Genomic DNA, 60,500 nt, shown 5'->3' with positions numbered 1-60,500 from the left:
TTCTGTATAATTGGTAAATTTAAGATCTTGATAATTAAACAAAATTTGCCAAATAATATGAGAATTGTTTTATCAGTCATGAAAGAAATTGGTAATTAATAATAATAAAAAAAAGGAAGTTGGCTACTATTTCTTGGACCCACGAGGAGCTTTCCAAGAAGAACGCCCCAAAGGCAACCTCCCCTTCCGGGTACCGTGTGAAATGGAAAGCGCTTTTAACCCTTTTTTCCCAGCCATCAACAAAAGGGAAAAGTTAAAGATCAGTCATGGAAGGAACCGCAAACGAGCTCTACTTTTTCTCATCCAATGTCGTGCTTCTACGACCTTTCTTGGTAGTTTAGAATCAATTGCTATTGTCTTGCTTTAAGACAACCTCAATCTCTTCGTGATCTTGACTTTGAATAATTTGTCCCATCTTTACAATGATTTCAGTCTTTGACACATCATGATTTAGCAACGACATTAGATTGTATCAAAGTTCAATTCTTTCCATAAATCATTATGATATGATATCCATTGTACGACGGATAGATCGAATTTCTTCATCTTTCTTCCTTTCCAACAAATGTTCATGTTTGTGAGCTGCGGCATAATGTTTATTAATCTAAACATTTTGGTTAAAAAAAAAAAAATCAAATAACAAGGTTGCACGCTGGTGTACTTTTTTGTCTTCTACAAATTGTTTATTTCATAAGTCCTTGACAGAAGTGAGAACAATAAAATAAGGGAACACATCTAACCAGTAGCTTTGTAGACGATGCATCTTTGAAGGATGTTGTAGAGGATCATGAGAGACTTTAGAGGACAACTACTCTAGTTTTCCAAATCTATCATGAAAAAAATCTCGAATGATCTTGCTTTTTCCCCATCCATTACCATTTCTATGACTTTTCTTGGAAATCTAGAATCAATTGTTTCCTTTAAAAAATTTCGATCACCTACTCTCTTTTTTTAATAGAAGTTAGGAATCAATTCTTAGAACCCAAGAGGAAATTTCCAAGGAGGACGCTCAAAAGGTTATCTCCTTGGATGGCACACTGAACAAAATGGAAAAGACTAAAACTATTTTTCCCCGCCATCAACAAAAGGGAAAAGGTTAAGATTAGTCATGAAAGGAATCTCAAATGATCTTGCTTTTTCCCATCTACTATCACGTGTCGTTTGGTCATAATTCGAGTAAAGTAAATCCCTCATTTTTTGGGGTTTTGTTAATTTTGGATCTCAAGTATGCATTTAATAGGATGAAAAAGGGGAAAGAAGAAACATATGCACTTGATTGACATTAAGATTTCTGATTTAATAAGAAAAGAAGGAAAAGTTACACTTGACAAGATGACCACTCCAAAGAAAAAGGAAAGATAAATTCACCTCCATTGTGAGTTGCGTCAAAAGCAAACCTGCTCTCTCTACGATGCTTCGATTGGCCTGGTCTTTGTAGTCATTGTTGTGACTAACCCTTTCCGTCCAGAAGGGAAAAGAAATAGATTTAGAGATTTTGCCTAATTCAGATCAACGACTCTTAATTAAGTGCGGACTCTCTTAAGCCTATTGGAGTCAATTAGAAATCAATCGAGACACGGGAGTGTCGTCTTAATTCCTACACAATTACAGATTCTAAAGTCGAGGATTTGATTATGTTAATGTCTATGAGCGCCCTTCCGCTCTAGCTTGGAAGGTCATTACTTAAGTAGTCACATGGCCTTGACTGCCGATAATAGTCCTAAATGCATCAAAGTTGCTAAATGATCCTACAAATGTTTTTGTAGGGTTCATTTTCATCAAATTCTAAACTAATCCTAACCTATTCTAGGAAAGTGATAAACAGCTAATTTATTGAAAGACGAAGGAGTAAGTAAACGCCCAAATATTGAAATGACTTTTAAAGTATATGCGAAAAAGAAAACATGGTACAAATTGAGCAAAAAATATACATAGCCATGTTGTAATCCTTAAGACACTGTCCCCATGAGCCGATCCAAATCTAGTTTAATTACTTTCAAAAGGGTACTCTACTAGGACTAAGCTACATGTACACTAATTAAACTAAACTAAATAAATCTAATGCTACAACTTAAAAATTTCATGAAAACCTACTTCCAAGCATTTTATGAATTTTTATGAATTTTTTAATTTTTAATAATCCCGAAAATGGTGAATCGGACTGGGTCCTTGAGCCCAATCCAAATAAAGACAGAATTCTAGCCTCGCCGAGATGGGCTAAATAGCGCAATTGAGTCCATCCTCAAGCCCAATCCAATTCTAACCGTCCTAAGCCCGATTTCTGAAGACTCCTAATTAAGCCCATCTTTGTTTAACTTAAATTAAGCCCAAATTAAGAAGACTCATGACTAGCCTGCTCTTCCAACAAAAGCAACACCATGCCCATGTTAAAGCCTCCTTCAAATAAGGATGAATTAAACCCAGGTCCATGTTAAACCCATTTATCATTGTAGAGCCCATACCTTAATTTTCTATTCTTCACACTCACTCTTCACATTCAACTCGTCCATGGAAACACCTCTAAAACTTCCCCTCTTTTGGCTCCTCCTCTAGCTTCCCCATACTATTTACTAAGAGCATGTTTAGTAACTATCTTATTTTTCGATTTTTTTTTTTTTTTCGAACATAAAAGAAATATAAATTCTTTTGGTAACATTAATTAATCTTTCTATTCTAAGTCGTTAGGAAATAGATGTAGAACGAAACAAAAAGAAAAAAAAACTACTTCCTTGTTTTTTTTTTTTTAAAGTAAGTATATATTGACTTTAACCAAAACTATACAAAAGAGGGTTCCCAACATCAAAACTTACACTCATAAAGACAAACGAGTCAAAACGAGTGGAAGGATACCAAGAAAGAAAACAAAAGCTGCTAACACAGAAGCAACAAGACAGCCAAACCAGCGGCAAGAACCAACCAGAACAGTGGCAACAAAACAGCCAAAACAGTGGCAAGAACCAGCCAACCAGCGGCAACAACAATAAGGACAAGGGAGAAGGAAACCAGACATCAACCAAAATCCCCTCACACAAGCGACAGCAACTCCGAAGATTGATCTGGCCCCAGCTTTGCTCCACGCTCCCACCCGCAACAGCAGCAAACGACCGAAGAAAAGGCTTGAACAAACCCCATCCGGAAAAGCAGCAGCAGTATGAACAATCCGAGATTAAAGGGAGATATCGGACACCGTAGGAGAGAAAATGGACGGATCTATTCCCCAGCTGTGTTGAATCCTCCTATTCCTGGAAGTATTTGTGACATTACTGAAAGTCAAGGCTTTATCCTTAACTACTTTGACGAGGTGGTTCTTCATGGCTGGGATGGCCAAAGATTGTTCACGAAAACCTTGTTCTTGATAATAAAAATGAAAAAAACTATTTCTAAATAGAAATTATTTTTGGGTATAAAAATATTACCAAACACACTCTAAACTTTATGTGTCCATTGTTTTTAGTTAGTGGACTGAGAACTCATTAAATTTTACCCACTAACTCATGAAACTCAACCACTCATTGGGGTTCAAATTCGCGCGCTGGACGCCCCTTTCAACTCTTTCAACTTAGAAGGAGGAGGTTGACTCGATTTCATTTCAGAGTGGGTTTCGACTCCCACGCCCGCAAGGAGGCAAGGACAAAAGTCCGAGAGGAGTTACGTAAGACCGAAAAAAAAAAAAAAAAAAAAAAACTCATGAAACTCAAGACTCATATTTTACGAACACCGTAACAAAATCTCAAGCCACAAACAAATGGACTTCACTACTTACTACCAATCATTATGTCGATTCATCATATACATTCCAGCCGTACACTCCATCTAGCAAGCATCACACAAGTGACACCAAAAGATGTGCAAAACGAGGAGCCAAACGCAAGAGAAAAAAAGAAAAAAAAGGCAGGACATACGGCCATATACTCGAACCACAGAAAGATGAACTCGAAATAAATCAATTGAAGATGGATGTTGCGATTTAAAAAAGAAATGGTCATCAAAATGTTTTAAATCAGGAGACGTTCCCCAGGACAAAAACAGAGCTTCATTTAGACATTTATGCAAACACGCGGTGTGCAGTGCGTTGAGGAGAAGTTACTGACCGTTTCAAGACCCGAACTCGGATCTAGACCCGTGACGCCAAAGAAATCAACTCAGTTGGACATGGAACACTCAAGAACCGGAGAAACCAAGCCCAGGTCGTCCTTTAAACGGAACAAGGCGGAGCTGAAGGGGCTTGTGTGGGTGACCGTTTAACGAGGAAGTCCCTACCCGGCTCGGAGACGACGACTAGAGGGCGAGTTCGAGGTGAACCGCACTCTGGCCGGCTCCAAGCCAAGATTCCTGGGAAAGAGCGACTCAAACTAAAGAACCAAAGAGCACTCACGAGATGCGGGCAGCGACTTAACTGAGATACGACACCCAAAACGCCAAGAGCCCCTACCGATATGGTGACAGTGGAAATAGAAGACCAGGTTCATTCCATACACGAAAACGGGATGAACCGTGATCTCACATCTTTCGACCCCGTCAAGCCCCGAGATCATCGGTAGACGGCACTGACGACGACGGCAGCAAGAGGCCTACCTTGAGCAAGGACCGTCGGAAATGACCATCTTCACCCTCTCAGTCTCTCCCTTTAAAGAGCAACCAAACAGCGATTCTTCTCCTCGAGGTCGACGCCCCCGTCCTCTCTGTTGGTCGCTTCCCCGACCAAAATTCTCGCTCGACGATCGCCGCCGCCGTTGCAATGCTGTCTCTGCTGTACGAGCGTCCTTCCTCGCTCGTCTCCGCGAGCGTGAAGAAAAACTGGGGAAAGAAAGAAAAGGTGGGGTATCGGGCTGAAGAGGGAAAAGAACTGGGCCAAAAGAAAATAAAAGAAATGGGCCGGGGCAAAGAAATGAAGGGAGACGGCTAAGCCCGACCCAAACGAGCCGGGTCGAACTGGCTCAATTCCTTTGTGTTTTTTATTTTTTATTTTATACTATTCTATATTTTTGCATTTTCATGAAAAGTGACAACTTACTAGATCGGCAAAATCAGTTGTCGACAGTGATGATCAAACTGACGCTTTTGTGGAGTTACTTTGTTTCATACTATTATTAATCTATGGCAACGAGAAAAATAAATTAAAGAAAGCTTGCTTGGCTACCAATTTAGGTTGCTTTTTAATTTAAACTAGACATGCATTATAATAGAAGAGTGGGCAATATAGTTATTCGAAACTTTGTTAATTTATCTTCATTTAGGTTTGATCATTTGCTTATGTAATTAAAAATTACACATACGGAAAATAAAATAGGATCTTCTACATACTATTTGTTTATGATGGTTCCTTTGTCTTTCAAAAAAATACAGTGATATGTGGCCAGAAGGAAAATAATGAAGATAATACTGTAAAGGAATGAAAAGGAAAAGGAAAAGAAAAATGTATAAAGATCAAAGTGGGATATATGTCAATTTAAGAGGGGCCGTGTGTCAACCTTCACATAGGCCTCTTGCTTTGGCACCGAAAGACTATATAGTACTAGATCAAATTAAATAAGATTAGATTAAACTATTAAAAATAGAAAAGAAAAAAAAAGAAACAGCTCAAGCTTGAACCGAAAGAACTAATTTCAAATAATTGTCATTTATCTCAAAAGAAAAAGCACAATTATTTAATTATTATCTTTTTTAGAATTAGTAGTTGGATTAATCTCCCTTTCTAAGGTGGTCAAATGAAGGTAAATATTTGGACATACCTCGTTGGATAAGGATGTATTATGATCTATACTACAAATGAATATTTATGTCGATCCATATTAATTAAGTTGTCGATGTCAACAAGTATATGGAATAGATGCTCATATAAGTTATTCTAATATTCTTTTTTCAAAAATCATACACGTTTTCAAGAACAATGAAAATGAAAATTGGAAAGCGATTTCAAATTAAAAATATTTTGAAAAACGAAACGGTTAGTCCTCACGTAATCTCATGAAAAAAAAAAATCAAGAAGACATCATAGGCACACCAAAGTTAAAGAGGAGTAAATAAATAAGTTTGCGGATTTGCTGATCTTACAAGCTTGCTCAAGTGCTGTGGCGCGTGATCATCTCTTCAAGCTCTTTCTTAAAGTTGGAAAGCATCATCTCTTCCTTGGGATCGGTAAAACCATTATCTCGAAAACTGGACATCTTCAAGTTCTTCATGTTTGACACATCAGGTAAGCTTCCCCAGGAACCGCAGCCTTCAATCCAAAGAATTTTTGTAGATTTGAGTCTGTCAAGACCTTGAACGTCAACCCATTTCGGACCATACCATAACTCGCACTCCTTAAGATTTTTCAAGTTAGAGAAGTTGAGTAATGTCCGAAGGGAGCAATACCAACTAATATGCAAGTGTTGTAGATTTCTCTAAATTGAAAATGTCAAAAACTTCAAGAAGATTGCAATCGTGAACTTTAAGTTCCCTCAAGCTAGAGGGAAGCTGTCCAATCTGGCACAAGTTGTTGCAGTAACGAATCGTGAGTTTCCTAAAACTAGAGGGAAATTGTCCAATCTGTCGCAAGTTATCGCAGTTTTCGAGTTCAAATTCTTTTAGATAGCAAAGGCAACCCAAACATGAGCTTGAGCTGGTGATACTCGAAAGTGCCAACATACAACATGGGTTGGAGATGTCTAGAGGTTTGCAGGGAAAATAGATGGGGAATTTGGGGGGAAAACATATTTCCAAATTTCTTATTCTCACAAGGTTGGAGATCTCTGGAGCTTTTTTTGAAGTTCTTTAGGACAGATGTAGACATACCAAATTCTGGGGAAGTTTTGGTACATTATTCAAAAGAGTGTGTGTTATTATCAAAATCTTCAAGAGAGGTAGTCTCCTGACATCCTCAGGAATCATCTTTAGCTGCGGGTAAGTCTCTACATGAATCTCTTCAAGTTTCTCCAACATCCCAATTGCCTCAGGTAACTTTTGCATGTCACATGAGTTTATCCTCAAGATTTTCAAGCTCTTTAGATTGATAATGGTACTTGGAAATTCTACAATGCCCGTTCTTGAGACATCCAACTCAGCTAAAGATTCCAGAATTCCAATCGAGTTAGGAAGTGTTTTAGCTTTTTGGCTCCTAATATGGACAAGCACTCAAGATTCACTAGTGCTCTGATTGAGCTTGGGATTTTTCTAATGCTTCCATGATGGTTACCTATAAGTAGCTTGGTCAAAGCTTTTAAAGAACCTAATTCAACAGGCAGCATTTGGAGCCAACGATTTCAATGGGAAGACAAAAGTATCAAATTTGAGAACTGAATCTGGTCCTCAAGCAAGACACATGATAATAGTCATTAGGGGACTATTAAGCGTTCGCAATCCAAGTAAACCACGAGATGGAGAAATGGAAGAGGAGATGAAAACATTAAAATAAAAGGGCAAAGTGGGGCCATGTGCCGAATGAGTAGAGGGCGTAGCAAGTGATCTTAATCATCGAGAATGCACATTCTTGACTCTTTGTATGTATAAAACTTCGTAACTTTTTTGCCAAGAAAATGAGTTGTCGCCTTGTAATGCCAACATCAGCACAGTCTGCAGTTGACAAAGATAATTTAACTACAAAGAAATACGTATTTTTTAAAATTTGCGAATTAGTTTATTCCTATCATCTTTTGCCCATACTGGAGTCACGCCTATAATTGTACAGAAGGAACTGAATCAGATCCAGTAAACATGGACGTCATAAAGAACAAGACATAGCAAATATCACCTGGAAAGGAAAACAAAAAACAAAAAAAACAAAATCATGCAGCCATTTTAGAGTGCATTTGATAACATTTTTGTTCTAGATGACAATTTTTTTAGAAATAGTTTTTTTATTTTTATTTCTAGTCCTTGAAATAATTTTTGAGTAAAACAATATGTTTGCGAACTATACAAAATTTGTATTTCCAAAATAGAAAAAGAATGTGAATGCGTTTGGTATGAATTACAAATTTTTTGTGCCATACAATTTTTAGTACTTTTTTTTCTTTTCTTTTTTTCCTCTTTTCTTTCTCCTCCTCTAGCCGGCAATGGCGGCGGCAAGTCTCCATTGATTGACTAGAAGAGGAAGAAGAAGAAAAGAAAAAGAAAATGAAAATGACTTATTTCTAAAAATTATTATCGGGAATAATAAGTGTTACTTTTTTCTTCTTATTTCTATTCTAAATCTATTCCTTGGCCCCTTTTTCTATGACGAGAAATAAAAAAGTTAATTGATGTTACAAAATATTTTTTTTCTATTTTGAGGAAAAATTAAAAATAAAAATAAAAACAAAAAATTACCAACGCCCTTACATTGCCCAGAACCGTGAGAAACCATGGGAGACCGGAAACGGTGGGTTCGGAGGAAACAAGGGAAACAGCACAGTTGGAAAAAAATCAAAAAGGTTTGCCCTTTTTTTCCCTATGGTGGGCCCCTTGTAGGCCACACCCAGCTCCTAAGGAGCTTATTTGCACAAAACAGGGAAAGGGTTTCGAAGGAGTCGTATAGAGAGGCCTTCTTCCCCTGGTGGTGTTGATGAAAGTCGATTTTTGGAAATGATTTTTTTGGCAGAGTAGCGGCGCTGTGGATGTGGAGCATGATGTTTCTCCCTATGAGATTCAGGTTTTTGGTCAAAACTCATTTAGGGTGCTGCGTCAGGCAACACGTTTGCAAAGTTCTTTGAACCTCTCAAGATTATTGGGTAAATGTAAGTTGTGGTTGGCAAATGTTTTGAAGAGTTTTGGGAAGATGCAATTGCACCTATAAAGTTCTCCAAAGGGCTTTAGCTCGACACATGAGTTAAAAAAGTTTTGAAAAGGAACACTTTTTTGCATGCTCTCAGCCCAGGTTTAATGAAAATGTTAATTTCCCATCTTATCCAAAAGCCAAATCAAATCCACTCTGAGATTCTGGTTTGGTAATCCGCCACCAATTTTTGGAAGACTATTTTTCAACTCAATGAGGCTTGGATTTCTAGCAATAGGGTCTGCGATGAGAAAATGAATTGTCAAGAATCAAGTGGAATACACTGAACTCCCCCAAGATTTCTAAAAATGGCTTGGTACTTCATCTGTGGCAGCGCAAGATCAAGTGGAATGCAGATTTATAAGAACTGAAAGATGCTGAATATTCCAAAGTGTGAAAACCCACCATTTGAGAGTCTGCTAATGATGCATAACTACGATGATCACCGCACATAAGCCCCTCCCATAATGAAATGACGAAGATTCTGAGTTCAACCCGCAACCTTCGAGTTGGTGTATTGAGAATATATCCATATTCATGTTCAGATCGTAGGACGTAGTAAATACCTCATGGTATGATCAGATGATATTATTGGCGGCCTGAGTAACGGGGACATGCTTAGCAGTCGGTTTAAACACACACCAAGAGCACCTTCACTTCCTTGACAACACATGCAGCTAACGTATTCTCTCTCTGTTCATTCACTCTCTGCCCACAACCTCACCCTTGCACGTAATTTTTCACTTCCTCCATGTTTTGCTTTTGACTCTCGACTTTGTGCCTTAGGAGAATTTCAACTTCGTTGTCTTCAGGGGAATACCACGTGGCTTTTCTTTCCAATCTTCCAGTTCGAACCACATGGCAGATCTGATGTGATGCTCGATTTAGGTTCTTGGTAATGATTCTGGGGGTCAAATTTTGGAGCTGAGTAAAGTCGATCACATGACATTGCAGCTGAATTCTCGTCATGTTGTCTTTTGTCGGCTGAAGACCCCATATCTCTTCCTGCTGCAGGTCTCATTTGTTTTGTTGGCAGCATGCTCCGCTCTTTGTTTTACTCGGGCAGTTTCCCTGATTTTTCTCATACGCTCATGTCCCCTTTGCTTTACTTTTTTTTTTTTTTTGGGGGGAAAAATAGATTCCTAGGAAACTAATCCCGTTTTAGAAGATGTACAATATACCTGAGTAATCTAAACTGCAAGAACAAGCTCTAGTTTTTTGAAAATATGTAAAAACGACCTTTTGGCAACAATTTATATTTTCTCAATAGGGAAGAGGAGAGGAAAGTATCTCCCTGAGAAAAAAAAAATGTTAAAATGATTATTACAACTAATTCTTAAATTACATGAGTATCCTCCTTGTCATCAAAGATTTCATTAAGGTACTTGGGGAGAGAAATGAGCAAATATCCCGAAAAACGGGAACTTCTCTTCTCATCTTTTTACACAAGAATCTGTGCACGTTTAGATTGTCTGTATATCCCATAATGATATATCATATATGATTGAATTTGAGACTATTTAATCTTATATAAAACGTACCTTTTTTCTTCTAACTGTAGAAGAAGACACAATGAATATTTTCAATACGGGAAAGAGACCAATTAAAACTGATGGTTAAAGATGATCATCATTTCACTTGTAAGGTCATTGAGATTAGAGCCAACTAAACTTAGCCTAGTTGGTCAATATTTCATATTAAGGAGAGAAAAGGGTTTATTCCACCATCTCCTTAACGTCGTGTGTCGATACATACTTAGTCCAAACTTATCCAGTGTTACGGGTAGATGCCCTCCTGGCATTGTAGGAGGAGCTTATTTGGGATGGCGCAGGTAACATTAAACGAGATTTGAAAATGGCAGAGAAATTTGGAGCAAAACTCTAAGGAAATCTTTGATTTAGGAAGGCATCTTTTTATTGGCCAACTAAATGTTGGGCCAAACAACATCTGCAAATATGCCAATAGTACAACATAAACGAAGACTGGAATCACAACCTTGTAGCGTCTCGCTATGGAGACAAAGCACCGACTGACAATGCCACTAAAAATCGATGCATTTATTTTTATTTTTTTAGCAATTTGTACTTATTCTTCTCCTCCATTAGACGGAACATCTTCAAAGCTAAAACACGACAGACGGGAATTATTAAATGAGTGTGTTCAGCTTGCTAAAACTTCAACCCAGAGCCGTGCAACTTCTCTTCCATGACACCGTCTATTCTCTCCCCCATCTCCGCACTCATGTAATTCACCCAATCTCCGACCTCGCCTCTCCTGAAGAACGACTTGTTCTCTGCTCCAGTCCAAAGGCTCCCGCTCTTGTTCACCTCCAACGTGCTCAAATTGTCGAAGCTACACATCCTCAGTATTCCCTCCACAATCCCGCCTCTCAGCTCTTCTTCACTAAATGGACACCCCACGAAATCAGCCAATCTCCTCGCATGAACACATGGGTCTGTTGGAAAAATATGGCTTCGAATTGGGTAGAACAATTGAGAGTGCTAGTATGAACAAAATAAAGGAGTTAGGGAAGAGAATAAGAACAAAAGATTTATAGTGGTTCGGCTTAATCTAAGCCTACGTCCACTCTCCCACGATAACAGCCTTCTTGGCTGGATTCCACTATGCAATCAACAAGAGATTACAACTTCGAGTGCAAACACTTAGTAGATCACACTATCTCACTAAGTCACTCTCTTGGTATTTCTCTCACGATTACAAACGTTTAAGCTCTCAAGAGACAAGTATATGATCAAAAGTCGCTCAGACTTTGGAATTATAAATTCTACGCTCCGTCTCTTACTTGCTCATCGGTCCATGATCTCCTTAAATACTCCTCCACTTCCAAACTACCGTTGGACAGTATCTCGGAGAATCGTCTTCCAATATACCCATTGGACAGCTCTGTATCTAGAAGATTTGGTAGCCGTTGAGTGACAAAGGTAAAATCCCAAATTGATTCCGATCGCCCATACAAACGAAATCTTGGTTTCCATAAGTAAAGCTTTTCGTATAGAAAGATCTTGTCTTCAACATCCAATTGTCAATCAAATAGATTGAGTCAATCAAATCAATCTTGATGTGGAATCCAAACCAGATCACTAGCCGTTGTACGATTGGGCTTGAGTTACGATTCATCGAATCTGGATGTAAAGTTTGAGTCTGTAGACTTTACAAAATGAGTTTGTAGACTTTACAATCTGGGTCTGAACATATCTGCTTCTGAACAGATTTAGCTTTAAGGTCTGTACCCAGTTCAGCTTCAGCATAGAGTCTGTCTTCTGGTTCAGCTTCAGCATAGAGTTTGTCTTCTGGTTCATCATTCACGTTCAGTCTGGAATTAGTCAGAGTTGACAGACTTCTGATGTAGAACAGACTTTGACACTAAAGTCTGGTCTTCGAGACTTTGAGTCTTGAGTCCGCGCCTTCGACTTTGACACAGAAGTCTGGAAATCTTCAGAATATACTTTGGACATGTTACGTTCAGTCTTCTGGCCGTCTTCTGACTTTGATAATATCCTCTACATGTTCTAACATCTGCATGGTCTATTACTTAACCATTAAACATGTTAGTAGCCTTTGATTTATTTTGTCATCTTCAAAACATCATAAGGGATTTCCCTAACAACAATGAAGTTGGATCTTTAGAGTACTCAAGTCGGACTTTGAGGCGTGATATCACTTTCTTTAAGGATTTATTTGCCCCACTACGTTGCTAATGGTCACCGGCAAATTTCCTCCAGGATACAACAAAGTTTCAAGTGAGAATACTATATAGCAATTTTAGTATTTCTCCAGGGTCTCTCATGGGAAACAATTAGAAACAATGGATGTTGTTTTTCTCTCGAAAGAAAACGAAAAAATGGAAGAAGATATATCTTTGATCTCAAAACAAATGTACTTATATATGTCTTTCGAATAAATGCAACTCTTCAAAAGATTGCAAAAGAACAAAGACAACCTTTCGGGAAAGGTTGTAAAATGAACAAGTATGTCTCAAAGGTTACGTTGAAAAAGACATAAGAAATTCGGAATTAAATAAATAAAAAATAATTATAACTTTTTGTGAACAGTCGCATTGTTTCAATAAGACTTTATAATTAATTTTTATAGAAATAAATCCGAATTTTCAATAAATAAAAATAATGATCGTTGGTTAGTGCCAAATCTCGTCCACGTGCGCACTCACATCTTTTCGATGTGGGACAAGGCACCTCTTCATTTGTTTTATAAACAAATTACCAACAATCCCCCACTTTTGTTTATAAAACAAAAACAAAAATAAAACATTAAAAATATACAGCCAAAATTTCCGTGAGATTAATATACATACATAAAGGTCTCTTTCGAGTTAAACCTTTACTTAGTGCAAGTATCTCAAAGCTCCATCAAAGTGACAAGTAGCTCGGCTTTAAACTTATACTTTTATATAATAGAACCGGACATACCGCACATATACTAACCTCTTGTTTCAGCGAGAAGTTCTATATTACTCCGCACTATTATGGCCTTGTGCTTAATCCTGTTTCATGAGCTCTCTAGAAAGCAACCCTAACTTTCGTAAGAAGCGGCACCACTCCTAAGCTCATATAGGTGAAGTATCTACCATGTGTTTCTGTTACTATCAACACATTACATATTTGTATTATACTTCATTAAGAATTCAATTCAACCTACAAAACGTAACAGACGATATTGACTCCTCATATCAGGGCTACGTCAGTATCAAACAATCACATTCAATAACTTGTTCTTACCCATTAAACCTTGTAACTAGTGATGTTCTAGAAAAATGTCGGGTTACCATTATTGGTGATTTCAATTAAAGGGTTTCAGCCCCATTTCTTGTGAGGTCATTATTACCATGTCTCTCGGTAAAGACTTCGTCAAAGCATCGGCAAGATTATTACTTAACCTCACATAGACAATTATTATGGTACCATTTTTAATCAATTGTCTCACATATTCATGTCTTAGTCTTACCATTATAGGTGCTATTATAGGCTCTTGCCAAAGTAGCCTAACTATCACAGTGGATAGAAACAGGACGCATAGGATGAGGCCATAATTTGATGTCCAACAACAAATTCCTAATCCATTCGGCCTCTTTCCTAGTTGCCGCTAAAGCAATAAATTCAAATTTTATAGTTGAGTGAATTATGCACATTTGTTCCTTGCTCGCCCAAGAAACAACACATTCATGTAATATGAAAATTCATCCAGAAGTTCCATCTCCCATACTTGTAATCCAACTAGTATCGGTGTATCTTTATAATACAACCGAATAATTATTATAGAACAATCACAAATTTTAGGTTCTTTTAAAATAACCGAAAATTCTAATAATAGCCTTTCAATGTTCTATAATTGGATTACTAGTATATCTACTCAACTTGCATATATAAAAAGTAATATCAGGTCTAGTATAATGTATCACATACATTAAAGACCAATATCACTCACATTAAAAACTCTCCACTAGGAATCAAATGGAGTACTCATATATTTGAAAACAAGATGTTTAAATCTATGCAACATCTTCTCTGTATAATCACTTTAGCTCAAAGAATAACCCCCACTATTTTTTAACCTTAAAGCCTACGATAATATCTACTTTACTCAAATATCTCATTTTAATAATGAAAGTTAGATACTTCTTAATCTCAATGATTACATTTATATTAGTTCCAAAATAAGGATATCGTCAACCATGGCTCCAAAGAATTACTTCTTTTTGTCTCAGCTGCCTCCTCCTTTTCCTTTTGCAACTTTGAAGCCTCGGAAGAACATCTTCCATAGAGACAAGAAACAAGGGGACCGGCAAATTAAGAAGCGAGCACAACCAAGCATTGTCATGAAGCCACTGGAAGCTGTAAGGACGCATTAATGACAGCATTCTAACACAGTCTGCCCATGGGAAGTGGACCTTTTACACTTCTCAAATCCCAATTTATGCTACACTCAAAAATTGGGACTTTGTCAATCATTAACCAAAATCCTTTGTCCACTTTGCATGCCAAGTTTTGCATATAATCCCCTTATCTTACGTCCTTTAAGGCTCTTGCACATAAGATGTTATAACGATAACAATGTAATAAATAAACAAAATCTTCCGAAGCTATATCAAGGAACCTCCTCTCCACATGAATTTCCCACATAACAGATTTACCATATCCAATGGTCAATTAAGGACCAGCCACTCATAAACTACACAAATGACACGATACCTACGGCTTCCTTGCCTCTTCTGCATGTCTTACGTGGCATTTGGAAAGAACCACAACTTACGCAGACTGAAATTAATATCAAGTCAACCCATTTAATATTCTAATTCTAAGCTCCTACAGCAACCCAAGCAATTGTAGGATTCCTATTACACATGCACATAAAAAAGCAATGCAACCACAGGGGAATGACCACCGTTCTTATAGATATGACAACCTAATGTAAAAGTAAGAGCAGAATGATAAAAATCAGCATATAGTTTGTATTCGCCAATCGGGGAATAAAACCATACATTGATGAACCCAGATTAGAGACCAAATTTATGAAATATCTGTCAAAGATGTGTGCAATCACTGACACAAACTTGAATAGAGCCGATTCAAATCCAATCTAAAACATGCCATGTCATTTCCTTTTCTCATTAAAATAGACTGTGACAAAGCAGTAGATATTACCTTCTTAATAGATTGGTAAGAGGGTTGATGGCAAAAGCTTCGGTTATCATTGACGATTGGAATCACAGCCAAAAATCTCGACCGAGATCCAGTCGCTTCAGTTTCTCGGTCGTGAAGCAGAGCAAAATAGAGCACGCTTTATGTTTTCTCGGAACAATAGCTACACTTCCTAGTCAGTGATACTCGGCCAGTATCACGAAAGTAATTGATTCTTTCCCCGCCCCGCACTGGGTGACCTTGCATCACGCACTCGGTCATTGCTGGAGGGAAGAAGGCCCCACGGTCTGACTTCCTTCCCAAACACAAACTGACATTCAGAGATTAATGGGGAAGAGACCCGTGTGTATCCTTCAATTTTAGCAAGAGTTTGCTATCCTCCAAATTCCTCAATTTACATGATCCAACTATGGGGGTTCCATATGAAACGTCAATCCCTGGGTCTTGAATTTCTGGCCACGAAGGATGATTCGGGAACTGCACTTCGCTCTTGCGCTACGCGATGTTGGTAGCGTAGCCATGGTTGCAGTTGTTGATCTAACGAGCAAAAATTTGAGTCTCCAAGACCAAGGACAAGACCAAACAGGGCATCCTTTGTGACGGTCGAGTGAACAGAAATGATACGCACTCCTATGAAGGCAACGATTGGCAATTAAGAGGTAGGAGGGAGTTTGGAGGAAATCACCGAGAAAGCCACTCCAAAGTTCCATTAGTCTAAGCCACCGATGCCCTCTACCCTGATCTCTTAGTATCTCTATAGTTCGACAAATGCCGCCAATTCTCAAATTTGGCAGTGTAAGGCCACCGTTGGAAGTTATGTGCCAATCCGGGCACTGACGTCACCGGTGGAAGATCGAACTTGAAGTTTACTCTGGGCCATCTCGCACGCCTAAGTTTGCTGAGTTCGAGACCATTCGGGGTTTTCAGCGCTATGAGCGGAAACCTCTCGTACCCCTCACAACTGCACCAGCCTAAACAGCCCTCAACAACCACGGTGACAAGAAAGTCGCGTGCTCGATCTTTGCTGCCGTGGCTATAACCACCCTCTCTCTCCATGAAATGCTCAAGCCTTTCTACATGGCTAGGCATTAGCAGCCCACCGAGCAAAGATCTGATAGTTATGAGTATATAACCTTTTTCTGGGAAAGAGAAATCTCGAGAACTTGCACTCGATCTCATGGATCAGAGTCTCGGCATTCTCGACGTTTGTTTTACGAGATGAGATGCCGGTCTCGCATGATACGGGAAATTAGCATCGTAATTCAAGACGACACCATCCTGGTCTTTTTCATCACGATGGATGTCATCAAGATTTGTTAGTGTTGAGTCCCAATCTGAACATCAAATACATAGACAAGACATGGCATAGCATTGGGAGCATAAAAGACATAAAACACATCCTTACGATGGTAAATGGACAAATAAAGAGAGAGAATTCAAGAGAGAAAAAGAGAGCCTTCATTGCCACGGTGAGTGAGGATGAATGCCATTACGACCAGAGAGAGATTTGTCCGTGGAACGAAGAAGAGGATGCCATTTGCATTTTGCACATCCCTTGCTTAACCCACCATTAACCGCATCCTTAACTCCATTGTTGCACAAATAAATCCTTAAAATTGTTGGAAAAATATGGCTTCGAATTGGGTAGAACAATGAAGTTGGATTTTTAGAGTACTCAAGTCGGACTTTGAGGCGTGATATCACTTTCTTTAAGGATTTATTTGCCCCACTACGTTGCTAATGGTTACCGACAAATTTCCTCCAGGATACAACAAAGTCTCAAGTGAGAATACTAGATAGCAATTCTAGTATTTCTCCAGGGTCTCTCATGGGAAACAATTAGAAATAATGGCTGTAGTTTCTTTTTGAAAGAAGACGAAAAATGGAAGAAGATATATTTCTTTGATCTCAAAACAAATGTACTTATATATGTCTTTCGAATAAATGCAACTCTTCAAAAGATTGCAAAAGAACAAAGACAACCTTTTCGGGAAAGGTTGTAAAATGAACAAGTATGTCTCAAAGGTTATGTTGAAAAGACATAAGAAATTTGGAATTAAATAAATAAAAAATAATTGTAACTTTTCGTGAACAAATGACTGCTTCAATAAGACTTTATAATTAATTTTTTATAGAAATAAATCCGAATTTTCAATAAATAAAAATAATGATCGTTGGTTAGTGCCAAATCTCGTCCACGTGCGCACTCACATCTTTTCGATGTGGGACAAGGCACCTCTTCATTTGTTTTTGATGGATTTATGAGATGGGCTTAAGGCCCATCCGCTCAAGTTGGGCCCAAAAAGGCCCGGCCCACGGGAATAAGGCCCGTTGATGGGGGAAGGTATAAAAGGGAGGAGAGAGAGAGAGAGAAGACAACTGTTGGAAAAACAAACGTACGCTTCCTCTCTCCCGTGCATTCTCTCTCAAAAACAAAAAGAAGAAAAACGCTTAAGGCGTCCCGTCTTCCCTTCAAGGCGAATTGACATCATCAAATCAGAATTTATTCCTCGGTCTTCAGCATTGGTGTTTAATCTGTGGCTAACAAGGTACGCTCGAATCCGTGGTGTGCTTTACGATCGGTGATACGTGTTTTCCCGGGCTTCGTCTTCCGCATTGATTTAGGGGTTCGATTTAGTGTCGAATCCGGTTTTCGGGGATCAGTCATTCCCAAGATTGGTATCGAGCCCTAATTCACGTTTTTCCCGATCAATTTGATGTTTTTTGATTGATTTTTTGCGAAAGAACTTCGGCCGTACGGATCGGGGAGAAAAATCCCGACACCCGAGCGCTGTTCGGCCATTTTTCTGAGTTTTCGTAAGTCGAAATCTAATTCTGAAGGCACTGGGAGAAAGGCGACGTTGAGACGAGTCCGGCGACATGTTGTGCGTCGCCGGAAGACGCTGCACGCGCCCACACGCGCCGCCACAAGCCGCTGCGCATGGGAGCCACGCGCCGGTGACGAACCGGCACGCGCGCGCGGCGACCGGCGAACGGCACGCGCCGGTCCGCGGACCGACGCGTGCCGACGCCACGTGATGACGCCACCGTGACGCCATCCAACGGTCGGTAACCGCTCGGATGACGCCACCGATGACGTCATTGCCGACGACGTTTCGCCGGGCGGTCACCGCCGGCGACCCGCCCCGACGACGACCCGACCCGAACCGCGACGCCCGGACGCGCGCGCACGTGCCGGGTGACGCCCGCGTGACGCCATCCCGCGCACGCGCGCGCACGTGCGGACGGTTCACCCGAACCGGTCCGACCGGCCCGACCGGTCCGTCCGGCGACCGGCGACCGTTGACCCGTTGACCGACCGTTGACCGACCGTTGACCGTGACCGATGACGGTTGACTTTGACCGTTGACCGTTGACCTGAAAAAAGAAAAAAAAAAAGAGTTTGTTTCTTTTTCAATTATGTCTGTGTGGGTTGTAGGTAATCCATTTTTCATTCTGCATTTGTTGCATGAATCATGGAAAATTATGTATTTTCCATTTGTTTATTATGGATTATAAGTGATCCATTTTAGTTCGCATTTGTTGCGGAACTATGATGCGTTATGCACGGATACCGCAATCCCGAGAACGGACGAAGGAAGAGCTAGACTGAAAACACCGATGAAAGAGTTAGCTGATTATCGGGCTTGATGGTGATTTAGTATCACATATGGTCAAGGTCAATCAGATGATACAGGAAATCATCTGGAATGGTTATCTTATGCCGGATTTTGAGAAGGTGCCGGCTTTGATGAACACTCTTCCACCTGAATGGCAAGTAGTGTTAGATCGGCTATGGGAGGTCAACGTGGTCCCGGGTTATAGGGGGCTAGTGGAAGCTTTTGTAAGAGAATACTATAGGATTAAGTTGGCCAAAACTTCAACCCTTAGATTGAGCGTCACATGGTGCAGAGCGAATGCGCCTTAGTGGCGACATAAGAGCTCTTGAAAAGTTTTTCCATGGTTGGCAAATGTGCCTTCGGTTTTCTCATATGTTTTGACTGATAGATTAGAAGGGACTTTCCCTAATTATTTCTTTGATTAATTATGTAATGTTTATTACCTGATTGTTGTTGATGTAGCAACCGATATGTTAGTTGTATCATGTGAAAGCGTTGTTCAACCAACGTCTTCTCTCTCTCTCTCCCTTTTATACCCCTTCTTTCCACGGGCCCTATTCCCGTGGGCCGGGCTTTCTGGGCCCAACTTTGGCGGATGGGCCTTAAGCCCAAATCAAATAAAGCCTTCAGTTTCCTTTTTAGGTATTTATATTTCAATTTATACAGAGTTCTGGCTTCTGGATGTTCCTTTCATCATTTCTTAGTCGTTAATGATGTTGCACGTTTGATACATGTCCAACTGTATTTTCTTTCTCAGAATTGTGGGGCGAGAGAATGCGGTAAGCTTCAGTTATCCGGTACTTAGCCAGCATATATAGTGATGGAAAGAACTGAAGTTAATCTCCTTCACTTATTGCCATGCTGTACGGGTTGCTGCTATTCAATCTTGCTGAAAAACAGCCATTGCATGGAAGGAGCGACGCGTCGTGACTCTCCTTTTTGCTTTGAGGTAAATCTCTGAGATTGAGCGGTTATTATGCGTGCTGTGCAGAGTGTATAAATTGAAGGCTGCGGAAATGGCGATATGCAGTTTCTATTTGATTCGAGAAATGACGTGACGCCTTGCCAACAAAAATTCGTGAGAGAACATTCGCCGGTGAGAGTTGTTTGCTGAAAGATGTTTGCTGTTCTACAGGTTTGGATCCACTGCGGAAAACATCACCAGTTTTCCATGCGGCTAGGACTAAATTGTGATTTTCATGAATGTCCTTACTCAAGGTTGTGAAGTCGGTGTCCATCAATTTTTGTCGGCCACAAATTGTAATGGGCTCACACTAATAATGGACCTTACATTATGTGGTTCCTTGGTGACTTCGATGGAAAAGTTGAGATGTTTAGTTAGAATACAAGTTTGACTTCTCATTTATTTCTGCACTCAATATTCCATGTCATCCGCGTGGTTCATTATAATAGCATGTTTGATCTTTGATTGAGGTGGTGAATTGCTTATTGATTTGGTGATCTACTTAGTTTAGTAATGAAGCTGACTCACTTAGAGCACTTTGATATTAATCAAATCCAGTAGTGTAAGGTGGTTGTCCGAAATCCTACCATAAGAGTGTGAAGCATAAACTGAAAATTGAGGCACGATCCCAATAGGTATGGACGCGTCGAAGCATTGATATCGTAAATTTGATGAATAACTCCACTAGAATATGAGTTCATACGTTTAATTAATGGATCGGATGCTTTTGGTTGCTCTTTGATGCGTATAACAATTGAATAAGAAATATAAGGCAAAGGACTGTCTAAGAAGGAAAGATATAATACAAGCCCAAACTCAAAAAAGCAAGCATATGGGACCAGCAAAATAGCACAAGTTACTGTTTAAGATAATTTGGTGATGGTAGCTTTCTCAAAGAAAGATATGCCTCATTACACAATATGGCGGGGACCTAAAAACTAGCGTATGAGCCAAAACTGAAGCGAGTTTCATGTGCCATTGCATCTGAGGAGGTTCCAATTTGAAAACTTATCTAAAAACCAAAATGATGTAGAAAATTTCAAATAATTATCGATGCAAAGGGCGTTTTTATTCAATATGCTAGAAGCTCTTCTTGGAGGATTGCCTCTTAAAGGGATATATTTTGCAAGGGATTGATCGCTCTCCTTGTAAATATTTTCGTTAATCAATCATTATTATGGTAATTTGCCCTTAAACATACATAGTGATTAAGGAATTTTTGTTATTTGATCTTTAGTTATTGATGCCTTTTACCCTTTCTAATAAATTTGTATTTATTTTTAAAATATCTTATTTAGTTATATGAAGGTGGCTATATTTATTTAATTTTGAAAATTTCTCATCATTCAATATGATTATCGATATTTATTATTTTGATTATTGGTATTTCAGTCTTTTACATTAATTAAAGGTAAAAAAGAGGCTTTAAAAAAGAATGAGATAAAATTATACTTTTGCCCCTTAAAATTCACAAGCATTGTGCATGCTAATAAGAATATAATGAAGAGTTAATTGCTTGAACAAAATAAAAGTTCAGAGGTTATTGTATAACAATTGAAAAATTGGAGGCAAACTTGTGTTACCTAAAATTCAGAGAAGTTGTGCATAATATACCCTTGTATAGTGGAAGGGGTCGAACCATCTTTAGAACGGGGGAAAAGGGAAAGAAAGGCTAGTCCTATATCACGGCATATCGCCTGAGGTGTTCTTGGAATAATGGTACAAAATCGCCGCTTGTGTTGTTACCGAAAGACAGTGTATTACTAACTTGCCATAGTAATTGCTGTGGCTATCTGGTCATACATCTTTCTTGTTGCATATGGAGCATCCACGTAGAATTTTCTGACTTGTCATGGAATAAAAGAAATTGTACTCGCCAAGAAATCAATGAAACATATTAATTTCTTGGGTCTTTCGAAAAGGATGAACAAGGTTGGCTTTCTAAGTTATTTCCAAAAACATCCGGGGTGAGTTCTGGCATGGTTAATTTAAGGTTAAGTTCTAAAAGTTGTGTTTTGCACTTCTGGATTTTCAAATCGTTCTAACAACCTGTCCATCCAACGTATTCGTCCTCTAAAAGAAACTTGTGGCTACTAGGTAGGTTCTCTCCTTTGATCGTTTCTGTCTTTTTTCTTCTTCATGGGACCACGGCAGCTTCCTGTGAAATACAGAAGTGTTCATCTTCATGCCGGCCAAGTAATCAGCAAGAATTTTTCGTTTCCGTAAACAGCTCCAAGCTTGGACCAAGAAAAGTAGTAGGCTAGACTTGAATAGATGTTCCTGATGCACTGAAAAGTCCTTGATGACCTTGACTTAAACATCTGTGCGTTTTTCTTTTCATTGAACTCAAAAAGAAGGCACGACGTCCATATCCTTTGTAAGGATAAGGATTGAGGGAGTGGACGCTGTGCTGAGTTAAATTGGTCTCACATGTGGACTCTAGTGGAATCCACCAGAACTGAGGACTGAGTTGCGTTGATTCATATTAATTCAGTGCATCCAAGTATGGCTTTAGTAAGTCGGCATCATGCTCTTGCACTTTGCAGACTTGCAGGGAAGAAAGGATAGCCCGTAAGAATGTCTTATTATCAATAATGCCCAATGGTGAAATCTTCTTTCACTAGAACATAAAATGCATAATTGTTCTTGGTACTACTCTCAATGCTTTGGGATGAACTGTTATAGGATGGCAATTAGGTTCAATTCATTCTTTTTCCGAGCTGCAGCTCCAAATGTCAGGGACATGTCGAACTGTTCTGACTTCCGATCAAAGTGGTAAAGCAATTGAGCAAGTGGAAGTTCAATATCGGCAAGACCAAATAATATGCTGGGATACATCCTTTGACCTGCTCCATATGGAATGTATAGTTAGTCCCCTTATAGATAACTGAAGAGTTTTCAAATCTCTCTGATATAAAGCATTCGGCATCATTCCTTGATCAAAGTCTCTTTCGAGTACCCCCACCTTGATGATGACTATAGTTTATGGCCGTATCTAATATACGGAGACTGCTCATATGTCCCTTAACTCTCTCGTGATGAGGGGAATAGGAGGATGCAATCGTGGAGTTTCTTTAATGACTAGTCTCAAATTAGTGTAATTGCTGGATGTCTTGCTCGTCGATCCTCTCTTTTCCTCAAAGAACTTGCCGATTTTCAGATTCAATTCTCTCCATTACTCTCGGGTTCTTCACTATTTTGGCCATCGCCTATTCAAGGGTCATGGCTGATGTAATATGAGGACTTTGACTCGATCTAAAAGTGGGAAAAGAAGAAGAAGAAGAAGAAGACGTCGATAGATAAAAGAAAGAAAGAGGAAAGTACAGCTTTGTCCAGTGAACGGAGAAAAGAAAGGGTTTTTTGGCGTACACGCCACGGAAATCTGTCAAGTCAAATTAACTTTATTTTGTACACCCGTAATATTCAAGTCCTGTGTTCATCTAATTAGAGTAATTACAGGAGTTAGGTCATGAATTCGAAATCATGTGATCTTTCAACCATGGGATCCAATATACGTGTTGAAAAAGCAATGGGATTACATGGAAATGATAGATTAGAACGTTGTGAAACATGGCATTTGACTGAAGTCTTTTTTCAGTCTTGGGACGTAATGAATATTCTTATCATTTAAAGTAACGGTTTAGTTAGAGCGAAATTATCAATTAGGTCTTTTGAAAAGGAGGAATAAGGTTGGTTTTCTAAGTTATTTCAAAAACATATGGGGTGAGTTTTGGCATGGTCTATTTAAGGTTGAGTTCAAAATGTCATGTTTGGCACTTCTTGATTTTCAATTTGTTCCAACAATTTGTCCATCCAACGTATTCGTCCTCTAAGAGACTTGTGGCTATTGGGTTGGTTCTCTCATTTTGATTTTTTCTGTCTTTTTTTCTTCTTCATGGTCCGACAGCAGATTCCTGGAAATGCGTAAGTCTTCATCTTCATGCCAGCCAAATAAATCACCACGATTTTTCGCATCCGTAAACAGCTCTTAGCGGGACCGAAAAAAGTGGGAGGCCAGACTTGGAATTTATGTTCTTGACAAGCTGAAAAGTCTTCGATGACCTTGACTTATATGACCAGAAAATTCACTTTAAAGTCCTAAATTTATTGCATTTTTATTAATTCAATCCTAAATCTTTTTAATTATATCAATGAAATCATAAACTTTTTTTTTTTATGTTTTGCCAATTGAATCCATTAAATAGTACAGTCAATGCTAACGTAGACAATTTTTAATAATATTTTAATTTTTTTTTAATTTAAATTTTTTTCTTTTAATTTTAATTTTTCTTTTCTTTTCTTAGCACATTCCCTATTCTTCAGCCAATCCATTTTGTAACTGCTTCTATCATGGCTTTATCCGCTGATAATAACTCCCTTAGCTCCCTTAGCTAGGCCTTTGGTCTCCAACCGCCTTCCTTTCGTGCATCATTTTGGTTCCTTTCTTAATGTTTTCGAAAGCTTTACTTCCGAAGTTTACCGCCAAAATTATTCCAAAACTCACATCATTATGGTTGGACACGTGGCTCCTTCATCGTCGACCATCTAACTTCCTTCAGTACACCCATCGGCAGCCAATAATACCAATATTCATAGGGCATATATGTAATTCCATTTAGCCCTCAAGTGACCTTTTTACTTATGTGACCAGCACGTGACAGCATGGTTAATTTTAAGTGTTAATGGTGGTCTTTCTCGGTCGACACGTTTCTCATCTGATCTATGTTCTTACTTCCTACTATTACGATGGTCAGCCTAAACGGTGCCAACTATAGAACATGCCATTTGCTTTATTGCAAAGAAATAGATGGTCAATAGAGAGTAATGAGGCTAAGATAACTACACGATGAAAAATGGAAGTTAGCTTAATAGGCAACGTGTAGTTTTATTAGGTAATGGTTGGATGGCAATGCCGATCACCATGTGGTGTATGAAACTTCGGCAAAAGCACTATTGAAGAAACTTGAAGTGTTGTAGGAGAGGATATCGGCAAATGACAAGGTTTATTTAATCAAGAAGGCTATTGCTTTGAAATATCAAGAGGGAACTCCAATGGCGGATCAATTGAAAGAGTTGCAAAGCTCGATAAATGATGAGCTACAAGCATCGTTCTTCCTTAATTTGCTTCCATATGGGATATCGGTGACACCTCTCATCCCATAAGCATCTAGTGGAAAAGTGAAGTTGGATGCAGCGAAATCTAGGTTTCTTGAGTATGAGACTCGGAAGAAAAGCGTGGACTCCTCTCAACCACAACTTGTTGTCTCAGAGCATAGAGGAAGGAGTAAATCTCGAGATTCCAGACAACCGTGATAGGTTCAAGGGAAGATCCAAGACACTAAAATGCATAAATTGTTAAATATTGTTTCATCCAACGCAGCCATTAAAAATTGTACGTGGCGGTTTATATGAACAATGGGAGGCAAAGAGAACTAACGTTGATGCATCATGGCTTTAGCGAAGCCAAAACGGTGTCGTTTCAGTTGGCCATGTTTAATCAGCAAAACGATGTAGCTCCCCAATACAGCTCTCCTTCGGAAAATGCAACCCTAGACCTTTGGGGTTGCACATATCTTATCAAAGTCAAAAGGGAAGAAGAAAATATTAAAAACTAATCTGAAAAGCAGCAGATTTGCTTTTATGGTCCACTTAGTGACAAGAAAGATTCTAAAGAAGACAACGGGCACTGATGGCGGTCCAAGACTACAATTAAGTAATAACAATAATCATTCCTTGACAGGTTTTTCCTATTTCCACTGAACTCACGTATAATAATAGCTGTGTGGAAATGACTCAAACTAGCCGATGTGTAGGTTTTGTGGGATCATGGTATAGCGAAGCTGAAGTCAATCTGTTGACAGTTCAATTAAAATAGTTGGTTAACTTTTCAATGAAAATAGAAAGATTTCTTTTTGTGATCGTATCATATGAAACTTGAGTAAAGTAGGAAGTGAATCCGAATCTTATGGAATCATTTAGGAGCAAAATGATTTCCAAACATCTATTTCATGTATCGTTTTATATATTGTCCCATTTACAAGAGCGCAATGTGCTGTTTGTGTAAGAAGCTTTGTTGGTTCGTGATCAAATTATGCAAAACATGTTCATGACCATCTCTTTTTCTCAATGAATGATTATGGTGGTAAAAAGGCAAGCATTGCTTTTTCCCAAAGTATGTGCCTTTTAAAAAATGGCTTCTCAAAGACACAGAAAAGCTTCTTCAAATAGAAGCATTACATATTTCCATGTTTTCTGATACAGCGGTCACATGGTGCTACATCAATGTTACATGGCTGCAAAAAAAAAAAATTAGGAAACATTAGTTAAATTAAGGGAGGAAATCACAATCAACATTACATGAAAAAACGAGAGTAATGCCACAGCGGTTCCATATGCACAAAAATCGAAACCTTAAGCCTCATCTTCTCAAAGACACAGAAAAGCTTCTTCGAAAGAGTGAGCACCTAACATAGCATAAGTAATTGATTTTCTTTTCTCCATATGAAGGGGTTTATGTTATCCTTTTTGGAATACAAGGATCGAAATGACAAGTAGCCTATGGCCAAATCTACAGTACTTTGACTCAGTTTACTTTTGGAATATTTTTGTATCAATTGCACACCTTGAGTGGTTAACCTAATCTTGTGCATGGTTTTGTAGTTTGAAATTTATAGTTAGCAAGACAGTAACGATAAGAGTCTGTGTGCCATTTATGTATTTGAGTTCTCAAACTGTTATTTCGTTCATTTAAGAACTAAAACTTGCATTAAAAAGCATACGAGGGATTCGGTTTGCTCCATCAATTTCTAATGGATAGAAACCATATCTAGCTTATTTAATTCCTATAGACATAATAACAAATTACGTGAAAATATGTCTATATCACGAATTCCTATTGACACCTAAATTTTGATTAAAATAGAATTAGTTCGCATAAAAAATTAGGGATCAGCTTGACCCCAATAAAAATATTTTTATCCATTAATATTTATTTTCTTTTTTTCTTTCACATTTTTTTACTTAATAATAATAATAATAATAATAACAACAACAATAAATAAAAACAAAAAAAAAAAAGAGAAAATGCAACAACCGGCGGGGCTAGGCCTTTGCGCCCAGCCCCCTTTCCTTCCTCATCTCCCTCCCCCGCCCAGGGGCCTCGGCTTTTCTTCTTGTCTCCTTCCTCCTTCTTGTCTTCTTCCTCATCCTCTGCAACCAACACAGGACCAATGTTGGCCGAAGGAGACGTTTCTCGGGCGCCATTGATGCTCGCCTTCAATGCTGAGTGTGCTCCGGTGGAGAAGCGGGATGGGACACCGGTTCGGTCAGAGAGTCCCATCGCGAGCCAAGGGTCAATGGCTGAGACTCTCCGTCGACCGAACCCCCTTGCCTATAAATAGGCCGGTGCGACCTCCGTCGACGGCAAAGCAAGCGAACTCGAGAGAACTTCCCTAGAGAGACTTCGGGGGAGGAGCGAAGAGTAAGTGTTGGAAGATATGCGAAGATCTTCGGAGATTCGATACTAATTGATCCGATTTTGATTTTATAGAATCAATCTAAAAATTAGATTGATTTAGATTGATCTCGTATGATATTACTATGAGTATGCACCTTGTAGTATAATTATTAAAGTGATGTACATTGACAATAGACTAAATATACACAAAAAAGAAATTCTCCCCAAATCTATTCTTTGGTCTTTTCTCTTCCTCATCCGTACCTTGCTTCGTCCCTTGCTTCGACTTCGACACGGTATTAGAGCTATGGCTCTAAGCTCCAACTTCCGCACCAGATTGCTTTCATTTGAACCTACAAGACAGATCTACGTCTTGTTACGAGAGAATCGATTATTGTGAGAAGGGAGAAGAAGCGGAGAGGATTTACTTACCATGAACCCGGAAAACCTACCTCCTATCAAAGACCTTGGAATTCATTCCACAGGCGATGTCACACCGACGGTGGAGACACAAGACCACAACATCGAGATGATACTGCGAGATACCACGACACAGCAACAAACGCAGATTCAATGGCGGATGTTCTTGGCTCGGCGAATGTGGGGCAGCCCATTCCGGCCAACCTTACCAATGGGTACCCTATCCATGGTACGTCAAGCAAGGCCCGAATCCATCATTGCCGGGTAATGAGTTACCGAGCAAGATGTTCAGATCGATGGGAGTCTACCAACCGCAAGCGGGCAAACTCGGCCACCGAAACAGAACCAAGCCCGGAGTGCGAAGAAGCGGGATCGGGAACAAACCTTCACCCGGTCTCTTCAATGCGGGGCATGGATCCAGATTCGATGGGTTGGGTACGAGGACGAATCCCTACCGAACCCAAATTTTCCACCCGGTTCTTTCCGTATCGATTGCGGCTATCATCGGCCAACCAGAACCAGGGGACCCCTTGCATGTGTCTACCGCCGATGGTCTAGAAGTGCGACTTATCAGTCTGCAACTAACCGGGCTGGAAAACTACAGCAAGTGGTCACAAGACTTCCGAAGGGCTCTCGCAACAAAAGGATATGGACGGTTTCCTTGACGGAACCGTACCTATCATGTCGGATGAAAGGCTGGCAAGGCACTAGAGAAAGTGCAACCGCCTGATCTGCACCTGGATAGGCAACTATGTCTCCCCAAACGTTGCGGCAGGCCTCCCACCGACGGAAGATTCAAAAACCATGTGGGACAACATCAAAGAGATGTATGGAAAGTTAGATTGAGCAACAAAAAAAAAAATTGTCTCACGCGAACTCACGGATCTCAAACAAGGAAACATGTTAATCACGGTGTACAACAAACTCTCATCGCTCTGGAACAAGCTCGAGGCCGCGAGTAAAAGCTTGAGGGACCCCGAAACACTCGGGTAGTACGGATCGATGAAGGAGAGGGAGAAATCCACTCGATTTCTCTTGATTTTGAATGAAACTTACCTAACGTTTAGATCGTAGATTCGCGATGGATCCCGTGCCGCCCCCGGCCGGATCTTCCCGGTTGGCCGTCCAAGAGGAGAGCTAGCGACTCACGACTCCGGAGCAAACACGAGGAGGCAACGCCGTAGCCCTCACCCTCCACGGAGAACGCCGCGGGATAGAATTGGGGGCAAAAACCCTAGCTCGGGAGAATCGCGAGGGGCTAGGGTTCAAAATGGCTTAAAGGACCCTTAAAAGGGATGGAAGCTACGGCGGGATCGATTAGGCGATCCAATGGCTCAAATCTCTCGAGGAGATCGACAACTCGATTTTCCCCGAAGATCTAACAGTCCACAAAGAGCTTATCTATCCATTGGATCGGACGGTGGAGATAATTCGGCAAACAAGGCATCCGACAGCCAGATTTTTCCATAAGAAATTTCAGCCAAAATTCAAAGGGAAAGGTAAATTGTACTGTGAACACCGCAAACGTTCGCATCATACCATAGATAATTGCTGGAAATTACATGGAAAACCAGGAGAAAAAGAAAAAAAGAAAGAATACTCTACGCAGCTTACGGGTGACCGAACCTCTTTTGGGACAAGTAGTGACCGACCTATTACTTATGGGCAATATCAACAATTGATGCAGGCATTGCAGAAAGTAGACATTGGAAATAAAGGGGGAAGCTTCTCAGGTATATCCCACTACCTGATAAACTCAATTTCAAAAATGGCATGGATAATTGACTCAGGAGCAAGTGATCATATCATTTGTGATATGAGTTTTTTTTCAAAAATGAATAGGAAATTGGAGACACCTATTTCTGTGGAACTTCCAAATGGAAATATTACTCATGTCACATTGACAGGGACTGTTCAATTAAGCCCCAAATTGTCCTGCAAAATGTCCTTTATGTCCCACAATTCCAGTTCAACCTCATTTCCGTGTCCAAAGTCTACAAAGAAAACTCTTGTCAAATACTCTTTGATGCTGACACGTTTTTCAGGCCCTTTCGACTAGGAAACCTGATGGGCTTGGGTAATATTTCTAAAGGTTTATATTTCTGGACTAGCACTTCAAGTCATCATGATTCAATTCCTTTCAATAAAATGTCATGTGTAACGCCATTGCCAATGATAAAGATTTTCTTTTGCATTCACGAATGGGACATGGTGCCTTCTTCCCATACCCTAACTGTCATGTTTGCCCTCTAGCAAAACAGTCTCGTGCAGCTTTCCCTTCCAATGCAAAACGTTCCAATGATGTCCTTTCCTTAATTCACGTGGATGTTTGGGGGCCATATCACACAGCACATCGTGACGGTTCACGATATTTTCTCACAATCGTTGATGATCACTCTTGAGCTACATGGGTATTCTTGATGCAATCAAAGGCACAAGTTCCATCTCATTTGAAGACATTCATTATCTTGACTAAAAATCAGTTTGGGAAATCAATCCAGCGAACGGACTGACAATGGGAAGGAGTTTTTTAGTCATGAATGCAAATCAATCTTCTTGGTTCATGGCATTCTACATGAAAGCTCCTGCGTTTATACTCCACAACAGAATGGAGTAGTGGAACGTAAGCATCGTCACTTGCTAAAAGTCGCACGCGCCTTAAAGTTTCAGGGATCCATACCAGCAACATATTGGGAGATTGTGTCCTTACTACAGCCTACCTCATCAATCGTATGCCTACTCGGATATTAGCTGGTAAGTCACCTTTTGAGTTACTTTATGGAAAAAAAAAAAAAACCAGCAGTAGATCATCTACGAGTTTTCGATTGTTTATGTTATGCTACAACTATGGGACCTCGAGATAAAATGGGTCCATGTGCAAGGAGGGGTATCTTTATGGGTTACCCTAACCTACATAAGGGGTATTACATTTTGGATCCATCGACGGGGGAATTTTTCGTGAGCAGGGATGTCATATTTCACGAAACTATTTTTCCATTCCAGGAGACCACATGGGATTTGAATATCTCAAACAGCTCACATCAATCCCCAATTGAGGACAATCTATCTCCTAAATATTTTCTCGCTGCATCACCGGGGCAAGTCATCCCACCATCATTTGATCGAGTCACCACAGACAGAGACATTGGAAAGCATACCCACCGCTCCATCCAATATTGAGAATGATTCTGATAATCATGCAGAAAATAATGCTGCAGAAATATCTCCTCCACCACCAGTGGACCATCCACGACGTTCGAAGAGAGCCACGAGACCACCAACGTGGACTAAAGATTATGTATGTGCCTCGCTTAATGGACCAGGTATTAACTATTCGACATCTTCTTATGTTTCCTTTGAAAGACTTTCGTCGGAACATAAATGTTGCATTAGTCGTATATCTGATGAAAAAGAACCGTCTAGTTATGATGAGGCATCCAAAGACCCACGGTGGCAAAAGGTGATGGCAGCAAAATTACAGGCTTTGGCCGATAATCAAACATGGGAGATAATTAATCTTCCTAGGGATAGGAAATCCATAGGATGCAAGTGGGTCTACAAAATAAAATATATAGCTGATGGATCCATTGAACGATACAAAGCTCGATTGGTGGAGAAAGGGTATACACAACGAGAAGGTGTCGACTATAACGAAACTTTTTCTCCAGTTGCCAAAGATGTCACTGTTCGATCATTCTTATCCGTTGCAACAATCCATGATTGGTCGTTACACTAAATGGACGTTCGTAATGCCTCTTTTCATGGTGATCTAGATGAAGAAATTTACATGGACATTCCTCAAGGCTTACGGAGACAGGGGGAGGATAAAGTATGTCGTCTCCGTAAATCCCTTTATGGGCTAAAACAGGCTTCCAGATAATGGTATGCTAAATTTGTCAATGCTCTCACCAGTGCAAACTTCAAACAATCAAAGTATGATTATGCTTTGTTTACATGGACCAAAGGTACGTCATCTATCTACCTGATGATTTATGTAGATGACATTCTTATCATGGGAAACGATGAAGCTGCAGTAGAGAGCCTTAAAAAATATTTGCATACCACTTTTCATATAAAGGATCTGGGTGCACCAAAATATTTTCTTGGGATTGAGATCGCACGATCTCACAAAGGAATTTCTCTCAGTCAAAGGAAGTTTGTATTGGAGATTATATCGAGGCCGGTTTATCGGGGTGCGGGCCAGCTATCATTCCAATCGAATAGAACGCCGGGCTAACTACAAGAAATCGTGCTAGGGAACATCTTGGGATGATCCTATACTACGGGATCCGATGAGTTACCAAAAGCTCATTGGAAAGCTTATATACCTAACTATAACCAGGCCTGATATATCATATGCGGTGCAGAATCTGAGTCAATTCATGCACAAACCAAAAGAATCTCACATGAATGCCGCTTTGAAGGTCGTCAAGTATTTGAAGGGATGTCCAGGACTCGAAATACTTTTATCTAGAAAATCCAATGTGGAAATGACAGCATATTACGATGCGGACTATGCGATGTGTCCTATGAGTCGAAGATCCATAATTGGCTTATGTATTAAGCTTGGAGATTCTCTTATCTCATGGAAAACCAAGAAGCAAGCAACAGTTTCTCTATCGTCAGTTGAGGCAGAGTATTGGGCCATGGCAAAAACCACGTGTGAAGTTGTGTGGATACGAGGTTTGCTCAGTGACCTTGGAGTACGATTGAAAGGTCCAACAAGGTTATACTGCGACAACAAATCGGCCCTGAAGCTTGCAATGAATCCTGTAATGCATGAGAGAACCAAGCACATAGAAGTGGATTGTCATTTCACTCGGGAGAAGATTCAAGAAGGAACAATTGAGACAAGAAGGATTGGAACTGCTGAACAGCCTGCAGATGTGTTTACCAAAGCCTTGTGTCAAAGACATCATGCATATCTATTAAGCAAGCTAGGTGTCTTGGACATTTACAAGCCACCAGCTTGAGGGGGAGTGTTGGAAGATATGCAGAAGATCTTCGGATATTCGGATACTAATTGATCCGATTTTGATTTTATAGAATCAATCTAAAAAGTAGATTGATTTAGATTGATATGTATGATATTACATTGCCTTATGAGTATGCACCTTGTAGTATAATTATTCAAGTGATGTACATTGACAATAGACTAAATATACATAAAAAGAGAAATTCTCCCCAAATCTGTTCTTTGGTCTTTTTCTCTTCCTCGTCCGTACCTTGCTTCGTCCCTTGCTTCGAATTCGATAGTAAGCGAGAAAGAGAGCGGTCGCGAGCTCAAACGAGCTCGAATGACTCGACCTTACCCCTCTCAAGCAGCGTCCTCCGGGCGTTCGATAGAAATCCCAAGTGAGCACAAGAACCGCGATTGGATCTCTAGTGACCGGTGTCGACGAGTGACGTGATCGGCAACGATGGCCGGCCGCGCGAGGCCGAGGCGATGTCGGTCGAGGCTGAGCTCGAGACCAAGACAAGCTCGGCTGCCTCGCCGCCACGATCGTCGGAAACAAAAGCATGAGAAAGCTGGGTTTGCAAAGGGACGCCTTGGTCGGGTGGGTCGGGCATGGGTCGTCGTTCGGGTAGGGTTTTGTCGGAATCGGGTTGCGGCTGCAAAATTGAGTTGGATGTGGGTCGTCGTTCGGGTAGGGTTCCATCCGAGCCGGGTCTGCACGCGTGGGCTGGTTTATCCTTGGGCCAAACCCTTCTCTAATGGAAAATGAGCTAATTTGATTTGGGCCGGGTTTGTTTTTCAAAAAAGAAAGGAAGAAGGATACCGAGCCAAGCCCGTACTTGCATGCCCGTCTCGGGCCACGGGTGGATGAACTGGCCGATCTCAACCGAGGGATCCGACCGGGTTGCTTTATTATAATATTGTAATTAAAAATAATGTTTTAATTAAAAATAAAAATACTTTATTTTTCTAAAAATAGAAAAAAAAAACCAAAAATATTCTATGTTTTCCCAAAAATCCGAAAAAGCCAAAAAATAATTTATATTTTCAAAAAGGATAAAAAAATCAAAAATATTTTTATGTTAAAAAAATTTAATATTCCCCACGAATGCATGAAAAATCCCTCAAAAATCCAAAAAAATTAGGGTGTAAACAAGATTAGGTACAAAAGGGCATTAATGATTAACTAGTGTAATCAAGTCCCCGATCCTAATTTTTCTAGTTGCGCAGGGCCAATATTTCTCTCAATATTTTTGGGTTTCCAATTGACCCACCTCAAATTGATTAGTAGCGACTCCCTTTAAAATTAACTTATAGGTCAAAAATAAAACCATTAAGTCGTGAATTAGTGGGCTTGGGAGAGTTTAGGTTAAGCTTAATAAACCTAATCAAACTATTAGCCTTCACCGGCACCTGCACATATTGAGCGCCAAAGAAAAGGAGGTTGCAACAATTCCCCATGCGTAAAAGAGAAACTTAATTTGTTAGTTATCTATATTTACTTTACTAATCAGGTCATCGAAACATTTAGAGTTCACATCTGATATCATTCACTAAATCATGTCTTTGGTTTTATTGTCACAAAACATGGATGACCCCAGAATTAATCATTTCGATAAGTCTCGCAACTCTAAATTTTACAAGTATTCTTCCGTATAAAGGCAATTATGGAGTTAAAGATCCTCAAATATCTTGATATAAGTATATAAAACAATTTAAAATTTACTTCGAAAAGGTATTTGCATGAATTGATATCTATAGAAGTGCTATACAAAAATTTTAAAAAATAAATAAATAAGAAAGACTAAGCGATGTGCAATATCAAATTTTTAGAGAAATAATAATAAAAAATGAGAACATTTTTTAATGTTAAATATCAGTATTCTCTTATTTCTTTCATTTTTGGATAAAAAATTTCATTTCTACACAAGAAGGCTATTACAAGTTTTCATTATTTCAGTGCAATTGGGTTTTCGTTTGGAAACAGCCCTCAACACGTGACCAAAGGCTTTTTCAATACTATTTTCATGTTCAAATGAAAATAAAACAAAAACAGGAAATTTTCTCTAAACGAGGGCAACCTTTTTTCTTTTTTTTTTACCCTTTAGGCTTTTGGTTTTTCCTCTTTCTTTCTGTAGTCCCTTTTTTCGTGGACCCCACACGTCTTTCACACCCCACCCAACACTGGCACGCACTTGTATTCTTATCGGTCAATTCCACTCCCACTTCCTTACAACGAGATAATGTTAATTCCAAGCCGTGACATTGAGCACACATACAAGAAGAAGAAGAAAGAAAGACCATATCCAAAATGGCAGAAGCAGTGCTTTTCAACCTCGCCACCGAGATACTGAAACTCGCTGGTTCCAATACCTTTCAGAGATCCAACTTGTACGAGGCGCAAGGGATGAGCTCGACAGTCTTAAGGACACTGTCAAGACCATCCGAGCTGTACTTTTGGATGCTGAGAAGCAGCAATGGCACAACCACCAGGTCAAGCTCTGGCTCGAGAGACTCAGGGACGTGCTGTACGACGTATATGAATTGCTCGACGATGTCGCAACCGAAGATCTGAGGCAGAAGGTCATGCCCGGCAACAAGATGTCGAAAGTGGTACGCGTTTTCTTCTCTAAATCGAATCAGCTTGTACACCGCCTCAAAGTGGCTAATGAGATTCAGAAACTTAGGAAGAGACTGAATCGGATTGCAAATGATAAGAAGTTCCATTTAGAGCAGCATCTGAGTGAGGAAACAATGGCCATTGTGAGAGGAAAGAAACTTGAAATTTCCACACCTGACGAACAAATAATTGGTAGGAAAAGGACAAAGAAAAGATCAAACAACTTTTGTTTAATTCCTTCTGTAGCGATACGGTGTCATTTGTTTCCATCGTTGGTAAAGGAGGTCTTGGAAAACCGCACTTGCACGACTAGTGTACAACGACGGGGAGGTGGAAAAACATTTCGATCTTAAGATGTGGGTGTGTGTATCTGATGTCTTTGATGTGAATTTGATTATCAAAGAAATTCTTAAATCAGCGAATTGTCAAGATCACGAGAATAAGCCCTTAGACCAATTGCAGAGACTTCTTCGTGAGACTCTAGGCAAGGAGAAATATTTGCTTGTTTTGGATGACATGTGGAATGAAGATCGGCTCAAATGGTTGGCGCTTGGAGATTGGCTAAAGGGTGGAAAATGGGGAAGCAAGATACTTGTAACCACTCGCAGTCACACGGTTGCAAAGGTCACAAATGAAAACTCAGCTATCTATGATCTAGAAGGCCTAACTACAGACAAGTCTTGGGATCTATTTAGGGAAGTGGCGTTTGGAGAAAGGCAAGCATCGGTAGACCAGAGATTGGAGGAGATGGGAAGAGATATAGTTAGAAAATGCGCCGGGGTTCCCCTTGCCATTAGAACTATAGGAAGCCTTCTGTACGGCAGAAAGGAAGATCAGTGGAACCGTTATAGAGTGAAGGAGCTTCCAGAAATACCAGAAATTGATGCGGTTGATAATGGAATTATGCAAGTCCTCAAGTTTAGTTACGATCATCTCCCATCATGCTTGAAACATTGTTTTGCATATTGCTCATTGTTTCCAAAAGATCATATCTACAAGAAGGAGACGATGATGCCTCTTTGGGTGGCACAAGGCTTTATCGAGTCATGCAATGGGAGGACAACCTTGAAGAGGTCGCCGACAATTACTTGTCAGAACTAATATGTAGGTCATTCCTTGATGCTGTAAGAAAAGACGACAATGGCGAGGTCTTGTTGTTCAAGATGCATGATCTCATGCACGATCTTGCCCAAAAAGTTGCTGGAGTTGAATGCAAGATTGTTAATTTTAAAGGAGATAATGATGGAAGAATTCGACATGTATCGCTTATTTCAAAGATTTTCTCTGAAGAGAAATTGTTGTCCTTGCTCAAAACATCCAAATTGCGAACGTTTCTCTATTTGAAAGGTGAATCCTCTATACTCAACTCTCCCAAATTTTTCTCCAAGTGTAGACACTGTCGAGCGTTGGGCTTGTGTAAAATGGATATTCCTCTCCCTCCTTCCTCCTTTGGAAAGTTGAAGCAATTAAGGCTTCTTTATATTTTCACAAACCAATCTGTTGAGATTTTGCCGGATTCAATCACGGATTTAGTGAACTTGCAATTCCTTAAACTCTTTAGATGTGAGAACCTTAAAATATTTCCGAGAGATTTGAGGAAATTGGTCAATCTTAGGCACCTCTCCATTCAAATGTGTTTCTCACTAAGCCACCTACCACCCCTAAGTGAACTCCCTTCCCTAAGGACATTGAGTCTCACAGGCTTGCATGCCCTGAAGTTTATTCAACAGACAAGTGACCTCGAGCAATCTAATAATAGACGCCCCTTCTTCCCATCTCTTGAGAGTTTAGTCCTCTTCAACTGCAAGGGCCTGATAGGATGGTGGGAAAAAAGGCAAGTAATGGAAGCATATCAAAAGGATCAGTCAGACAATCCACAGTCATCCTTCCCAAAACTTCGATTCGTGGAAATAAAGCGGTGTCCTGACTTGAATTTCGAGCCACCGTTCACCCAGGTGGAATGCTTGAAGATAGATAGCACGAAAATGTTGGAAAAACAATTGTTGACTAATTCAAAATGCCTATCAGAACCAGCAATGGGATCCACATTCATCCGTTTCTCTAAACTAAAGCATCTAGATCTTTCTGATAGGGATCTGGTGTCATCGATACTTGAGACTCTACTTCTATTGGCCAGTAATCTTGAGTCCATGAGACTTCATGGTTGGAACCAATGGGGTCTCTCCGGTGCCATGGAGGACCTTTCCTTGCTCCCCATTCGGAGATGTGAAGGACTCGCTTTATTGTGCCAAGAAGACAACCAAGGCATCGAATGGCAATTCCTTACGAAACTTCGTGTTCTTAAAATCTCATGCATTGATTGGGTGGCATTGCCCGAGTGGATTCGACATGTCACGACTCTACAATCTCTTGAGATTTCAGAATGTAAGAAACTGAGGAGTTTGCCGGAATGGATTGGAAATTTCTCTTTGCTCAAAAAGCTTGTATTATTTAATTGTCCAAGATTAGAGCGTTTACCATCTGAGGTACGCAACCTCACATGCTTGAAGGAACTGAGAATCATTAATTGTCCCAATCTAGAAGAGAGTTGCCTAACAGATGTGCACGTTCCGGTCTTTATTCCGGAGGGGATATGAATCGGAACGATCAGCATAGTAGAGGTACGAGAAAAGACTTAATATCACCTATTAATAGTGTTCCTTTTTCAACCATATTACCTTCTTTATTGTTTAACTAATTTATCTTCTCTTCAGTGTATATTGGCAGTGCAAATATTTATCAAAAAAGAAAGCGTCCCTCCCTCTCCAGTCATCACCACCTTCCTCGTTATGTCGCACGTCTAGAACAAAGACCACATTTGCCTCCTCGTCTTGCTGGTACAACCTCCTCACTCAACTTTTCACTATGAATGTATATTTTTGTTGGAGATGAGTTTGGATTATGGATCGATGTTATGGAGACATTTGGATTATGATTTGAGTGTTATGGAGACATTACAATGTCAATGCATGATATGTGCATCTTCTTTATAGCTGATTGATTGAGAGAAGAGAAGTGAAGAGAACAATGACATCCATTGCGAGGTTCTGTTTGACTTTAGAACTATGAGGTTCATAAAAAATGGAAGAAGAAAGTCATACCTTATGAGCTAGCCCTGCTGAGAAAATTACAATGCTGTCTAATAATGGATGATTCTTTAGGGGATCAGGCAGCTAGTACAAAAGTTTTGCAATTTATTAAAACAAAACTGTTAGGACAGAGTTGAACAATGATAGATGACAGGAGGATTCAATGTTGTCTTAGCCCTTGACTTCTCCGCAATTACAGAAATCTAAATGTAGAGGAATCTTTGGTTTGTAAACCTCTCTTTGTCATCACTTTTAAGTGAGTTTCTGGACTTCTCAGGTAAACATAACTATTTTTTAACGAGCTAGGTCCATATGATCTAGTAAGCATATAGAAATCTCAATGTTCATATGAGTGAAACAGACAACTTGGTGAATCTTGGACAACCTTGATTGATGCCAAGGCTTGCAATAGTTTTATAAATCATTTAAAATTGGACCCTTTGAAACTAAGGTACTGAGCTTTGTGAGCAGCTAATTTAACAATCATGTGCCTTTGGACATGAGAAGCTGAATTGCGAAAAGATGTGGTTCTGATGTTACTGATTAGAGGAAAAACCCTTCTTGCTTTCTTTCTGGAGTCCATGCGTTGAAAAGTCGTGTTAGGATGGGGACTTGCCTTTGCATTGTTTCATAGGGCGGGGCCATCCTCTTGAGCATTACTCGAGATGTTGCGATGCATTAGAAAACTGAACTAGAGCTGCTGTAAAAGTGTGGTGGAGGCCTAGGCTTCTGGTAAGTGCTCAAACAGACGAGAGCCCAGTCTCATCACATGCTTTGAGTACTCGAGCATTTCTCTGCCAGAGATATTGCGATGCATTAGAAAACTGAACTGGAGCTGGATTCCTAGAGAATACAACAAAGGGTGTTGATATTTTGTATCAACTTAGGTGCAAAAGTTTGCTACTGCTACCACTAGAACGCAAATAAAGTCAACCATCGAGGAACAACCTTTTTTTTCCACCCAAAAAGAACAAAACGACCACCTCCGATGTTCCTATCGGTGAAAATGATCGGTCATTGAGGATCATCTTACTGATTCGTATCATTGATTGAGACTAGATGCAAGATTATATGCTATGACTGGTAGTGAAATTCGGGTGAGAAACTTTGTACAGATTCAGCGGTAGCAATTGCCTTCGCTGGCTGAACGAAGTAACCGGGCACTTTCATTTCATGAGTGTTCAACATCTAGTGAATAACTCAAGTTTCGTACGCTTGCTAGTTTGGCCCTTGATTTGTTCAAGAAGATAGAAAAGGCCATCAAGTATCATACACTGAAAACCATTTACTCTGCAATTGTATGAATTACTGTAATTTTTTTGCAAACTCTCTTTTATCAATTCACTTTGTGAACTTTCTCTTGAGTTTTCCCTTTTCGAAAGGTGAAAAACACGCAACGGAAAGTGATGAAGCAAAATATGCTGTTCCTCTAGTCAGCAGCGACTGAATTATGAAGTCCCTTTGGCAAAAAAAAAAAAAAAAAAAAAAAAAAGGAAATTATGAAGTCCCGTGTTGCTGTTTTTTATGACCCTCTTTGTAAATTTTTTTTTTTTTGGCATCCGTCTCCTACTCGAAGGACTTGCGTGATCCGTTGATCGCCTCCTCCAAGAGGCTCTCAGGGACCCCATGGTTGTGCAATATTTTGCAACTATGTCGTCATGGCTGGGGCTCACAAATGTTTGGTTAACCATCACATCACGTGTCAGACAATTGGATAAAATAGATTTCAGCGATCACGTGACATGTCTGAATCATGTGCATTGTCGTTTTATATGAACAAACATGATTAATTAAACTATAGGATATGTAAAGAGCTCATAAATATTTGCTTATTTATCAAAACATTATATTTAATATAAAAGCATGATGAAATATGAAAAATAGATCAATTAGTTATTTAAATATATCTATTGAAAATCGTAGGTAATAAACTAATTTCTTAACAAGAGAAAATCCAAATTTATTTCATTTTTTTCTCACTCGAGATTTGGTTTTTTCACTTACATGCAAAAATGTGATTGATGCATTGGAAGAGCTTGCGAATCAATAATTAATAATATGGCGACTATTTGAAATTAGAAACAATGCAAAAACTGGAAATCCAAAATTAAGAAAGTTTATGCAACATGCATTCCTATTCTTCCGCACACAGAGGTTCCTCTCGAGAAAAATACTAAAAACAAAATAACTCAACTAGCATTTCAATTAGCGTACTCTCATGAACAGCCTTATATTGGATATTATGACATCAAAACAACCGCAAAAATTAAACTGAAATACAAACTTCCATTTTATTTTCGTCTGTGTTGATGTCTTAAATAAATAGTTTTGTTAAACTTGTATACTTTTTTTTTTCAAAATTCCAACTAAATTATAGAGCAAAACTATATATAAATCCAGGCAAAAGCACAAGAGTTCAACTACGTTTAGTGTTTAAGCCTCGTTCGTTCGCGATTCAAGAAGAGCCGTCGCACTCGCAGGGGCATCATCGGCTTCCATCTCAATTAGCCAGTCAGTTCTCTTTCGCTCTGAGAGAACGCGAGAGACGCTGGGACGAGAAGCTTCTCGAGTCGTCGACCTTCGTCACTGAATCTCTCGCAATTCCCTATGTTTCTTACCGCAAGGATTATTTGAAGACGGCAATTCCTTCGCAGCTCATCTCGGAGAGAGGCTCCAATCTCGTCGTCATCAACCTGGTACTCTTCCCACCTGTCGCTATTTTGTTTTGAATACTTCCATCCTCTTAACAAAACCCCTGCTCGACCTTTTATAGATTCTGCGAGTGCGAACATTGGAGTGGGTCTCGCTCAGCAGGACGCGCCTTTCGTCGTCCCTCATTGCATCGCCCGCTACACCAGCCAGCTCCCCAAGCGAAACGTGCAAGATCAGGGCCCACGATGTTGATGACTTCCTCTCTTTGTTTGGTTTTTCGGTGTGTTTGGGTTTTGGCATTGCGGGGGTTGATGGTTTGGATTGAGCTGAGCGTTCTCTGAATTCGTTGGGTTTCCTTCTGACTTCGTTGTTGTTGTTGTTGTTGTTTTGGGGTTTTCAGATGCTCAATTCTCAAGTTACGACGGCGCAACACATGGCGCGAAAGAAGGCTTATGATATCGTGAGTTGACTTCTGCTGTTTGTCCTTAGTTTTGACAGGCTAAATTGCCTTTGAAATTTTTAAATTTTCTCAGTATTAACATGTGGGTTAGTGTATCTCAGATAGCATCGTTGTTGAAGATTCTGTTCTTGGATGAGGAGGTCACGAACAGCAGCTCTTTCCAGCGCAAGTTCTACAAGCTTTTTCGAAAAAATTGTTGGACCTTGTTCTTCATCGCCCGAGTTAAAGCTGCTTTCTCGCTTCCACCTAATTTTTAAAATGATATGGCAGATTTAGAGGATAAAGGCAAGGGGCTTTGCTCAATGCTTGAGGCTACACTTGGGCTTGTGAGGTGGTGGTGAAATGTGGGCGACATGGTGCGGCGGTTAGTCGGCGCATGGCAGGTTAGCAATGTCGATCGTGGCAACCATGCTGTGCCGTCGGAAAAATCAAATATTGTGGACAAAAACTACAGTTGTGCCCTTTTTTGTGGCTTTTCTAGTTTTTTTTTTTTTTTTATAACTTTATCATATTGTGTCTATGGACTCAAACACCTTGCTCCGGCTCCCAGAAAAATCAAGTATTCGCCAACCGGTGAGTTAGGTTCTTATTTGATGCTGAATTGACCACTTTAAACTCTTAGTTAAAACAATATTCACATTGGATCTTCTTTTAAGGGAATGACCTTACTTCGAATCCTTATATGAAATTTTTCTACAATAATAATCCACATTGACGTCCATAGTTAGTATTCGATGGCTAAAATCATCCTAGTTGGTATTAGCTCTCTACTCTTATTGCCCAACACCTAAATAGAGACAAGACGAGTTTAACCAAGGAGAGGAGCCACATCATCGATTGTGCTCAACTTTGTTGAGTATGCGAGTGTTTGAGCTTAATCACATGACATGACAACTTATTTGATGAATACCTCACATTAAGCCAGATTGAGAAAGTTAAGATACTTGATTAAACAAATAGAAGTTTGGATACTCAAGTAAAATGGCGAAAGTTAATATACTTATGGTTTCATTGCTTCTAAAATTAACCATTCACCCATAATCACATGACATGACAACTTATTTGATGAATACCTCACATTAAGCCAGATTGAGAAAGTTGAGATACTTGATTAAACAAATATAAGTTTGGATACTCAAGTAAAACGGCAAAAGTTAATATACTTATGGTTTCATTGCTCCTAAAATTAACCATTCACCATTAAATTTTAAACAAAGTAAAATGGCGAAAATTCATATACCCGTGGTGTCATTGCTCCTAAAATTAACCATTCATTGTTAAATTTCGAACAAAATATTTAAAAAAAAGGGATAAATACATTGGAAGTCCTCAAACTTATCACAAAAATGCAATTGAGTTATAATCTTTTTCAAAAATGCAATCAAGTCCTAAAACTTGTTAGGAAAGTGCAATCGAGTCCTTAAACTTTCAAAAAGTGCAACTAAGTCCTAAAACTTGTCATGAAAATGTAATCGAATCTTAAAATTTTCAAAAATTGCAATCATTGCAAGGACTTGATTGGATTAATTTGATAACTTTTAAGACTTGATTGCACTTTTGTAACAAATTTCAAGACTAATCGCACTTTTTGAAGGTTTTAGGACTTAATTGAACCATCTTGACAAATTTTTGGACTAAATTGTATTTTTAAAAGTTTTAGGACTTAATTATATTTTCGTGACAAGTTTTAGGACTTTCAATGCTCATATCCCTTAAAAAAGGAAAACATTGCTTGGCAACTAGTTGTCCTAGTCAGACATTGATAAGGTACTAACGATATAATAATATCACCATCATTAACTGCTTTCATATTTTACTAATAGGTCTAGTTAATTGGCGGTAAGTTACCAATCAAACGGTCAACTACTACTACCTAGCTTTGCTTTGTTGCAACCCTTTTGACACAGGCATCAGGTAAATGACGAGTTTAGAGGTAATGTCAAAGGCGGACCAACGATTCTCAATTGGCACGAGTTCTTCTGGATTCTTACCCCGCATGACATAGGGATTTTTTTTTATTTAATTTGATTAACCATACGAGAATTTTACATTAGGAGTATACCTCATAGATTTAGGATGAGGACTTGTTTACATTACTTATTCTAGTTTGTGTGCTTTTGGTACCTAAGCTTGATTTTTGTTCCTATGAGATGTCCACAGAGTCTTCTTACCAAATTATAAATCGCAAGGTTCTTCTAATCCATCCATGCAATGTTTCTTTCTTGAATTTATTATGGTGCTAAAATGTAACATAACCATTCAACTAAAATAAGATAATAAAAACTTAGAAAAGCAATGTAAAATAGTCACGGTTAATTCAATCAAAGATAGTAATGAAAGGGAAAGTAAAAAATGGAGTGCGTAAAGTAACCCAATATTGAGTTGGGTAAAAAATATAACATGGTCTTGTTATTAAACTTCAGGACAGTAACAGCCGTCAGGAACTTGACGGACGTGGCCATGATGCGGATGCAGGCGGACGGGCGGCTCCTACTGGAGCAGCGTCGGAACTACCAGAGCATGGTGGACGCCATCTGGTGGATAGCGCGGCAGGAGGGGGTGGCGAGCCTGTGGCGGGGGTCGTCATTGACGGTGAACTGGGCGATGCTGGTGACGGCATCGTAGCTGGCGTCCTACGACTAGATCAAGGAGACCATCCTGGCTAAGGAGCTGATGAAGGACGGGCTGGGGATGCATGTCACGGCGAGCTTTGTGGCAGGGTTCGTGGCGGCGGTGGCGTCGAAGCCGGTGGATGTGATCAAGACGAGGGTGATGAACATGAAGGAGGAGGAGGGGCGGGAGCTGCCGTACCAGGGGGTCGTCGACTGCGCACTGAAGATGGTGAGGGCGGAAGGGCCGATGGCGCTCTACAAGGGGTTCGTCTCCACGATATCGCGGCAGGGGACATTCACGGTGGTGCTCTTCGTCACGCTCGAGCAGGTCTGGAAGCTGCTCAAGGATTTCTAGCGGCATCATCGATGGCGATGGCAACAATGACGACAAGATGATGACGATGATGATGGTGATAATTCTAGGATTTCTCCGGGAAATAAAATAAAAATAGAAATAGAAATATTATACAATAAGGTATATTTTGTATAATAAATAAATAAAAAATTATATTTTAGACTACGTGCCTTGCATCTAGGGTTTCCTGTGTGCTGTCATGTATGATGAATCCGTGTGGCTCCCGGAATACGGGAAGGAAGATGCCGCAATCAAAGCGCCACCTTGTACCGGGTTTTGTCTCCTATTCCTCCACTGTATTATTAAGAAAAAAAAAATTTCACTTTCCCTTCAACGGAGCCTAATAAAATAGAAATAAAACAGAAAAATTAAAAATAGGATTCGTTTACGGTCATAAATATAATTATCCTATTTTCCCAGATTAGATGAATTTTTGAAAATAAATATTTCGAATCCGTGCCAAAGTCAAAATGTGTGGCCGGAGATCGTACAAAAGGGGCTTTCTTTCTTGCTTCGAATTCTTCACGGGCATATGCATTTTTCTCGGGAAAAGTACCAAAAAAGTCCTAAACATATTGCATTAGTACCAATTCAGTCCTAAACTTTTCAATTGGACCAATTAAGTCCTAAATCTTTTAATATTTGTACCAATTAAGTCCATCCGGCCAATTTTGGCTGGTCGGCGCTACATGGACGTTGGCCGGTGACCGGATGCTAACGTGGTAATTTTTATGATTCTTTTATGATTTTTTTTTCGAATTTTTTTATTAATTTTTATTAATTTTTTTCTTTTTGTTTTCTTTTTCCTGTATTTATGCCTTCTTCTTGGCGGTGGGCCGGCGAGCCTCCTAGGTGAGGCTCACCGGCCACCGGGCGAGGGTCGCGGCCCCTCGGCCGACCTCTCCCGGGGCCGCCGGCGAGCGCTTCGCCCGGATCCGGCGAGGCTAGCCTCGCCTAGCCTTGCCACAGGAAGAGGGAGAGGAGGAGGGACGGGTTGTGGACTGGCACCATCGGAAGAAGGAGAGGAGTGTGTTGGGGCGGCGGGCTAAGGTTTCGGAGGCGAAGATCGGGCGGAGGAGCAAAGGGCGTGAGGCGCGGGAGGTGGGGGACCCGGGGCCTCGGGTGGGATTTCGTGGAGGTGAGGGCGGCGATGACGAGGTCAAGAAGCTCCGGGGTCGACAGCGGAGGAGTCGCCGGGGACTCAGCGGCAAGGCCAGGGCGAGACCAGATCTGGGCTAAGCCGCCTCACCCGCGGCCCCAGGCGGGCAGCCGACCGAGGTCACGACCCTCGGCGGCGGCCGGCGAGGGCTTTGCGGCCTCGCCTCCGCCCGGCGATGGCCGCCATGGCCTTGCCAACCACGGGCGAGGCTGGCTCGCCCAAATCCGAGTGACGCCGCCTCACCGGCCACGAGAGAGGCCGGCCGAGGGTCACGACCCTGCCGGCGGCGGCGAGGGCGGCCCTCGCCCGCCAAGTGGCTGACAAGCCTCACCTTGAGGCTTGCCGACCACCGCTAGGAAGAAGGTAGAAAATAACAGGAAAAGAAAAAATTAATAAAAAATTCGCAAAAATCATAAAAAAATTATAAAAATTGCCACATCAACGTCCGCTACCGCCGATGTCCACGTCGGCGCCGGTCGGCCAAAATTGGCCGAATGGATTGAATCGGTACCAATATTAAAAGGTTTAGGACCGAATTGATCCAATTGAAAAGTTTATGAGCGGAATTGGTGCCGTGCAATAGGTTTAAGATTTTTTTGATACTTTTCCCCATTTTCTCATGGAGGGACGGGTGATGCGACCCTAATTTTTTCCTTTGTTCCACAAAAGCCATTCAAAAAAGATGTGATTACAATTTGCTAATCCTATGTGGTGTCCATCGGTCTAAAGTGGTCATCAGTAGACCAGATTTTATGAGGGTGGGTCCTGGTCTAAAGTGCCTAAGCCTATCTAGGTTCGGCTCATGCAAGGATTTGCCCTTGTCGAAGTTGTCGAATTATGTTTCGATTTTGAGCGTTTGTAAAAATGCGATTTGCTGGAATTACAAAAGAGGAAATATAAAATAAAATAAAGGAGGAAAGTGCTGCAAAGCCTGAGAATTCGAATTTAAGGAAATCAATTCGTGGGTTTTGGCATGAAGGAATCCTCTGCACGCATGAGAAAATAAAAGGAAGTAGGTGGGGCCCAAATAGGACACACGCAATTCTTCACGCGGGTTCTCTTTGCTCGGCTACGTAAACAAAACAAAGAAATCCAAACGTGGTGGTGGTGGGCCCAGGTCAAACTTTGACCTGGGCACACATATAAAAACGAATATATTTCCTTCTTTGACGGTGTGTGGGAGCGGCCGACAACCTACGTAAAAGAGAAGCCGCACGTCCGAGAAGCCGTTCAATGTCCACCGAAGCCCTACGTACAATCCGCGAGAAGCCGCACGCCGCCGAGAGAGAGGAGCTGCACGAGAAAGCTTGGGATCTTTTCTTTTGGCGTACGACTTGAACGCAGTAATTTGTGTCATGAGTTTATACCCAAGTGAGTTTTAGGGTTTGGGGTTAAATCTAGGTGTAGGAAACACTGAACGATTGAAATGATTAGAAACTCCGATTCTCCGATTATAGTAGATTATTTACTGTTTCTCTTCGTAGGTGTGAGTGCAGAATCTTATACTGCACCGAACTACGTAAATTTCGATGTCCTTATTTTTTTTCATTTATTTCTCCTGTGATTTCACAAGATTATGACGTTTCCACGTATTATATCCCAACAAAAGTAGTGATGCATCCATGTTCGGTCCATATGTATCGTTGGATCAGGAGACTCCAGAGGCTTGTCATAGTTGGAAGCATTTGACACTTGCTCTTGTTCTTAATGAGGATAATATCACGAAAAATCTTGAATTAATACATTTGTGATAAATTTATTTTAAATTAACTTTTTAAATATCAAAACCCCGATCTTGTATATTTATGACAAATTTACCCATCCTTCAATCACTGTTGCCGGTTTGAGAAATGAAGTTCTAATGGGGAAATGATCCCTGTAGAGAGATTGGGGTCTCCATGATGGTTCCTTGAATTTGTCCCCCATGCGTGGTCCGCGTCCGCGAGGCGTGTAGGCCCAGCATTAACTTCGTCCGCCCAACTTGGCTGATCCATCACGTCCCGGACTCAACTCCACCACTCCCTGATTTTTTCTACTCAGATTTCATTCCACACTCACAAGTCACAACAAGCAAATCCAGCTATCATTTTGGAAGTCTAGCTAGGATAAAGTAAACCTTTCAGTTCAGTGCCCTCTCTTTTGTAAGATCTACAAACGGAAGTCGCGGATTCATGCGTGTGTTCCCTTCGCGGTAAGCGAGTTGCAATCGAAGTAGCCAACTAGATTAGTAACTGAGGTCGAGCCTAAGAACCCAAGTGTAAACTCATCTCTCCCGAGACTAGCCCGGCGGTGCCATGGATAGATAAGTCACGCAGCAACATGGTTTGGTTGGTGTGTAACCGTCTGTATCAAGTTGGATGGCATTCCAACCTCGAGGATTGCTCCAGACCACACGCACTGCCCGCGATTCTGACCTCAGAAGTTGTGATAGCCAGGCGCATGTGAAAGCCTCTTAGATGTACTTGTCGAGGTCGGTCCTCAGTATGTCGGAAAGATGAAGGTAGTATCGTGTCTACTTTGGTTTCTCCCCTGCCATAAAGTGCTGATAAGATTTTGCTGCGATGTCGGCATCTGTATCACCACCTCAAATTTCATGGATTCCAAGAAGCTACAGTTGCCTTGATCGTCATTTTAACCACGGGCAATATAAGGCAGGCCTGAACTGAGGCTCGCCAAAACAGACAGCTGGTCTCGCCATTGCTGAGAGTTGCCGGAGAACCCCAATAAAGAGGAGTCTCGCATAGAAACAACATTAAGCTTTGTGAGAGAGGTTAGGGTTTTTGAAAGAGGAACTGGCGGTGGTGACGGCGAACGGCCGACAGCAGTCATGTGGTGGTGATGGAGTGTCTTAATCTCGCCCCCATCACCTTCATTATTTCTCCTCTTTTTGCAGAGTGAGTTTGGTTTTCATTAACCGAATATTATACTGTTCTCTTTTACCATGCCAAGAAGTTGTCATGTCATCAACCACATCAACATAATTAAATATGCTTATGACATAAGGACTCAATCACACAAATCTTGCAAGTGGGATGACTCAGATTGAACAAACTCAAATTTCTCAAAACCACAAGTAAAATTTTTATAAATGGAATGGACTGAACCCTATAACAAAACAGAGAAGGTCAAACGTAGTCTGGCCGGAAAATTGTTTCACTCATTCTCTTACAGTTCAAATTGACACACGTTAACATGTCCAACTCATCATTGCAAAGAGAAACGTTTTGAAATAATTACCAATTGAATGTACTATGAGCAATGGCTCAAAGCCAAAAGAATTGAACAAACCTGCAAATAAGTACCAAAATTGTCAGCATCAGTGAGTAAGGCTACAGGAAGATCTACCCCATGCTGCCGTTGGAGCTCCTTATCTCTCGTCTTTTCCGATAAAGTGTCACCAAGTATATATAAGTTCCAATAGCAGCTACGATGAAAACCCCCAAATAAACGCAAACTGTTGCAGTAGCAACATAAAGGTACCTTCATGTAATATGAGTATTGACTTAGTATGAATTATCTCAGTAGAGGTAACAAAAAGTGTTGCAATATCATACTTAAGTGCAAAAATAACCACTCTTTGAAAGAAGGGTAGAATATAGTGTATGTAAAGGGCGAAAGCATTGCCATACGGGTAAAATCAATAAAACAAGACAAATTTATCTCACATAAGAAACAAAATGTAGGAACCGCTACATGAAATAGATGTTGAATCCACAATCTCGTTCACAATTAATATTTGAAAAACAAAAACTTCAACAACATGCATGATGAGAATAATCCCGGAGACCAGATTGCAAGTAGAGTTTAAATATCCACAAGGAACATACAACGAAATAGTCTTATCCACACTAGCTATATATGATCACCACATTTTCATAAAAATTCCATGGTAATAGATTAACATATGCGCTTTAAAGTATGGAAAGACTTACTTTGGAGAGAAGACACTCCATATGAATAAGTGATTTCTCATCAGTAGCAGTATGATAGTGTATGCAGTCAGCATAACTGAATTCAGGCACAAAGGTATTACACAAGGAAAACCAAGCATCATCTTTAGGAGATCTCCAAAATTAGCATTCCGCGAAGTAACCAGACAACTAAAATCCTTCACAGAGATCCACATTGGCATGCTAAGGAGAAACAGCAGCGGGGAAGCATAGGTGATTATAAACATCAAGACACCAGATGATAGCATCGAGAAATCTGAAGCGCCCTGCCAATGACGTAAAGAAGTTAGGAAACTGTGGCAACTATCTTTTGCCTGATATCGTTACTCCTGGTCCCAACTGCAGAAAAATTCCAGATTATGAGAGGCTTACAATGAATGCACCAGCAACATCAATTGTAGCTAGAGAGTTGCTGTTCCCGAGGGCAAAATGACCTGCCATTCCCAACTGGTAAAGTGCAGTGACCTACATAGACAGCAAAACCACCAATGTCAATACAAGATTGTCACCGACATAATGAATCAATATATAAACTAGACGCAGCTAAAGACACTCCATGTGTAAGATTGCCAAAAAATGAAGACAGCGTCAGTGGAAACTAGCAAAAAAATCTGCCCCAAGACCCTCCTTGCTTTTCAGGATAAATCTTCCTACTGCTAAGAAAGTCAACCAACAGTTGACCAACTGCCATGTGGAATGAGTAAGGACAGTCACAAGCTTCCCTAACATCTGTTCGAAGAAAGCTACCCCAAACATCTGTTCGGGTTTTGTAAAATATAATTATCCCTTCTTCTAGATGCATATTGCGATTCATGAGACAAAAAGCACATTTGATAGAGCTAGAAGTCAAGTTTATCGATATTGAAGTTTTAAAAACAGAAGAATTGAATGACAATTACATCTGATTTGAGACTAGATGAACAGCTGATCTGGCAATATCTTTTAATTTATTCAAGCAGAGCATGGAATCGCAGAAAAGTTGTATTTTCTAATTATGATCCACCCAGCACATAAATGCCTTCAGGCGCATGCTAAATCTGGCATGGAACCAGAGTGGTCCAGCAAAGTAGGATCAGATAAAGAAAAGGCTATGATCTATTAGCACAGAAAGAACAAGAATTCCTTGTTACTACATAAGAATGCCTGCTTCTGGAGAAAGAGAGAGTACTAAGAGGATTTCAAAAGAAATTAACTTATACAAAAACCCTTCTCTTTATTAGAGTGCTTTTGTGTCGCTATGCCTGCTTCTAGAAATTTAAATAGATTTGAATCACATCCCCAAGTCATTATGTCCGAAGAGGAACTTGATAGCACAAGAATGATGACTTGTCACTTAAGGATTTGATCTTTTTCTTAAACCACTAATGATGGTAAAATATTCTTAACCAGATGCAACAGTTACTCTAGAGAACAGGGAATCTAGCTTGCATTGAGATGTGGACAGAACCACAGAAGATGCCATTGTAACTGACCTCAATCCAATGCTTATGAGCAGGCACAGCACTGAAAGAATGAAGCATGCTGGCATAGATCTGCACAAGCAGCAAAAGCACAGGCAACGAATTTGTTGGCTGTTGGAGCAACAGTTGAAGGAGACACCAACAAAATATGTATGCCCACCCTATGACATAAAATGAGTCTCTCATCTCCATCAGCGGAGGCAACTTTAGAATGTCATGGGAACCAGAAGTAGACAAGCAGATATCACCATTAGAGCATGCCTTGGAAGTCCAAATATGTATTAGCCATGGTACAGCTACGACAGCCACAACCGTAAGAGCACCAAGAACTCTATATATCTTCTGTGCTGATACAGTGGAACCGTAGCTGTATGTAAATGACCCTGATGTATCATCCTCGTGACTAATTATATATTTCAAAACCATCAATCCTGGGATAAAAAAGCTGAATCCGACCACTAAAACCATTTTCCTTCTTGTCCATAAGAATGTTAGAACATATATACTTAAGATGATCACCGACAGGCACGCCAGCAGCCAAAGTCGTTTCACATATTCATGTCCTGCCAGTTTTAGCCATTTAGAAATATCAGGAAGATTTACCCAGTTTATACCACCCTGGTGCCAGGCTCTCAAAATTCTTCCCAATACAAGTACAGAAAAGAGGGATATAATTAGATAGCTGATCTTTCCATTCAGAGACATGGACAACCCAACTGAACTTTGAGTTCTATCTGCCAGAATGGTCTGTGCAGTCTTCCGAATTAGTAACAGATAAAATGTCGACAACACAAAATGCCAAATATATTGCTCCTCCTCTACCATAGAACTGGATCCCATGCTTATGACATGAATCAATGTAGCACCCACGAGGAAGATCTCATCCAAATGCCATGAAAAGGCATATTTTTCAAGCTGGAAATCTGATGGTCTTCTCTAACATACAAGGCCTCATTCAAATGAAATACAAGCCCCAGAAAGATCAAACATGAGAGAATCATTGCTAAATTCCAACAACAAGCAGGCCGACAGGTTTCTGCAAAATGCTTACTTGTTACTGCATGGAAAAAATAAAGTTATAAAAGGAAAAGATTAAATCACATCCGGTTTTGTGTGCTCTTCTACGGTATTATATGCATCATGTTCACCAGTAAAATTGAATCAATGTCCCAACAAAGAAGCAGTCTATTTTCAGTGGATCAAAAGACACATACATCAGTCATTCTGCGTGCTAACCACTGACTTGCAGTCCTCAAGAACACATAATATGCTGCGGCAGCGCTCTTGTAGTCTTCAATGTTTGACCTTTAAAAGCGAGTGCCAAGAGAACAAAGAATCATAATTTTGCTCATGTAACATTCATTAGGTATTTGAATCTGTGATGCTTTAAAGAATTATTACACAAAGATCCTCTTGAACTTCCAGGACCTGTGGAGGACGGCAGCATTCTGATATAAGCAACAGAAGACCTGCTCTATGTTTCCACCGCACTCAGTGACCACTGATTTTGTATCTCCAGTGTTGTCCTCTACTAAAACATGTTCACAGGGTAGACCAGATAACTGGGCCTGTAACAATCTTAACAACTGCCAAGAGTTTAACTCTAAAGCTCTCATCTTTTCAGCATCTGCACATATTAAGAGAATATAAAGTGGTCATTATTTCTTATAAATCGAAGGTAAAAAGGACCCAGATAGAAGTAGAATAAGAGGAAGATCTAGGAAACCAACGTTCGCATGTCGATGCACAACCTACACGATGATAACTGAAATCTTCTTCAGTCAAATAAAGGAATAACCAACCACCTAGCAACCAATCTAAAATACTTCAAAATCCAGCATTTCTTGATTTGGCCCTACGTTTCCTCTAACTAGTTAACAGATATATTTAATATGGACATAAAGGAGCATGTCAAATTAAAAAAAAAAAATTGCAAAAATTAGGTAATTTAACCTTTTCCTTGCTAAAACACAAATAGCCCACACCAGCTACCACACTATCACAAATTATTCACAATCACTGTTAATTATTCCTGAAATTGCTGACCACTTAAAAGATGCAAACTTGGTCTCCTACCTTCAGGAGCTTTTCAAAGAACTAATGGAAGCTTATAATGATTCAGTTTGCTATTTCCAACCAATGTTGTGTTGGTTTTTTTCACAATTTAAAATTAGATCAAACAACTAAACTAATGTAACAGATAGACATTGTTATGTATAAGAACTTCACGTTAAAAATTTTCAAAAAAAAAAAAAAAAGAAGAAGAAGAAAGAACTATGCATAATACTCGTTATATTTCCGGATATTTCGTAATTATACAACAACAAAAGAAGGAACAGAACCAAAGAGGATCTTCATCCTATACAGATGTGTCATGGTAATTTCTCGAAAATCCATATGCACATGCACCAAATAAGTAATTGCGACCAAAATACTATTCTTTTTTTATTTCCACTTGCACAAATTATGTCAACAGAAATAAACGTGATAATTATACCTTATTCTTCTCATAATTGATGAAAAACAGCATGTTCAAAAGACAACAAAGAGCACAGAATAAAACTGATGTGGCTTTCCCATTAACCCCACTAACTGCCAAGAAAAACGCTACAACCATTGGAGATTACTGGAAGCAATACTCTGGTCAACAAAACTTCCCTATTATAGATCTCAAACTACAATGAATGAATCCAAGAGAGATAACCATGACGAACACCATCAAATCTATTATTTGATGGGTGAGCTGAAAAAATCCTTCTTGGATTTGAAAGACTTGATCTATTTGCACCAAGGAAACTCCCATTGGACACAGCCGATATGAGGAGAAATGCTTGACATCATCGTCCAGCAGTTGATCAGCAACTATTGTGATAATTAAAATTCATAATATTTGAAAATTGTTGACTTGGTGAACCATGCATGTCCACAGAGAGAGAGAGAGAGAGAGAGAGAGAGAGAGAGAGAGACCTGTCATAAAGTTAAGAGCATGTGGGATGACAACTCCAATATTGTTTTTGGTATCGGTACATTGAAGAGGAGAGCTACAGTGGCTGCAATGTCAATCTGCATCACAAAGAATAAGTGAAGAATGGAAGGTTATTGGACTATTAGTTGGTCATAATTATTAAAATTGTAAAAAACACGGCATTGTAACTAAAACCAATATTAGTAAAAATATTTAGAAACTGAAATCTCTTTACCCTTGGCTCTTACTTGATTTTCTGAATTCGCAAATTTTTATTTCAGGGTCCAGTATTTTTTCTTGTACTAGAAATTTATAAAAGTAATCAACTGCATGTTTGACAAGTCATCATTCAGAAGATTATGCCTTTCTTGTTTGCACCGTGTCGCTTTTCATTGGAGAAATTTAGCGAGAAATTTCAAAATTTGCTTCTTGCATTTATTTTGTTATAAGTTAATTTTAAAGAAGTACTCCACATACCTGTAAGAATTACATAATGAGGAAATTAACCACCTCAAGGATGTATTTAATCACGAAACAATGTCACGAAATTCCATTCTCCACGTCCAGCTTACGTTTATCTAATTTCCTAATATTGACTGTTAGTCTTATATAATAGCAACAGCAATAATGGCATTCATATGTGTGTGCAAAATATGGAATATGTTTTAATAGAGGAAAGGAACAATATGATCTGAGTTATTTTATGAAATAGATTCAAACTATTGACGGATAAGGAAATTTATTTATATATAGAATCTCAATAAGATAGATTTATCAAATAAATATGATAATTCCATTTGCATCTTAAATTACAATCTTGTCCTTTGTTTGGTAATACACAATCATTATTTATTCTTCCAGCTAGCATGGGTATATTGTGGAATATTCAGGCGACAGTTTTGAGGTTGAAAGTTCCTGTCAGGTTTGCTTATCGAAATGAGAGATTAGACATCAAATAGGATTCTTAATGAGTTTCCAATTCCTACTTAGAGTAAGATTCCAAGGATCTTCGCTTCCCTTTGGACTATGACTATACAGCACATATACAATATGCGCGTGTGCGTAGACGAAGTTTAATGAAATTTTAGCTAGAGTTTTCTTTTGAAGTATTTGATGTAGATATCTTCTTCAGTTTGATGCTTAAGAAGCCTCTTTGTGATGCATGAAGAAATCTGCTTTTTTGTGATTACTGTTTGCAAGAAATTCCTATCCAGTTCTGGCTTCATTGCGATTGTTTGTCCCTTAAGCAAGCCGGTTCTACTCCCCATAACAATTAAATTGTGGAAATTGATAGAGTACCTGGTTTGCTGAATTGCCTGTAGCTGATGCATGGTCAAGTGTGTGATCACCCAGATCAACAAAAACAGCCAATGAATCAGTTTCTTCAATTGAAGAACCACCATGGTTACCACTCTCAGTCATGCCATGGTCACTAACTATCACCTTCAATGCATTCAGTGACATAATGTGTGAGAGAAGATAATTTCTTCAAGTATAGCGCCAGAAAGGAAGCTAAATAAGCATCTAATAAAACATATATGTTTGTCAAATTGAAAGGAGAAGGTGGCACTACACTACGTAATTATGTCTTTCATAGATTCAAATCTATGTCTCCTAAATATTAGAAATATTGACTCTTCATCACTAACAACTTGGAAGAAACTTACTGGTCAAAGTGTTGTAGAATTTTAATAATTCAACATATATATTTCATAGGCTTCCGGTTTACTCTCTCTGTCCCTACTCCTACTATTGTGTAGCAAAATCTCAAAAATTGCAAAGCAATTGTCAGTGCATTCAGCAGTAATTCTTTATGAGTTAATCCAATCTTAGTAAGCACCAACACAACAATGGAGATGCAAACTTTGCAAAGGGATCGAGTGCCATGTATGTGCTCATGGATTACCCAGTTTTGCCTCCTTATGTATATCAACATATACCTATACAAAGAATATCTTTCACTAAATTATTAAATTAGTGGACTCTTTGGTTTTCAGTAGACATGTATCAGTCTGTCAATCCTCAGATATAATCATGTGCCTAGATCATCAAATGAAAAGGTAATCTCTTACTCAAACATTTATGAGTTGCTTCATTTTGCCACTATTATAATGCATGTCCAGCGGGCAAAAGCAAACATCCTGTACAACTATATCAACTAGAATTTCGTAATTTAAGAAAATAATACACAGCAAAGGAGAATGGAAAAATTTAGCCTAACCAAAAGAGTCCCTGTCTGATGATTCTTTTTATCCCTAAGGCTGCTTTGATGAATCATCTCAATTACTTCATCCATCTCCTTGAGTTTTGGGCCCATTAAGAAACTGATGTCAAATTCAAGCAGTAAGGTGTATTCAGAATAAGCAGATATGCAAAAACATTAAGTATTGCAATGGAGCAGAGTGTACCTGTTCCTTCCACCAAGATGACCAACATGATCCAGACCTAAATAATGGAGAATCTGAAAGATAAAGTCAGAAAGTAGCAGTACCAATCAGCATTTAGCAGCATCGTGAAGGGAAATGGACTGAGCGATTTATCTCTTGAAGATAGAGAGATTCCTCAAACAGGAAAGTCAACCCCCCCATCAGCTAGAGATGGAATAATATAGCTGCCGGTAGATAAAGCGATAAACAAAAAGACTTCTCAGAACAACAGGATCAAACTCATAAGTCAAGACTCAATGGATCATTAACCTGATAAAGTTATTAACAAACCAATATGGTTGGGTCCCTATGGTCAATCTCTTCAATCTCTTAAGATCATTATGTCATCCATAATAAACATGAAAGCAGATGAAAATGGAGCCCTTCTCTTGACTCCAGATTTTTTAAATAATTTTGCTTGGTTAGCATTACTTAAATCACTAAGTCATATTGAACTTTTCTGTACATTAAGATGACATCTCCTAACCCAGGGAAGGGGGCACGAAAATTCAGGATTTTCCGCTGCACGGATCTCCTGGGAAACAATAGTAAGTATGGATGAAAGGGCTGGCCATCTACTGGTCCAACTGATCCATTTACTTTATTTTGACTATGAGATACTTATCACCTATTGTGTCAACCACTGTTCTTCAGCATAGAAGGGTAATCAAATAGGCAGGTTTACATCAAGTGTGTGTGAACAAGAGAAGGGATGTGACTTCAAATGATGACTGAAGGTGAACATAGGTAAAAGTTAAGGGGTAAAAAATCCAATAACAACTGACCAGAAGATCCCAGTCATTTCTGCGAAGCTCTTCGTCTAAATGTCGTGAAACGTTTTGGTCTACTTGAATAGTATCTTTAACCTGTAATCAAATAACACTCTAATTGAATAGCAGAAGACACTATTCAAATTAACCCAAAGAACATATACCCAAAACCATACAAAGAACACTTGTCGTTGAAAACCACTCACAAAAAAATTGCTCACGCCATCGTGCCTAATAAATGATCCTGGAAATAACTTAAGCCATGTGTCATCGCCATGCATGACCATCTTCCTACCAGTCCGAAAGAATTGACCTACCATACAAGAAGTATACAAGTGACCTGTGTTATAAATTCTAAATAGTAAAACTTGCCGTCATTTAATAGCTTAAACTTTTATAAATGTTGGCAGTGCTCCCACAAAATTTTACAAGGTATCAAAGTAGAGGATAATAAATTCCCAATTATATATCTCCATTCTTAGATCTAACGGCAAAGCCCAACCTATGCATGGGTGGGACTACAACAACATTTATATATTAAACCACATCATCGTTTAATAGTTTAACCATTCGCATCAGTTGAAATGATCCACCAAATTTCACAGTGTGTACAGATCCACGAGATCATTTTATATAATAAGTATGACAATCCAACTTGATTTACCAATAATATTATCATCTTGCAAAGCTTGTGTATTAAAGTTGAGTGCCACGTCCAGAAATCCTCCAATTGCCCCAGAAACCATAGCCTGGAACCACAGAAACTTAGACCGTTAATAAGAAGAGGAAACATCAACCTAAAACATAGAAGTAGCCCAAAGAAACAACCTTTAAGCATGGCATCGTAACAGTAGGAGGTGCAGCCTTTGCATGGTACCCAACTGCAGATCCATTTGCTAGTAACGACTGAGTATAAGGCATGGCTTTGACAAAAGCCTCTTTCAGAGGCTTATCGTCCCTTCCGAGCACAAATTCTGCTGGAAGACCATCAACAACCTAAACTGACATGGGTGCAGTGGGCAGCTAGTACTTACTATCAAGTTACATTCATAATGCAAAATAAAGAGCTGGTGCCAAGAGCATCTGGAATCGGCACATATCTCAAGCACGAGCAAGATTTACATACCATTAGAATTAGCCGGTCGAACGGAGGGCTGATCTCAGATAATTCCTAAAATAGCAAATGCATCATCAAAATCAAGAAAATCCAGCCGCCCCTAAGCAGAGGACTCGCAATTCACCATCTCAAAACAGGGGTAAGCAAATACCGAACCTGATACAACCGCTTGAGCTCTTCAGGAGGCGATGCCGCCGCCGAATCATTTCCAACGCCGTTGGGCCACGGCGCACGGAAGCTCTCCGGTCCACTGCCAACGGCGACGGCGAGACCCAGAAGGCAAAACAGAAAAAAGTTCAGAAATTGCAAAATGGGTCGACGCATCCGGATCATCTGCAACCTCGAACCGAGCGCGTAGCAATTACTGGCGAATTTTCGGTGTCTAGAGGAACGCACCTGACGCCAGAGAGAGCCGGCTTGGTGGGGAAGAAGCCGAAGATGAAGAGGGAGAGGCCGAGGGACTGGAGGAGAAGTGCAGCTGCGGCGATTATGGCGAATCTGGAGCACGAAATCGAAGAAGGGGACATTCCCGCTCTCTCTCTCTCTCTCTCTCTCTCTCTCTACAGAGGCAGAGGAGGAGGAAGGAAGATGACCAATCCTCCTCCGCTGGTGAGAGTTTAGGAATACATTTATCATTAAATTCATTTTCTCTTGAGTTTGAGAAGGACCATAATTTGATTCGTTTATCATTATAAAGAAAAAAATCCTTATATGGGCATAAAATAATAACCAAAAAAACCTATAATTTTAACTCTTGTCCAAATTCTACTTTTTATGTCTCAATTCTATCCTAAAATTCTTTTGTCTCATAAAAAACTTTAACTTTAAGTCCAGTCTTAATTATATCCTAAACATTTTTGGTATAATAAAAAACTCTCAACTTTAGATCCAATGTCACCCTTAGGGATTTTGTACTCATTGATATCTCATGATTGGGAATGTTCCAACTCTTGTAATCGGAGAGCTCATGCTTAGAACGCTCGAACAACTTGTTCTAGGAAGTTTTCAATTTCTCAATTGTCAACGAAAAATTTTGGATGAGGTTAATGCGGGCAAATTTGTGACTCAAGCAAAAGCTGTGGTTTTTTATAAGACTATAAATTTTTTTGGTAAAATTGGGATTGGACAATAAAATTGGGACAATCCCTAAAATTTGGGGTTTTTCCTAGAACAAAAGAAAGTTTATGGTAAAATTGAGACGAAACTTAAAATTGAGGGTTTTTTATGAGACAAAAAAAATTTTATGGTCAACAAGGGTGGTGACCTCCATTGGCCAACACCAAGGCTCGACAATGGCCAGTGGAGGGAAAAAGGAAAAAGAAAAAAGAAAAACTGGAAATAAAAGAAAAGGAAAAAGAAAAAGATAAATAAATAGATAAATACTCGAAAAAAATTAAAATATTGTTAAAAATTGTCTACATTAGCGCCGTATTACGTAGAACGATGGGCATTTACGCTAGCGATTTCCATTCAAAATTAACCAAATGAACTCAATTGACGATATACTGAAATGCTTGAGGATTCAATTGACAAAAATGAAAAGTTTAGAAATGAATTGGTAAAAGTGCAATAGGTTTTAGGACTTTTTGGATAATTTTCTCCTGGTACTAGAGATTGTAGCATGAAGGGACTACTAAGGAACAACTTTTCAATACAAGGATTCTACCTTTGCCTCTTATTCTCCCATTTTTCTTTTCTTTCTTTTGTACGTTATCAGTGGAGCTGGGAGTTTTATTGGCAAAATATATCTCATGCAAGAGTTAATTTTTGCACACGACTTGGCTGTAATTTAGAGCATAATTCTTACTTCTCATTTGGGAGTATCAAAGTCGTGACCATTTGAGACTCCACTTTATTTTATGGAGTACTAAAGTAGAGGTGTGGGCAAAGCATTGATTGACTTGGAAATAAATGTGCTGATAGCCAAACTTCTCTCAAATTTCCACCTCAAATTAACGGACATGCTTATATTGATCATGGCCCATGATGAATCATACACAATCATAGCCATTGATCATGGCAAAACTTATCTCATGC

The 60,500-nt window shown here is 39.7% G+C and overlaps 3 protein-coding genes across 3 annotated transcripts; 1 reads left to right on the top strand and 2 right to left on the bottom strand.

Annotated features, from left to right (window-relative positions):
* Window positions 1–10,902: 10,902 nt before the first annotated feature.
* On the bottom strand, window positions 10,903–16,467 carry LOC120288397 (cytosolic sulfotransferase 8-like). The gene is made up of 2 exons (XM_039302353.1): window positions 16,323–16,467; window positions 10,903–11,189 (listed from the first exon to the last, which is right to left on the bottom strand). The coding sequence occupies exons 1-2, from the start codon at window positions 16,465–16,467 to the stop codon at window positions 10,903–10,905; spliced, it is 432 nt and encodes a 143-aa protein (XP_039158287.1).
* An 11,557-nt stretch (window positions 16,468–28,024) lies between these two features.
* LOC120288396 lies at window positions 28,025–40,007 on the top strand. The gene is made up of 6 exons (XM_039302352.1): window positions 28,025–28,306; window positions 31,090–31,194; window positions 32,239–32,643; window positions 35,211–35,441; window positions 35,911–38,069; window positions 38,163–40,007. Exons 1-5 carry the CDS (start codon window positions 28,025–28,027, stop codon window positions 36,547–36,549), a joined length of 1,662 nt encoding a protein of 553 aa, XP_039158286.1. The 3' UTR covers window positions 36,550–38,069; window positions 38,163–40,007.
* Window positions 40,008–48,659: 8,652 nt separating this feature from the next.
* LOC104420259 (GPI ethanolamine phosphate transferase 2-like) lies at window positions 48,660–59,059 on the bottom strand. Its single transcript, XM_039302039.1, is given in 20 exon segments — window positions 48,660–49,255; window positions 49,708–49,991; window positions 50,098–50,190; window positions 51,198–52,085; window positions 52,088–52,191; window positions 52,194–52,221; window positions 52,400–52,490; window positions 52,587–52,812; window positions 54,153–54,200; window positions 54,203–54,248; window positions 55,450–55,593; window positions 56,372–56,474; window positions 56,559–56,611; window positions 57,362–57,442; window positions 57,553–57,659; window positions 58,011–58,095; window positions 58,175–58,342; window positions 58,473–58,517; window positions 58,620–58,713; window positions 58,860–59,059. Coding segments are annotated over 20 exon segments (2,958 nt in total). The 5' UTR covers window positions 58,991–59,059; the 3' UTR covers window positions 48,660–49,116.
* Between the last annotated feature and the right edge of the window lie 1,441 nt (window positions 59,060–60,500).

Source organism: Eucalyptus grandis, chromosome 9, assembly GCF_016545825.1.
Source record: "Eucalyptus grandis isolate ANBG69807.140 chromosome 9, ASM1654582v1, whole genome shotgun sequence".
Lineage (NCBI taxonomy): Eukaryota > Viridiplantae > Streptophyta > Magnoliopsida > Myrtales > Myrtaceae > Eucalyptus > Eucalyptus grandis.
Note: the sequence above shows the minus strand (reverse complement) of the source record. Positions and strands in the feature narration are given on the sequence as shown.

Excerpts from the sequence above, each read along its gene's own strand:
- LOC120288396 (XM_039302352.1), top strand. The coding sequence starts at position 28,025 with ATGGCGGATGTTCTTGGCTCGGCGAATGTGGGGCAGCCCATTCCGGCC. Across the intron at positions 32,644-35,210 it reads TGAAGCTTGCAATGAATCCT|ATCCAACTTGTACGAGGCGC; the intron begins GTAATGCATGAG and ends TACCTTTCAGAG. Across the intron at positions 35,442-35,910 it reads GCAACAAGATGTCGAAAGTG|AGACTTCTTCGTGAGACTCT; the intron begins GTACGCGTTTTC and ends GACCAATTGCAG.
- LOC120288397 (XM_039302353.1), bottom strand. The coding sequence starts at position 16,467 with ATGGAGAGAGAGGGTGGTTATAGCCACGGCAGCAAAGATCGAGCACGC. Across the intron at positions 11,190-16,322 it reads AGCGCTGAAAACCCCGAATG|ACCCATGTGTTCATGCGAGG; the intron begins GTCTCGAACTCA and ends TTTTTCCAACAG.